Below are 72,089 nucleotides of genomic sequence, written 5' to 3' on the forward strand. Positions count from 1 at the left end.
ATTACCGTACACGGTGCTCAAGAGTCCCTTTGCGATCTCGGGAGTGACATCGATCGGGCGCATACCGATCGTACGATGTTTACGACCGTTGTATTCCGAGACCAATCGCGGTAAATCGTCGATCCACCTGTACGATCCCGTGAGCGTGAAAAACTTCCACATTTCGTTCTTCAACGTGCGATTGAATCGTTCCACCACCGAAGCCTTCATAACCGAGTATGTCGAATAATGATTGATGCCGTGTTTCTTGACAAGATTTTGGAAATCTCTGTTGTAAAATTCTTTTCCATGGTCGGTCTGCAAATTTTTCGGAATTCTCTCCCTAAATATCGCGGAAAATGCTTTGGACGTTTCGATTCCACCTTTGGTCTTTAAGGGCATGGCCCACGCGTACTTGCTCAACACATCGATAACGGTTAGAATGTAGTTGCAGCCGCCGTTGGATCGCGAGTACGGTCTCATCTCGACAATGTCAGCCTGCCACAAATCGTCGTATCCTTTCACGACGACTGGCCTACGCGTAAAGTTTCTTCTCGCCGGTGCGTGGAGCTCGTCCACGAGCGATCTCCTCTCCAGGCTCACCGCTTCCTTCTCGCTCATTGCGATTCGTTTTGCTTCTTCTTCATCGCCTCATCGTAGTATTCGATGAAATTTTTTCTCACAGCTCTACGAAGATTGTGAATCTCTCGCTCGACAAGACTCTTCGTCTCTCGCTCGCGATCGACGAGTTTTCCATCGAGTCGCGCTACACTCTCGTCGAGGAGACCTCTCAGATCGTGAATCTGTCGTTCCAACGCCACGTATCTGGTCTCGATGTAATCGTCGTGGTCTCTCTTCCAGGTCCGCTCGGTATTCTCCGAATCTTCGAGTCTTGAAAGTACTTCTCGCTTAAAATTTTCACAGAACATACGATTTCGATTCTCACGATCGCTCATAAGCTTGAGGTGATGATCCAGATGCAGCTTGTTGACGGCGTCGGTGTCCGCTTCAGGATCGGCGAGATGTCTGATCACGCGCGACTTGGCGTTGAAAACCTCACCATCCTTGCAGAGACAATTCTCGCGCACGTAATTCTTCGAGACTCCGCCGCTCTGTCTCGTCACCCTGGCGCTTCCTCCTCCTAGCTGTAGTCCGAATTTGTTGATAGACATTCCTGTAGCATCACACGAGCAATACTGGCGATAGTTGAAAAACTGTGATCAATTTATAATCAGACCAGCTTCGCGCAGTTCCTCGATAATCGAGAGAAACTCGTTGTCGTGCGCGTTGTTTCCCGCCTGACGGGAGGCGTCCAGCAATCGAAGGCGATCCACCAATTCGTTCGGATCATCCCAGTGCACGTAATCGGCCGCGTTGTCGGTCACAGTCATGGTCTGTGGTACGTTACACTTGGGTAACGTGCGACCCACACCTCTCCTGTCGAGATGTGCAACACCTCCACCTTTCTTAGATATCAGAGGTGTGATGATATGTTTGTATTTGTATCCTTTGTTTCCCAAAACAGGTAAATGCGCGTTATGACCGCGTCTGTGAGCGTTAGTAGCGAGTAGTATGCTCTTGTACTTTTGTTTGTCATCCTCCGTACACAGCGTATCGTCGGGAAGTCTTTTGAATATTAATTCAAACAGGCCGGGTGTGCCAGCGTATTTCACACCGTCCACGATCACATTGTCGTCTCTATCAATGTCGAAGACCTTGTCTCCGAGAAACGTTGCCGCATCGTTGAAGTATACACCGTACACGTTGTCGATCCCTCTCTTCTTGTCACCGCTCAAGAGCTCCCCGATGTACTCTTGACCCAGCAGACCCATTTGGCCGTACAAAGCTTCCCGACCATCGGACGTTTGCATCGTCTGTCTCACGGATGTTACGAAAGACGGGTCCGTGGTTTCGAACACGTTTTCGGTCGGTAAATATGTCGGCGCTTCAAACACCAATTTTTGCGGCTGGAACGGAGTCGAGGCTTGTACCGGTGGCGTCAATGGGGTCTGTATCGGTGTCGTCAACGAGGTACGCTTGATTTTCTTCTTCTCAGAGCTTGTCCGCTTTCGTTTGATGTCCGGTTCGTTTTTAATCTCGAGATCGTCAACCGAATCATCGTCACCCTTGATGTTCTCGACGATTCGTTTCAACGGCTCTACGATCGGTTTCAACCGTTTCTCCAATTGCACCTCTTGCTCCACTCTACTCGTCTTCAACGTCCGATGCTTCTTGCGAATCGACTCGCTCGTACGAGCGATTTCCTTCGCGATCTTCTCCCTCTCGTCGATATCTTTTGTGTCGAGCCTCATCGTCAACGTCTCGAGAACAACTAACCATTCCGCGGTACCGCAAACTCGTTAAAACCACGTCTGTAACGTCCATCGTTAATTGCACTATCCTTGTCTATCACTAAAAATCCGTACTTGTGCTGCCAACATGCGTGACACAATGTACCGAAATCTTCGTACGTCATGTCCGTATTCACATGATCGTTGTAGACGTGCTTAAGGTTTGTTCCATCCTGCTTGAATATTACGAGTAAATTCGCGTTGTCGCGCACGAGATGTTTCGGTATTTTTGCATACGTTTGGCATAGATAAAAACAATCGACCTTCGAATGTCGACCCATAGCAAAATACTCGCGTATCGCATTCTGCTTGTCGCACGCTATATCGTCGAAGACGAATACGGAATTCGGTAACGCTTCGCTGTGCGGTACAATTGTGTTGTTGTCCGAGAATGTAAAGTAGCCGATTTCATCGATCGATCCGAGCAATCTTTCGAGATATCGATACTTTGGTTGATTCAACGATTTCGAGTACACGTACACGTTTTCGAAACGTACACCGTTCGGACTTTCCAGCAGACTAATCATTACATTGGTTTTACCGCAATTCGAGGGACCGCAAATGATACCGCGTATCGTGTTTGGCAGCATTTTACCGTGTCTGCACGCCTTCTCACAAACCCCTTGCGTCTTATCATCCATGTTTTTCACACGGATCGTGTACGGTTGTTGTACAAATTTCATTTTTTTTTACCAGACTCTTTCTCATCCTTGTTATTACGCGACGAGTGCGCAGCATCGGTTGTTGGAAAGAGCGGTGCTCGGATATTTGTCGCTAGATCTAAAATATCTCTATTTCCATACATGATTCGGACATTATCCTGAAAAAAAAAATATTGTTTTAAACACACGATTAGCGATACACGTTTGCGACATTCACCTCCTTCCGTTCCTTCTTATTATCCCGGTTATTCATTGTACTTTGTCGTCCGACAAACTTTGATATTCTACTGGTTAATGATCGATACGCGCCTCCTATTTATAGGTGAGCGCTGTCAAAACACACCTCAGTTGGAAATATGATTTACACGCGATACGTTAGAATTCGCGCTCTATGAAACGATACAAGGGTGCCGGTTTACTGAACAGTGTGATAAATCGACTACCGTTGGAGCTGCATATACCCGGCTACCAATTTTGCGGGCCGGGGACTCGTCTGCGGAAACGACTCGCGCGAGGGGATCGAGGTATCAATCCGTTGGACGCGGCGTGTCGCGATCACGACATCGCGTACTCGCAAAACCGCGAATTAGCGGACCGCCACGCAGCCGATCGCATTCTCGCCGATAAAGCGCGGGTGCGGATCACCGCTGCGGACGCGACTCTCGGTGAGAGGGCTGCTGCTACCGCCGTATGGGCTGCTATGAAAGTAAAGACGAAATTGGGGATGGGTATGACAAAGAGAAAGAAGAAGAAGACCAAGAGGAGAACGCTTCCGACGGCGAAACGCGGTGGTATGTTACCGTTGTTACCGCTCTTGGGAGTCATCGGTTCGCTTGCCGGTGGAGCGGCGGGTGTTGCAAAGGCGGTGAACGACTCTAAGGCCGCGCGACGACAACTCGAAGAGACGAAACGTCACAATAAAGCAATGGAAGGACGGGGGATTTATCTCGCTCCGTACAAGCGGGGCAAAGGATTGAAGAGAAAAAAAAAACGTCGAAAAAACGATAGAGATGCCCGCGGGTGCCACCACCAATCTACAGTTGTTACAAATAGCGAAGCGTATGCGAATACCGTATTTCCGAGGTGTCTACATGCGTAACGCTTTACCCGACAAGATACATAAAAATGAGAGCGGTATCGTGAATTTGGACGATGTCGACGGGCCGGGCACGCATTGGGTGGCGTACGCCAAGAGAGGCGATCGCGCCGTATACTTTGACAGCTTTGGCAATTTGCAACCGCCGAAGGAGCTTACACGCTACCTCGGAGACATCGATACAACGATAACGTACAATCGCACGGTCTACCAGACGTACGATCAAACGATCTGCGGACAATTGTGCCTCCTGTTCCTCCAGAAAATAGATATAAAAATCGATCCGCCATCGATCGACATCAGTCGTCGATGGAATCTCGGCAATGTCGCTGACGCTCACTCTAAGCGATAAAAGCAGCGTTCTCACGGTGGATTATTTTCCACCGATAGACTTGAGCGATGGGGACTACGAGCTCGGCCTAACCACGATGGAGACCTACAACACGATTCCGAACGTGACGGTAGCGAACAATAAATTTTATTTCGACGACAATGACGAAGAAATTACAATTCCCGAAGGATCGTACGAATTGGACGCCATTGCTTCTTATCTGAAACGCGCGATACTGCAAAAACGAGGAAAAAGTGAAGAGCAAGATTATCCATTGTCACTTCGTCCCAACGTTAATACCATGAAGAGTGAAATCATGTGCGCTTTTCGAATAAATTTCGCCAAACCGAATACCATCGGACCGCTGTTTGGATTTTCGACGGGTCGTATACTGGAACCGAGAAAGTTGCACGAATCAGATTCCTCGGTAAACATCGTCAACGTAAACATTATTCGAGTGGAATGCAGCATAACCATGGGTGCGTACGCCAACGACAGGTCGGTGCACACGATACATGAATTTTCACCGAACGTACCTCCGGGATATAAAGTCTCGGAAACACCGGCGCAAATCATTTACCTTCCGGTCATCGCGAGGAGCGTTACCGATATCACCTTGCGTGTGGTGGATCAAGACGGACGATTGATCGATTTTCGCGGAGAGGAGATTACCATCAGACTGCACTTGCGGCGACGTGGTGCGAGGAAATGCTCGTGTTGAACGAACAGCGAGTGATTGAGAGAACAACGAAAATTGGGAAAACATCGCCATTCAAGAGGCTCAGTACGACGAACGTAAACTTTTTAAAATCGTTGGGATTCGTTGTGAGAAACGTTTAAAGAGATGGATATACTCGACATCGCTGACGAGCCAGTCTTCGACGAGCGTATCGTGAAATATGAGATGCACACGTACAATCCGTACGCTAATACGACGTTGGGACACAGCGATGAGATACGAATACCGATACAGCAACAGGATTTGTACACGTTACCGTGTGAGAGTTTTCTCTACGTTGAAGGAAAACTCGTTACTCCTGCCGATGAGAATAGAGATAACGTGTGTATAATGGGAAATAATTGTGTCGCGTTCATGTTTGATGAAATGCGATACGAGCTCGACGGAGTTGAAATCGATCGTAACAGAAACGTTGGAATAACGAGCACGATCAAAAACTATGTATCGCTGACGACGGAGAAGAGCAAGACGCTGAAATACGCATCGTGGAATCCGGATGGAAATCCGTTGCTCGATGGAAACTTTAATTTTTGCGTTCCGCTCAATACTCTTTTAGGATTCTGCGAGGACTACAAACGGATTGTAATCAACGCTCGTCACGAACTTGTATTGATACGATCGCGCAACGATAATAATTCTCTCGTTGGACGAGTCGGTACGAATCCAACGATCGAACTACTCAAGATACAGTGGCGAATGCCGCATGTATCTCTGAGCGAAGTCAACAAGCTGTCTCTTCTTCGAACTTTGGAAAGCGGAAGATATCTGAGCGTGTGCTTCCGTTCGTGGGATCTGTACGAGTTTCCTCTGCTGCAGAATACAACGAAGCATTCCTGGGCGGTCAAAGCTGCGACGCAATTGGAAAAACCGCGATACGTAATCTTTGCTCTCCAAACCGGTCGAAAAAACGTACTGTCTGAAAACGCTACGCAATTTGACGCTTGTAAACTCACCAATGTGAGACTGCATCTGAATTCAGATTTTTATCCGTACGACGACATGAATTTGGATTTCGACAAGAGTCGATACGCTATACTGTACAATATGTATGCGCGTTTCCGCAAAGCCTATTATGGACAGGACGATACGTATTTGGACATCGATGAATTCTCGAAAGCCGGTCCGTTCGTAGTCATAGATTGTTCGCGACAAAACGACTCTGTCAAGAGCGCCACCGTTGACGTGCGAATAGAATTTGATTGTAAGGAAAATATACCGGCCAACACCACCGCCTATTGTCTCATTATACACGATCGAATGGTCGAATATAATCCACTGAACAACATTGTGCGCAGACTCGTGTGAAAAGTTATAAATTAGACGTGTGCGAATGGGAACGTCAGTTTTCCGACGGTCGACGACGATGTCGAACGTACCAATTTTCGTCGACTTGCAAGGTTACGCGTTCAACAACATTTTTATCGTGAAAGAGGTAGCGGTACTTCGAGATGGCGAAACGCTATCTCATTACGTATTTCGTGAACACGTACCGTGGTATCTGTTGACGAAATCGGAAAAATCGCTGGCGTGTTGGTTACGGATACACCACCACGGCTTCCGATGGGAAGATGGACACGTCTCGTACAGTCAGATGAAAAGTCTTATCAACAATGCCATTGGTACGGAACCGTCTCTGATATACGTGAAAGGACTCGAGAAGAAAAAGTGGTTGTGCGAGATTTTGGAAGATGATGTAGAGATTGAAACAATAGATGCAGATTACGAAGATATCGAACGCCTGACGAACTTGGATGTAATCGGAACCTTGCGCTGCGCGTATCACACGAGACATTGCGCTATGCGGAATGTTTGCAAATTGTACAAGTGGTGGTTTGAGCGTAACAAACGTGTAAAACAACTATGATTTATGCTAATAAAATGATGTGTATCACACTCGTATGACTTTTATTCCACCTTTTACCCATTACATAATCCACCATATAATATGGTCTATCGCTTATCTCGCAGTAAAATAGGACGTTGGATAGGATGTGGAAAGAGTCTGGTAAAAAAAAAATGAAAAATTAATTTATTTAATATAAATAATATTTATTAAAAAACTAAAAAAAATATATGTACATTTGAGCAAACAGAATTTTTTCAATTGCATAAAAATGTTCTTCCGACGCCTTTCCACCACCGCCGCATCGATATCCCTCCGCTTGCCTCGTTTCCTCCGTTCTTTCCTCGCGAGGAATCGACTGGCGAAACCGACGACTTCGAAAGCGCGCCGCAGGAACCTCGCCCGACCAAGTTTTCCTCCGACTCTTCTTCTCCACCACCACCTGTTTGAACTGCAAAAAGTCAAAATTAAAAATTAATGAATTAATTAAAAAAAAAAAAAAATTTGAGTATGAAAATATAAAATCGAAAAATTTGTAGTGTTAAATCAACTCACCTCTCGATTTTCTTCTTTTTACTTTACTCCCCCGTTTGATAATTGTAATCGGGAGAGTAAGAAATCACAGGGGGGCTGTATCCTGTGAAAATTTTATTGTTTAAAAAAATAAAATTCGAGCATAAAAGTAACTGTAAAAATTTTCAATCTTTCTTACCTCTGTCACCCATTCCCCATCCGTCTTGCGCGTAGCCTTCCTCATCCCCTCCTTCATAATACCTCTCCTCTTCCTCAGTCTGTAATTCCTCTTCCTCAGTCTGTAATTCCTCTTCCTCAGTCTGTAATTCTTCTTCCTGCTCTTTTTCCTCCTCGCGAAGTGAGCTCGTCGATTCGTCGCTCGCGAGATCGACGAGCTCAGGCGTTAGAACAATTCGAGCGCGAGCTGAAACATTAAATTTTTTTTGTAAAATTTCCTAATATAAAATCGATGCTGTTATTTTATTTCATATAAATAATGTATGCAGCGACTTACACGAGGGTCTGGCTTCGTCGCTCGCGAGATCGACGAGCTCAGGCGTTAGAACAATTCGAGCGCGAGCTGAAACATTAAATTTTTTTTTTTGTAAAATTTCCTAATATAAAATCGATGCTGTTATTTCATATAAATAATGTATACAGCGACTTACACGAGGGTCCGGCCTCAGGCGAGGTATCTGCTCGACGTCTTACCCCGAGACGTCGAGTAGCTCGCTCGTCATGGTTTTGACGCGTACCACGCACCACACCCTCCACCACCATGGTTTTTTTAGGTGTTGAATGTTGTAGCGTTCCTAAAAAAAAAAAAAAATGATTTTAATTTTTTAAAACTTTGTTTTAATATTCATAATACAAAAAATAGAAACTTACCATTTTTTACCGTACCATGATAGCAATTCGACAGCCTGATGATATAGCCTCCCGCATCCTCTTCTTCGTTGTCGTTGAACGCTTGCCTTGTCTCGATTATTTCGCCAGCAATAATCAAGAGCTGCAGATAAATCGAAAAATGTCCCAAACAGAATAAAACCGCGAGCACCGCACTAGGGCACGCACCCGCAAACTTTGCGAATACCACATAATTATTATCGTCGTTGTCGGATAACGATGATAAATAATTATCGATGCATAGCCCGTTTAAGTTACACGCCAATCGCAAACACGAATCAATAATTTTCCGCAAACTAGACATTTTTAAAACGAATAACCAGCTCCTGAATGATTTCCTACGTTCCACTCGAGCCTTGAGAAGTTAATACGTCGATGCAATAGTTAATCCCGGCTTATATACCCTTACATCAAAGATGCCGCTAAATCTTATTATAATCTAATTATGTTCACAGATAGCTAACATTCGTATCGATATCCACTATAGTTTACAATAATATGTCGAAGACGAGATAACTCGCTCGACAGTAGCATTTCCTTTTCGAGGAACAGTAATCGTGGATCTAAGGTTTCGCTAGGACGATAGGTGCTAAGCTATTCGTCGCTAACTAACATTCGTATCGATATCCACTATAGTTTACAATAATATGTCGAAGACGAGATAACTCGCTCGACAGTAGCATTTCCTTTTCGAGGAACAGTAATCGTGGATCTAAGGTTTCGCTAGGACGATAGGCGATAGGCCAGCGTATCATATTTCCATTTATTCAACGTCTATCGTACGTCTTTGAACCTCTATCGAACGTCTATCATACATCTTTTAACGTATTGTTGAACGTCTTACGTACAACTTTTAACATCTTTTGTACATCTTTTCAACATTACTTAAACCACTTTTAACATCTATCAAACGTCTTTTAACGTTTATTACTACAGCGAAATTGACGTTTTTGCGTCGAGCTGTATATAAGGTGTGCGGAAGAGAGAAATTTATCAGTTCAAAGTGTGCACGCGGTGGAGAAAAAAGTATAGAAAATGGAGCGTGATCAGAATAGAAAAACTTCCGAATACGAGAAGTGTAAAGATTGCGGAGTGTACCACAAGCCGATAGCTGTGGTCGAGCCTCGTCCGAGGACGACTCAAGCGCCTCCCGTCCCTCCTCGTAATCGTGAAAGGCGTTAAAGGCTCGGTTGAAACAATTTTTTTTTGTAAAAAATGTTGTATAGATGAAAAAAAATATGAATAAAATTTGTTAATACTAATCTTATTGTGATTTTTTTTTCTCCTTTCACCTACCATCCTTAAATTACATATTAAGTTTAGATTAGAGTTCCTATTAAATTTATATTTTACCGCGGATAATTTGTATTAAGAAGAAAACATAAGTATATTATTGGTGTTTAGAATAAATGCATAACTTAAATAATTCACTTTATATTATTCGTCACAATTAAAAGAAAAAAAATGATAGTCACTGGTTCGCTCGTTTCCTTCTATCGTGTAGTGTAACATGACGCGCGCGCTTATCTCGCAGTAGGATAGGTCAGTGAATAAGATGAGGCACAGGAATAATAATTCAAATTATTTTATTGATAAATAATATTTATTAAAAATAATTAGTTCCGCATACATGGTTCAGTGTTGTATACTCCGTTATCCCGGTTCTGCAAAAACATTGTTCATTCTTTTCTTGCACTGAGGTGTTGCATACTCCGTTCTCCCGGTTCTGCAAAATGTGTACAATCGATGTTTGATGTTGAGGAGTTGTGTGTACTTTGTGCAAATGTATCGATGTCGGCACCTTCTCTGGATGCATTTTTCTAATTTTTTCCAGTATCGCTGATCTATACTGCTTCGGTATCATATAATATATGTAGTCATAATAGTGTGAAGAGATTCTTGATATTAGACTATCCTGAGCGCATAACGAGCACAACTTTTCCATCAATATCGGCAGGATAGATTCTATTAAAAACGTCGAAAATTCCTCCTCGGAATATTCTAGTACACTGTCGTCAATTTCACTCGTCCATTCGATAAATTGTTGTCGAAATATAGTATCCGGAATATATGGTTTAATGAATGCAGGAAATGTTGTATACTTTTCAATTATTTCCTCACTGTTTTTATATTTCCTTCTACATTCCCGACATGTTGTTAACCAATCTGTGAGAGTACTCAGATTTTCCTCTCGTAAGATGAGATTGTCTTCCATCTCTGTAATAAATAAAAATTATTAAAATAAAAAAATATCCAATTAGTTATTACGCATTCAAAAAATGTGTATTAAAGATATTTTAAAAATGTGTACTTTACCTATTTCAGTTTGCACAGAGTGCAATCTTTTCTGTACGGTGGGGGCCCGTCGATGTGGTCACGCTGCCACGACTGGTTGTAGTGCAACGAGCACCGACGATAACCTTGCACTTCCGGATCCGCTCTTAAATGATCCGGTAGCCTATCCCACACGTGATCCACAAACCGAGCAAACTTGCTTAATAAAATCACCTTCGGCACAAATTCTAACTCCACTGCTGTTAAATTGAGAATATCGCGTTCATCCGAGAGTGCGATGAACATTTCGACTGTTATACCACTCGTTCTTCGCGGGCCTTATATACCCGCTTGTTGCACACGACATTGATTAAAACTATCGATGGTTCATATTTGCATTAACAATCCTTATCTTATCTCTTCCGGGAATTATTGTGATCTGATACCCCCCACCATTCCAAAATTACCTCCTCTCCTCCAAACACGATGACGCATCTAGCAACATGGCGATGCCTACAATTTGTATTAACAATCATTATCACACCCTCTAAGAAACGGCGCTCAAATGCTGCCTCTTTGTTCTAAAATACAGCGATGACGCAATCCGTAAATCTGCACGAACCTGCATACTATAAACATAATGATTCTGACAACATGGCGCTCTACTTTGATGCGTAGAAAAAAAAACCTGCACCAATAAACAGTTCTCTTTCCAATAAACAATCCTTATCTTTTCCGGGAATCCTTATCTCGCGATTTGTATTAACAATCCTTATCTTCCGGGAATTATTATAATCTGATACCCCTACCACTCCACATTTACCCCCTCTCCTCCAAAAACGAAGACGTCATTACCCCCTCCACTGTTATCTGATACCCCTCTTCCCCTCTTCACCCGCGCACCCCCTCATTGCCCCATGGGTTAGAACCCCCATAGTATAACTACTCATTACAAAATGAAAATTTTATCTTTGATAGTAATGATGATAATCACGAAAGTGATGAGAGTATATCAAATAAATCTGAATTTGACCACAACATTACAAGTAATGATTCGAATAATGAACCAGATAAAGAAATTGATTTTAAGAAATTTTTAGCTCATTGGGCAGTCACAGAACGTATTCCGCAATCGTTAATGCGTTTATTATTAAAAGCTATTAGGCAATATACATGTCAAAAGTGCAGTTTTGACATTCCATCTGATCCGAGAAGTCTTTTACATACTCCTCGGTTTACTAATATTGATGTTTGTGGTAATGGTTATTATTATCATTTTGGTTTGGCAAAAGCAATATTAAGTGCCATGTCAATCATTGTTACAAATATTACTGATATTAAAATATCTATTAATATCGACGGAGTACCATTGTCGAAGTCATCTCAGCAACAATTATGGCCAATTTTGGGGTCCATTAATTCAGACAAAGTTTTTGTTATTGGTATTTATTATGGAACAAAAAAACCATCTGATTCAAATACATTTTTAAGAAAATTTATAGATGATGCAAAAATATTATGTACATATGGAATTATTATTGATAATAAAAATATTCCCTGTATAATAGATAAGATTATATGCGATGCACCAGCCAAAGCATTCATTCTAAAAATAAAAGGGCATAACGCTTATTCAAGTTGTACAAAATGTATAACCGAAGGAAGTTATATTAATAGTAAAATGTGTTTTCCCGAAATGAATGCGCAATTACGGACAGATACAGATTTCCGTTTAAGAAAAGATGAGAATTATCACGTTGAACATTCAGCTTTCCTAGAAATTCCAAATTTGGATCTTGTTCATAGTGTACCTTTAGATTACATGCACCTTGTTTGTTTAGGCGTTATGCGAAAATTATTATACATATGGTTATTCGGAGAACTAAAATTTCGTTTACAACACAGGAAAGTTGAAGCTATCTCACAGCAGTTCGAAAATATATTAAAATTATATATGCCGTGCGAATTTGCACGTAAGCCAAGATCACTTGCTTTAGTGAAACTATGGAAAGCTACAGAATTTCGAAATTTGTTATTATATACTGGTCCTATTTCTTTCAAGCTTTTTCTCAAAAAACATTTATATGACCATTTTTTAGTGCTACATGTGGCAATTAGAATACTATGTTCCTCAAAGTTACAAGACTACATATATTGATTATGCTCAAGATCTTCTTCAACATTTTGTAGCATCATTCAAGATAATATATGGTGAACATAATGTTTCACATAATATACATGGACTTATTCATATAACACAAGATGTAAGAAAGTTTGGCACATTAGATTCTTTTAGTGCTTTTAAATATAAAAATTATTTACAAAAGTTTAAAAAAATATTTAAAAAACATGAAAAACCATTGGAACAAATAGTTCGAAGGTGTATTGAATACGAACAGAATAAGATGAATAAAGCAGAAGAAGCTGAAATAATGTACTCTCATTTTTTGGTGGATCTCAAATCTATTCACACAAAAGGTCCTTTAATAGAAAATTGCTGTAATCCACAATATAAAATAATGAGATGTTTAAATACAACAATACGCATCGATACATTAGCAGATAATTGTTGTGATTTAATAGATGGGAACATTATTGAAATAAAAAATATTAAAAGATATAACATTATATCGAGGCAACAATCAGTTTATGTTTAATTGGTATCGAAAACCTACTTTCTCTGGCAGATTTTTGAATTTCCACTCTCAACATCCGATATCACATAAGAGAGGTGTGCTAGTTGGCCTGATAGACAGGGTCTTGGGTTTGTCTCATCCACAATTTTATTAACAGAATTTTGTTCTCATTATTGACATTTTATTGAATAATGGCTATCCTTTACCTTTCATTTTTAACGGTATTAGAGAAAGAATAAAATATTACATATATAATAACAGACGCTTATTGTTGGATAATGATGTCAATGATGAGGACAATAAACGTTTCTTTGTTCTTCCTTACGCTAACATTGTGTCAGAAAAAATTAAACATATTACAAAAAAATATAAATTCAGATTAGCACATACTATACCTAACAAACTGAATACTTTTATTAAGAGACATAAAGACATTGCAGAAAAAGACTCCCACAATGACATTGTCTATAAGATTTCATGTAATGACTGTAACGTGATTTATGTAGGACAGTCAAAAAGACAATTAAGAACTAGAGTCGATGAACACAGAAGTTCTGTCAGGAGAGGTCAAAATTCAGTCATTACGGAACATTGCAGTCGACTTAATCATAATTTTGATTGGGACGGTGCAGAGATCTGTGATATAGAACATTCTTATAACAAAAGATTAATTTCTGAAATGATTTTCATCAAGAGACAGTCACATGGCATAAATGTTCAAAGTGATACGGATTCGTTACCAGCGTCATACAGTCATATCATTAGTTTACTATCCCCTCTTTAAATACCCCCCCCCCCTTCTTGCTTCCTAACTTCCTACCTATCCTCTTCTTTTTGAATTTGCCGTTTGCTCAGAATAAGATTTGTGCTCGACCAAGTGAGACGTCTGACCTCTTAAGTGTGCTCAACGAATTTAGAGGTTTAATTAAGTCTTTTAACGTCAATAATGACTAACAATCTGTATTTCGAGCTATCTTTATCAACGGACTGTATAAAACACTGACCATTAATTATGTTTTGAGATTTCATTCTGGTATGTAATTTATTTATTTTATTTTATTATCCGAAAATTCGACTTGATGATTTCATAATATTATATACTATTATATTTGTCATTAGATTTAAACTATTCTGAAGATGGTCAAAAATCATTGACCGAAACGTCAAATAAATATCACTTCATAAAAAAACTCTTGGCACGATCAACCAGCCTGACCCTTGATCTCCTATCTTTATTAAACAAGTTTTAATTTATTGTGGGTCTTCTTCTCAAATTTATATTAATTAACAATTTTGTTTTTTTTTTAATTTGCACTTTCACTACTTTTATCATATAAAAAATAAAGTAAAAAAAACATCTACGATTTAAATAATATTATAATTATTATTTAATACCAGAAATATTTTATTAATCATAATTTAATTTGGTATGTAATTTTTCACTCAACTTCGTTGAGTTACTTATTGCTCCAACCATAATATTTGTATACCTAATGTTCTCACACCAGGTAACTGCTAACAGTTTTTAGCTCCCCTTCAGACTACTTCCCTTCTGTAACGTATATTCCTACACATCAAATTAAATTATGATTAATAAAATATTTCTGGTATTAAATAATAATTATAATATTATTTAAATCGTAGACGTTTTTTTTACTTTATTTTTTTATATGATAGTAGTGAAAGTGCAAATTAAAAAAAAACAAAATTGTTAATTAAAATAATTTTATTTAATTATAATAATATAATGAATAAATATTCGCTAGAATAAATAAAATAAATAAAAAAAAAAGTATAATAGGCAGGGATCGAACCCAGGTCGACAGCGTGATAGCCTAGGGCCTAAGTGCCCGAGCTACGCCGCCATCTTGACAACCGATCCAACAGGACCGGAATATAAGGACGCCGTAAACTTCAAATCAATTTTTCTCGAAAACGGCTAAGCGTTGCGCCCTATCCTTTTACTCAAGTACTCTTCTGATAGAGTACTATACCATATAAAAATTTCTTTGAAATCGGTGACCCGAAGTCCGCGTCCTCCCCTTGTTAGACTCAGAATTAAAGATGTGGCCAGTAGAAAATGTTAAAACTAAATATGTTAAAGTACCATTAATAACAGGAGATAATAAGTTTGCAATCTTTCCATTGTTACATGATTAATTTTAAATATAAACTAATGATATGTTTAAATACAAGAATACGTATTGATATTATTGTTGTAACTTCAAATATATTTGAAGTTATAGGTAAAGTACAGTCAAAATTTCATTATGGAAGAATCATATTCTATTGTCGAATTTGAAGATGGTTTACAAATGATTCCTACCTCGTGGTTGATAAAAGATAAAAATATTGCTCATTGGCCAAAATTTACTTCGCATACACGATTTATGAAAGCTGTTAAAAATTGTATTTTACCTGAGGATGATTGGCTTACATATAATATAAAAAGGATATTAGCTACTGCAAGTAAGTTACATAAATGAAATAAATGTTATATAATTTAATATTAAGAAGTTGCTATTATTATAAATATACGTTATAAGTTGTTTTTTTTACTATAAACATTGATAAATTATACTTCTTGTTTAGATACATATGAGATAGGATTGCTAAAATTAAAGAAAGCAGAATTCATATCGGACATAAATTCAGAGAGCAATGACAACTTCTCTGAAGATTTGAAAAAATCTCGGAAGAATAGGGCCAAGAAAGTAATATCAAGCGATACAGATTATAATAGTAACGAAGAAAATATTCAGTTACCACCCTACCCTAAATTTCCACATGTAAAAAAAAATACATGTGATATAAAAAAAAATTAATTTTCTAAAAATAAGCAGCAATTAACAAGTAAGTACAAAATAAATAAAACATGCTTTTTATATAACTTAATATTTTAATTTTTTAAAAATTTTATTTCATTATTTTTACATTTAAACCTAGAGAAGATATCTATCTACAAAGGAAAAGAATTGGAAAAAAATTGTTTAGTGGAATTAGAAGAAGAGAAAGATAGTTTAGTTACTGACACACGTAATATGGTTACTGACAATTATAAAGGTAATTTTTAAAATTATAATAAGAATATAATTTCTTAAACATGTATATTGACTTTTTTGGTTATAGCAACACTTGATAAAGATAAACAAGTTATATGTCATGAATCTCCTGACGGTCGTTATAAAACTGTAAACAATAATGGTTCGTGTAAGTACTACGTTTATGAATCTATTTTAATAATTTCATGTTACTGTAATTTTGTTTTATATTTATTATATATTACTTTATATTTTTAGTAAATTCTGATGTTCAACGCTATATGGTAAGAAAATTAACAGACGTAGGATTTAAAAATATCTTCAATAGAAGAACAAGAAAGACTTTTGAACCAAAAATTAGATATTATATTGGATAAACTTGAAAAATATTTTTCGCATGAGCAACTTGTACAAAAAGAAATATCTGAACAATCTTTCATGGATAATTTTCCCATTGATAATAAGGACCTTGAAAAAGTAGAAAATTTGTTAATCGATATTGCTAATCGCAAAGAACTGGTAAGTGTTATAAGAAGTTTAATAAAGTATATTTATAGAAGCATCTATTATATTATTTATAGACTTACATTTTTCTTATATATTTTTAATTTTATAAATTAAGCAACTATTACGTATCGGAGGAAGTAGCATCAAAGGAATCACTTTTAATCTTTTAAGAAGATTAATGTTGGATAAGTTAGCTTTCACATTCAGTTATGTTGGAGCAAAAAAAAAAGAAATATTTTATGATTTAGAATTACGAAAAATTATATTTAGTGAGTAAATAATTTAGTGTTATAAACGATATAAACAATATTATAAATTAATTTATTAAAATTTTTATTTTTAGGCATTGTACGAATGCGATTTGCAGATGCAACTGATTATTGTATTTCAGAACCTATAAAATCTTGGTTCCCACATAGCAAAATTTCATCCTACGGATGTCCGTGGGATGTAATGTAAAGGATTTTCAGATATCCCTGAGATGTCTGTACAAAGCCGTAGGATATCCGTAGGGCATCCGTGAGATATCCGAATGTCCGCTTTTCAGATATCCGTAGGACATCCAAAAATAAATCCCTGGAATATCCCTGGGATATCCTACATATGATTAAATAAGATCCCAACAATGTCCTCTGGATATCTTTTTTTATCCAGGTAAAATCCAAATAAAATTATTGAATATAGGATGGTATTAATAATCCGATCTTATATTCGAAATCATTTTAAAACCTCATTCTATCAACAAAATGGTTGCGCAACATTATTTCATTAGTTGAATGAAATCATAAGACAATTCTAAATATAAAATCGGACTATAAATACCACCCAGAAAAATATCTATTTTAAATATTTATTTAAAATGTTTTTAAAAAATATATTTTTTAAAAAGATTTAAACAGAAATTGTTTAGTTTTAAGTTAAGGAAGTTAAGCAATAAAACAGTAATCTTAATAAGTAACGTCTCTCTCTTTTTTTCTCGAAAAGTTTCATATTAATTATTATTTATATTTTAAAAAATTACGACAATCTCGCTTTAATGACACCACTATCAAGATATTGTTTTATTACTATTTTTTATTACTCCTTTAAAACAATTTTTGAAATATTTTTTCAAAATACATATTTTTTTCAAATATTTTATATAGACATTTGACATGTAAGTATCTTTATGAGCATAAAGGAAAGATTATTAGCAAAATTTCTAAAAATAAAAGCTTCTATTATATTCCCTCCCTAATAGCACATGATATCGTACGAATATTCTATCCTCATACTGAATGTACTGTGATCATACCAAATATACTAAGAACATTCATATAACATTTCAGTAGAATATCATTTGTCGTATCTTCTCAAGATATACCCAGAATATAGCAACTAAACTACGGTACTTATACTAAATGTACAGAGATTATATCTAATATACTTAGAATGTCTTTAGAATATCCTTGCGGTAGATTTCACGTACATTCTTAGAACATACTCAGAATATACTCAGACATAGAAACCATAAGTTATATCAGCGCCATCTCTATACATGATTTCCGGCCACCATTTCTTTCCTATTGCTGCCTTGCAGAACATGCATCGTTCTATGCGCATATTACGGATCCAAGGTAATTTTCTTTGTTTTTTATTTAATAATACATTTCCTGTGATATACATGTATGGGAAATATTCCTATAAATAAATTTTATAATATTTTAACATATTTCTAATAATTTATCATTAAATTATATTATCTATAACTTTGAGGTTACGACCGCACCAGCCGAATCGTCACGCGACTTTAAGATTTTATTTTCTTTTTTTTTCTTTGATTAATTCATCGCAGAGTCATAATATCGTAACAATCGTATTGTTAGATGCTGCTTTACAACTCTATCGAACGATGATTTTAAAGTCGCGTATGTCGATCCGGCCGGAGAGGCCGTAACCTCAAGGTTGTAAATCCAGATATCTCTCGACTCGCGAATACTTCAACTTATGAATTTTTGGACTTACGAACAACATATTATTGACTAAAAATTTATTAATAGATTATAATAGAGCTACCCAGACAGCACACATGTCCAAAATACATCTAAAGGATATCCAGAGGACGTCTTGTAGTCCCAAAAACATCCTCTGGACGTTTTTTGGATATGTTGTGCTGTCTGAAATTAATCACTTGTAAATTAGTGATCCAAATTAAATATTAATTTTATAATACTAAATATTATATTAAGAACTTATTTAAAATTAAAAAAAATTTTTGCTAACAAAAGTCTTTTTGCTTTCTATTTACTTATCAATTTTTCTCGAAACATCTCGTTATTCTAAAAAAAAACATTAAGATACAGTTGCCAAAAATGAGTCTAAAGTCCGCTTGCATTAACGTAACTTCCCACATAGCAAAATTTCATCCTACGGATGTCCGTGGGATGTAATGTAAAGGATTTTCAGATATCCCTGGGATGTCTGTACAAAGCCGTAGAATATCCGTAGGGCATCCGTGGGATATCCGAATGTCCGCTTTTCAGATATCCGTAGGACATCCAAAAATAAATCCCTGGGATATCCCTGGGATATCCTACATATGATTAAATTAGATCCCAACAATGTCCCCTGGATATTTTTTTTTATCCAGATAAAATCCAAATAAAATTATTGAATATAGGATGGTGTTAATAATCCGATCTTATATTCGAAATCATTTTAAAACCTCATTCAATCAACAAAATGGTTGCGCAACATTATTTCATTAGTTGAATGAAATCATAAGACGATTCTAAATATAAAATTGGACTATAAATATCACCCAGAAAAATATCTATTTTAAATGTTTATTTAAAATGCCTTTAAAAAATATATTTTTTTAAAAGATTTAAACAGAAATTGTTTAGTTTTAAGTTAAGGAAGCAATAAAACAGTAATCTTAATAAGTAACGTCACTCTCTTTCTCTCTCGAAAAGTTTCATATTAATTATTATTTATATTTTAAAAATTTACGACAATCTCGCTTTAATGACACCACTATCAAGATATTGTTTTATTACTATTTTTTATTACTCCTTTAAAACTAAAGAATTTTTGAAACATTTTTTCAAAATACATATTTTTTTCAATATAAAATGTCTATATAAAATATTTTATATAGACATTTGATATGTAAGTATCTTTATGAGCATAAAGGAAAGATTATTAGCAAAATTTCTAAAAATAAAAGCTTCTAATATATTATATTATTTTAAGAATAGACACATTTCAAAAAAGGTAAAGTACGTATAAGTAATATAAATAATAGTACATTTGAAGCACATTTTATTATAAAATATGTAATTTTTTTTAAATTTTTTATTTACTATATAATGTAAAAATAGTCACAATAAAAATAAAATTTGTATATATAAAAACGAAAACTAAAGATACGTCTTGTACATTTCAAAATTGCACTAGTCACAGTGTTAGATATAAATTAATAAACTTGATATTACTAAATATTATAACTTAATATGAATAATATTACATACATAATATTTTATACATAAAATTGCTAATATTATGTATAATTTATACACATGAACAAAATATAAAAAAAAGTATTAAATATTTTATTGTGCAGCATTCAGTTTTTTTATTTTTTTAATTGCATGACGAAGTCATGATTTAATTGGTTCCGAAATTTCGTGCTCAGTAGCTTGCGGGTATTTTAATTGAACTGTACCTACAAATACGTATAAACATTTATATAATATAAATATAAACATATACCTCTCAATATATTTTTAATTTTTTTAAACCAAATGTTTAATGAATTAGATGGAAAGTTAATCTAATTTTTATAATTTAATAACTAAATCTAATGTATGTATTATATGTATATGCATTATGTATAGATTTATTAGTGTAAATATCTATGTGTTTAAGTGTTTGTTTATGTATTTGTATGTGTGGGTGTATATATATATATATATATATACGTAGTATATATTCACTAAACTTACATTCACTAAATTTATTAACAAAACAAACATTCATATTTCCTACATATACATAATTCTTGTCATTTTTCAAAGAACTAGTTATTCTTAAAGATGCATGTATTATGTTACCTTGTTTATGCCATAAGTTAAGAATATTATGTTACCTTGTTTACGCAATAATTAATGATGACTTAAATATCTAGTATCTATCTCTTAGTATCTATAGTCTTTTTTTTACTGTAAATAAGCAAACTCTTCCTGCAATATAATTTAAAACAATAATATTGAATCCTATTTTCACTATACTATACATATACATAATATTACATACGTAAAACTAACTTATTTGTAAAAATTATATACATATATATATATATATATATATATATATATATATATATATATAATTGTGCTATAAATATATATATAGCACAAAAATTAATATAAAATATATAAATAAAAATTGTAGTAGCGGTGTTCTGCTAACCAACATCTCTCAAACATAACCTTATTTATGATATATATAGAAAGATGACCTGCATATGATATAATAATTTTAGATTTTAATAATTATCTGTCAATTTAATAGTTCCTGACGCCTTATATTATCGCTTATGCGCCTTTTTCCGTTTTTTAAGGGAGAATCATAGCACAAAACTCACACTTCACTGTCTGCGTTAATCTCAATGTTCACCGATCTACGACACTAGAATTTGATTCGAGTTGTCGATTCGAGAAAGGTTAGGTAATCAAAAAGCGGTAATCTTATACAGTGATGGGAGAAAGTTCCGTAACGGTCAAATATCTTGGAAATTAATGATTATGGAAGAAAATGTTTAATACAAAAGTTTTAATATATTAAGTGGTCTATTATATGGTTATATTGAAATGACCTTCATGTGACCTTGAAGGACACCGCAAAGGTCAACTTTGAAATCTTAAATGGAAACTCCTATTTTCTATTACATATTCTTAAAGCTGGTGTCAAGACGTTTCCGAAACACTATAATGAAGTTATTTTTTATTAAATACTTTTCGAGTTATGAGGCTTGAAAGTTACAGCATTTTGACATAAAATACAAAATATCTTGTAAAACATTCAATTTTCAGGAATCTTACCTTAATACTTTTATGCATAAAATAATGAGACGAATCAATTGATATAAAGAAAACACATTGTTGCTTTTAAAAAAAAATATGCAGCTGCATGTTGCAAATTACATATTTTTTCTTCTGAAAGATTTCTAAAAATTGAATGTTTTACAAGATATTTTGTATTTTATGTCAAAATGCTGTAACTTTCAAGCCTCATAACTCGAAAAGTACTTAATAAAAAATAATTTTATTATATTGTTTCGGAAACGTCTTAACACCAGCTTTAAGAATATGTAATAGAGATTATGTAATAGAGAAATAGGAGATTCTATTTAAGATTTCAAAGTTGACCTTCGCGGTGTCTTTCAAGGTCACATGAAGGTCATTTCAATATAACCATATAATAGACCATTTGATATACTAAAACTTTTGTATTGAACATTTTCTTCCATAATCATTATTTTCCAAGATATTTGACCATTACGGAACTTTCTTCCATCACTGTATATACTGGCTTCTCGAACCAAGAACTCGATGACCAAGTTCTAGTATCGTCATATAATAGAAATAAATATTTTCTCTATATATACTTGTACTTTGCTCTTAACAAATGGACGGATTAAAATTATATTTGTATGTTATATGTGTGTTTACGCATGCACACAAAATTAAATTTGTTCTCTGTTCAAATTAAGCAAAAAAATGTCTTACTAAAAAATATTTATGTAAGAAATCTTTTGCTAAATTTAAAGAAACAGCAATTTTAATGTACGTATATTTTTTGTGCTAGAAATATCTTTAGGAAATCCTACGAATAACTATTTATTATCGATCTGTATCATTCGAATCATTTTGATCAAAATGGGATGTCCTGCGGAGATCGTACATAAGATATCCACAGGACATGCTACACGGGATATCCTTAGGTAATCCTACGGATAACGTTTTGTTCTGGATCAAACTGGGACTATTTCGATCAAATTGGGATGTCCTGGGGAGATCTTTGCTATGTGGGTTAACTTTAAAATTGATTTAACATATAAATGTTATCTTTTTCTAATTTTTAGATCTAGAAAAGGATAGAAAGTACGATAAACCAAGTTTAAAGTTAAGCTTACGTTGGTGCAACCGGGTCTAAGAGATATTTTATACTTTCATGTCAGAAAGTATCAGAATAAAATAAAAATATCTTGTCAACTTTCATTCATTCAAACATAAAGTTTCTTCTGTTTCAAATTAATTTCATTTTCTTCTTTCTTCTAACAAAAATATTTTTGCGTTCTTATAGAATTGAAAATTCTGGAGTATTATTTTTTATTGTACCATTGTTTGGTCCCCGGAGACATACACTTGCGACGAATTCTTCCATCATCATCATTCTGCTCTTGCAATCTAGTATTACTGGCTGGACGTTAGAAACAACTTTATAACAGGTACGCTTTACACAACTTATTCTGATTTCTATTTACTTAGTGAATTCCGTTTATCTATTGACGGTAATAAATAAATCAATTATAGACTCCTCTATACATATGTGATTTGAAAAAATAATTACAAAGTGGTCAATTTTAATCATAAAGCAAAAGATGATGAAGTCTCAGTCACAATTGCATTATTTAGATTTTCTCATGATAACCGAGTGTTACTTGCGTTAAATTTCACACACATATTCACATATTAAATTAAAACACATATTAAAACAAACTACAACATATTTAAACAAAATTTTAAACTTAATCTTTAATCTCAAGATTAGTGTTTAAAATTAACAGATATAAGATTTAAAAGATAGTGTTTAAAATTTTGTTTAAATATGTTTTAGTTTGTTTTAATATGTGTTTTAATTTAATATGTGAATATGTGTGTAATTAATTACATCTGATGTGTAACAATATGTGTTATATAAAAGTTCTATTTTATATGACACATTAATATTTCTCGAAAACTGAGGCTTTTAATAACAAATATTTCGTATAAAAGTTGTACGGACTAGAAAGGAACACATAATAATAAAATTACTTTTGGAAAAAATCCATTTGTCAAGGTTATTTAGAAGTAATCACAATTTTTAAACAGAATTATGATTTCTGTACATGATATGATTTCTCTAGTTATTCTACATATTACAGTATTCAAATAGAGTTGTCAAAAAATCAATAGCTTACAAGAAATGTTATACTTTATTTTGGTAGCACATTATACTTTCATGTTAAAAAGTATCAGAATAAAATAAAAATATCTTGTCAACTTTCATTCATTCGAACATAAAGTTTTTTCTGTTTCAAATTAATTTCATTTTCTTCTTTCTTCTAACAAAAATATTTTTGCGTTCTTATAGAATTGAAAATTCTGGAGTATTATTTTCTATTGTACCATTAGCACATTATAAAGTCTAAATCTCGTATTTAGCAAATCTCGTATTTTTAGCAACTGTATCTTAATACTTTTAAACTAATAAATGAGGCAAGTGAATTAGTGTAAAAAAGGCATATAATTGCTTTAACAACATAATTATACTACCAGCAATAATGAGTTGTGTAATGTAATTCTTTTAAACTAAATTAAATTAAAATTAATGTGTGTGACCTATTATATCAATGCTATTGTAAAAGTTGCACAAACAAAAACTTATATATTTTTTAAAAAATCTATGTCTTTTCTTTACATTTATTGATTCTTCTTATTTAATGTATTAAGATAAAATACTAAAGATACTATTATGATAAAATAGAAATTATGAAGACATTTTATATTTTGTGTCAAAATATGCCATTAAAATATTAAAGTACAAAGAAGTATAAAATATCAGATAAATTATATGATGTGACCGTAATACTTTTATAATATAGAATAACTAAAGGAATCATGTGAAAATAAATAACTTTATTCCATTTCTTTTTTAATTATGAAGACTACTTGAATTAATTTACTAATAAATTTATTTTTATTGAATTAATGAAAAACTGATTTTACTGTTACTTGTTTTCCATTGTATATCTGTGTGTTAAACATTCTATCCTAACATTATCCTAATATGAAATATTTTATCTTAATAATACAAAATTACACTTCATATTACAAAAATTTACAAATTTTAGATTACAAATAATCTAATGCTATTATCTAATGCTTAGTTTACACCAATCGTTTGGTACGTGTACCAAGTAGTAAATCTGCTTCTTCAATTGGTTTAAATTGTTTAAGGTGAAATCTACACCAAACAAGGAATCATATTTAGTATTTGGTACGCGTACCAAATGATCGGTGTAAACGTAGTCATTTAGATTTTATATAATCGCAAAAATTATTATTACTGTGCAGATATAACACTGAAATTGAAAATGGATCGGAAACGTCAAAGAAAAGATATGTTATATATATCTAAACGACAATTTAGAAGATTAATTGCACAAGAGACAAACATTATTTGTAATAGTCTCTTATATGGAACATCGCATGATAATATGAATAATAAATGTGCAACAATCATTGATAATTGTCCAGTGAATTCTAAAATAATACATATCGAACATAATACGGAACATAATGAACATAACGACAAATATTTTCAAAATGAAAATGATACGGTCAGACAATCTGAAAACAAGTCGGATTCGCAAAAATGTCCTGCTACCACATCTTCTAATGAATCCAGTGATCTGGAATTTGAAAATAAAAATATAACAGACTTTGATTTTCAAGATGATCTAGTTCTGTGGGCTGTACAGCACCAAATCACACATAATGCTTTAACGGCACTGCTACACAGATTAAAGAAACATTCTTGTTTTTCAACATTACCATTGGATGCACGTTCGCTTTTAAAAACACCAAAACAACAAGAATTTCGTACGGTAGTACCGGGATCTTATTATCATTTCGGATTAATAGACTCTGTAAAGAAAATATTAATGTCCATAAAGGATAATGTTAATTGCATTCAAATAGCTGTAAATATAGATGGACTGCCATTATCTAAATCATCTCAGCAACAATTTTGGCCTATATTAGGCTCGGTTCTTCCGTATAATAACGTTTCGTATGATTCTGTTTTTATTATTGGAATTTATCACGGCAATGAAAAACCAGCAGATGCCAATAATTTTGTACGAGATTTTGTAAACGAGGCAAAAGAAATGTGCGCAAAGGGAATCGACGTCAATGGTCGAAACATTCAATGTAGAATTGGAGCATTAATTTGCGATACACCGGCCAAAGCATTTGTCTTATGTGTTAAAGGGCATTCCGGATATTCAAGCTGTACTAAATGTACAATAGAAGGAGAATATATTGCAAATCGAATTTGTTTTCCGCAGATAGATGCACCGCTTAGATCTGATGAAGATTTTGTACAACGGAAAGATGATGATTATCATAGGTCAGGTACAATATGCAGCTTGTTGAGTATATCTCATTTTAAACCTGTTACAAATGTTCCATTGGATTACATGCATGTGGTTTGTCTGGGAATTGTGCGAAAAAAATTGTACCTATTGCTTAATGGCGAGCTGCATTATCGGCTATCACACAGAGTAGTCGATGAAATTTCAACACGTCTAACCTATTTGAGGTGTTACATTCCTGTAGAATTTGCCAGAAAACCACGGAAATTAGATTGTGTCAAATTATGGAAGGCTACGGAATATAGATTATTATTACTGTACACCGGTCCCTTGACTTTTAAGTCTATATTGAAAAGAAATGTATACGTGAATTTCATTACATTACACGTAATTATAAGGATCTTGTCTTCAAAAGACCTACATGACTATTTAGCGTATGCACAAGAACTGACTTATTTCTATATTAAAACATTTATAAAACTGTATGGAATGGGACATGTATCACACAACATTCACAGTCTTATTCATCTTGTGAATGATGTCAAAAGATTTGGACCTCTCGACAACTTCAGTGCATTTAAGTTTGAAAACTACATGCAAACATTGAAGAAATATATAAGAAAAGCTGATAAACCTTTACAACAGGTTGTGCGAAGATACAGGGAACAAGAAACAAACCTATACTGTACATCAACGGTATCACATTCTATAGTGAAAGATCCAAAGTTGACGTCATTGCATTGGAATGGTCCACTTATAGCGAATTGTCACAATCCACAATATAACATTATTCAATACAATGGACTTACATTTAAAGCTGGAACACTTGCAGATAGTTGCTGCGGCTTAAGTTGTGGTGCAATTGTTAGCATTAAAAATATCGCGTTCCGTTCAAATAGTCCCGTCATTATTGGTCATGAGTTTTTGGAAAAAGAGGAACTGTATAATGTTCCTTGTCCGTCCTCATTGCTTGGGATTTACGTTGTACATTCATACTCAGATTTGAAAGTTTGGTCACTGAAAAACATTACTAGGAAATATGTACAATTGCCATATCGAAATGATAAATACGCTATTTTTCCTTTGATACATGGCAAAATATAAATGTTTGATCATTTTCACACAGAATGGTCCATCAACGATATATTATAGTCTTATTTGAAGATGGCCTTCAAGTAATTCCTAAAAATTGGATTAACCAAGAATCTAACACAGCCAAGTGGCCAAATTTTACAACTAACAAGCGATATGATCAAGCCGTAAGATTAATGGAAGAACCACAGCCTACGTGGACGGACCACTCTATTTTAAAAATATATGGGAGATATGGTAAGAATTGTATAATAAAGTATGATATTTCATTATTTATATTCCATTCTTATGTTACATTTTTTTGTGATATTTTTTGTGTTATTTCTTTTGCATTATTAATTTTCTACATGTAGCATATGTATTGCAAAGGAAAAGTAATAACTTTTTTTACAATGTTATTTTTCAGACAATTATGCAAGAAGCAAGAAAAAAGCTAAAAAAAGCTGAAGAATTATCAGAACTAGAATCTTGTCCTGAACAAGAAGAATTTTTGAAAAAATCTAGAAAACTTAGAACTGCTAAAATAATCGATAGTTCCAGCAGTAACGATAAAAATGAAGAGACAGAAATGGCAATATCTGTGGACCTTCCAAAAGTTCCAAATATTTTAAATCCTCCGTTTAAGAGTTGCAATACTGATTTATTAAAAACGAAATCATCTCAAGCACAAAAAGGTAAAAATACAAAAAATAATAATAAATATAGACAATAAAAAAGATAAAATACTTTAATAATAAAAAATATTAATTACAGATTTCAAATATGTTAGAAGTAAAGAAAAAAGGACCACGACAGACACACAAATTGGCCCCATTGCATATCAACAAAAAAAAGGTAATTTTTAGACTGAGTATAATTTTTATTAAATTACATTTATACAAAAACAATGCATGTATTTATAAAGTATTTTCTGTGCACTATACGCGCGTTTATATGTTTCGAAAAATGTGATACATTTAGTTTTTCAATTGTTTATAATTTAAAATTTTATTATTTATCATATTTATATATATTGATATATGTATATTTGTTAACATTATATTGGAATAATAATGATAACATTGCTTTATTACTTTCAGATATGCAAAACACTAAAGATTTCTTTAATGAATTACTCCAAAATAATAACATTTATGAGACTGTTGTGCCTGGAAATTGTGAAAGTTAGTATGCAAGTAAATTCTATTTTTCTATTGTTTTTATTGTTTATTATCTTTGAATTATGCGTAAATAGTTATCATTTTTGCCTAGTAACATGCAAAATAAATTGTGCAATTCTTTTGTTACTTATAAATGCTATATTAAAATAATAACAATAAAATTTATTTATTACTTTCAGATTTACAATCCACTGAAAATATTATCGCCGAACTTCTCATCGATGCGAATAATGAGAGCGTTACAGTTCCAATAACCGAAACACCAATAAAAGAAAACACGAATCGAACTTTGATGCTTGAACAAGGTCAGTATGCACGTAAATTGAATTATTTTTCATTACTTATATATTTTACAATTAATCATTTGTTCAAAAACAATTTTAATTTTCTTCTTTCTATATTTTTAATGTCATAAATTTTTCAAAATATATCTTATTTTAGTCTGGTTATATTTAGTTTTATCTTAGTCTGGTATAGATTACAAAATTTATATTGTACATTTTGAATTAAGTAACAATTATTTGAAATATCTTACAAAACATATTACAATATATATGTATAAATTTGACAATTTTATAGAAATAGTAATAATGTAACATTGTTCTCTTACTTTTAGATGCACCACGCGCCTTAGAGCATGACCCCGAAATGAGACAGAAGGGCGACCCTTCACAAATATTCAATGAAAATTATAATTTCATACAAGGTTAGTTGTAAATAATGTTTATTTTTATTAATTATTAATGATATTTATATGCAAAACTTTTATGTACAATATTTTATTCAGAATCTATTCTTAAACAATTTTGTTCGACAATTTTAATAATTTTTGTAACATTTTTTAGACATTAATATTTATAATATTTGTAAATATTTGTAAATATTTGTAAAAATTTAATATTTTTTGTATGTGTGTAATTATATAAATATTTTGATTATCTTTTTTAGATTCTAAAGAATTTCAAAGATTCGTTATTCGAAAACTTTTAAAAATTGAAATTAAAACGAATTGCATTGAGAGATGCATAAAACTTATTGCTAACACGCCAAACAATATGGCACAACCAGAACAGAATGTTATGGATGTATTTGAAGATCTTCCATTAAAGACTAAAAATGATCTTGATATAATGGAAGACAGATTGGGCAGAAATGCTATTTATCGCAGTGAAATGGTAAGTCCAATATTTATTAATATTACCAAGCATTTTTAAAAAAAGGGTTACATTTTGGAATGAAATAGAGAACTTATGTTTGGGGCGGGGGGGGGGGGGGAGACAGAGAGAGAATTGCAATAAATTGTTTGTAAAAGATTTTTACGTTTTACTTTAAATAATAAATTTGAATGATAAATATTTGGAATATAATTAATATTTTAAAATAATTGTAGGTTAAACAATTAACTCGTTTAACTTGCAAAGATTTGAGATCTTCATGCTTGAGTGTTATCAAACAAACATTATCAAATGAAGTGGCAAATCATTATAGCTGGTACGGTGCTAAAAAGAAAGAAAATTTTTCCAAATTGCATCTATGTAAAGTAATTATGTGTAAGTAAAATATTGAAAAATTATCCTTTTTTATATTTTGATTACACATTACAATTGTTTACATATTTTATTTATTACACATTACGTATTCGTTAATAAATATTTCTCCTGATTTATAAGAAATAAATTAAAATGAAGTAATATAGGAAAAATGCTTTTTTTGCAGCTGTAATTCGAAAATCGTATCCCAATGCAACAGATGCAGAAATTTCTGCTCCATTGAAGGTATGGTTTGCCCACGCAAAGGAACGCCTAACAAGAGAAACAGAAAATAACGATTAAATATCACATCTATATTTTTTTTTTTTGTAAAAATCCTGAAGCAAAGTGGAAATCGCCGATTAATTTTTTTTTTATTTTATGATGCTGAAACAAAAAGGAATAATATTTTTTGTTTGATCTCATTTGATTCTCTCTTATTATCTGAAAGGATTATTTCTTTAATTATCTGAAGGATTTTAGAGCATGCAATTTACATATTGTAACCCTGACAGCACAGCATATCCAAAAGACGTCCAGAGGATATCCCGAAGACGTTTTTAGGACGACAGGATGTTCTCTGGGCATTCTCTGTTATTTGCAATTATTTACTAATAATGTTAACTTGCTGAAACAAACTTGGCAATAAAGGGATAAATAGATCACGCTTGAAAAGTTTTACGAAGAAGATTATTATGGCTTAAATTGATTCTGAAGGATAAAAATATTATTATCAGTTTTTTCCACTTCTAATGAAAAGTGAAGTATATATCTTCGGATTATACTTTTTCATGTATATTGTTAACATTTTAAATGCATCAAAAATATTCTCTAAATCTCTTTAATAAATAACCACTGTTCTATCTATTACATCGACTTGAAACTGAGATTGCTAACTTTATGGTTGCTCATTTAGAAATCAGTAGAAAAAATAAACGATGGAAGAAGGAAAGAAGATTCTCTGGGCATTTGGATGTATTTTGGACATGTGTGCTGTCTGGGAAAGTAATCTCCTTAGAAATAATCTCCTTAAAAAGTTCTTATCGCGATCCTGGCATCCGAGAAAGAATTATATATGTAACATATAAAAGATTATATATGTAATATATAAAATTAAAATAAAATAAAAATTTATAAAATTTAAACAGCATAAGTTAACTTAACCTAACCTAACTCTAACCTAAACCTAAATCTAAACCTAATCCTAATTAGTAAAATATACTACAGACATACTGTACATATACTGGAGGCATGCTATACATATACTATACATATAGTACAGATTTTCTTAGATATACTGTAGACATTCTGTGAATATACTGGGCAGTTACAAATAGTATGCCGTAGATGATTTCGGTATATTACTAGAAGCTTCCAGCGAAGCTCTATGGGATTTGACAACGCGGACATAGGAGCATTCTGAGTATATACTCAGTACATCTCCGACGTATCTCGAATATTCTAAGAATATACGCAATATACTTGTGCGATATCCTACAAATATTCTCAGAATCTACATGTGCTATTAGGGCTAACAGCACATGTAGATACTGAGAACAATTTGAGAATATCGCAAAAGTATAATTGTAATATTCTCAGAACATTCTCAAATGTACTGCGATGTACGTAATACGTTCTAGGAATCATCGTATGTCCGCGGTACCATCTTCCATAGAATTTCGCAGGAAGGTCTATAGTTTAAAGACAGTATCAAGATAGGATAAAAATGGGAATGATGCAGTAGATCACATATACATGCACACATTTACACAGCCAAGCGCTGAAACGCGCGCGCGTTCATATATTCTATAGGATAATTTAGATTAGGTTAATTAATCAGTCAATTTCTTATTAATTGATATTTTTATTTCAAAATTACGACTGTAAGCGTAAAAATATTTACATAAAACTTACAATATAAAATAAAGTTCTAGAAGCCTAAGCTAGAGAACTTCAAAGGAACGATACTGCGAACTGAAAACAGTTTTATGTTAAATCATCTTTTTAAGACATTGTTTAAAAAATAATTAAGAAAATGTATTGTATATTTAACCAAGAATCAAAGAGGTGAGAGGCAATTATAATACAAATTTACGAACATAACCTTAAAATATTTTAAGCAAAATAATTTAACAAGTACATAAAAAATAATAAAAATATTACAAAAATCATATACAAACACTATCTAGCTCTTACACTTTATTCACTATTTTGTGAAATAAAACTTAAAGGAAAAAAGGATTACCTTCGATATCAGTAAAACCTCGGATACGTGGTGTTACGTGGTGTCACTTGATGCCGAGCAAGCGGGAAAAGGAATTACGTATGTAAATGGCGCAGGTTAGTGCTGGTCTCGTCAAACCTGAGATTATACGCGCGCGATAGAAGTGCGTACGTATCACTTCCGTACGTTTGAGTCAAACCTGAGATTATACGTGTGCGAAAGAAAACCGAATAATACTGCAAAAGATATTATAGGATTGATCTCAGTATTTAACGAATAATCACAGTAGAATGAGTATGAAAATGGGATGATACGCAGGATATCGTGTGCTGTTAGGGTTACATTATTTTAAGAAATAGACACATTTCAAAAAAGGTAAAGTACGTATAAGTAATATAAATAATAGTACATTTGAAGCACATTTTATTATAAAATATGTAATTTTTTTTAAATTTTTTATTTACTATATAATGTAAAAATCACAATAAAAATAAAATTTGTATATATAAAAACGAAAACTAAAGATACGTCTTGTACATTTCAAAATTGTACTAGTCACAGTGTTAGATATAAATTAATAAACTTAATATTACTGAATATTATAACTTAATATAAATAATATTACATACATAATATTTTATACATAAAATTGCTAATATTATGTATAAATTATACACATGAACAAAATATAAAAAAAAGTATTGAATATTTTATTGTGCAGCATTCAGTTTTTTTATTTTTTCAGTTGCATGACGAAGCCATGATTTAATTGGTTCCGAAATTTCGTGCTCGGTAGCTTGCGGGTATTTTAATTGAACTGCACCTACAAATACGTATAAACATTTATATAACATAAATATAAACATATATCTCTTATATTTTCATTCTCAATATATTTTTAATTTTTTTAAACCAGATGTTTAATGAATTAGATGGAAAGTTAATCTAATTCTTATAATTTAATAACTAAATCTAATGTATGTATTATATGTATATGCATTATGTATAGGTTTATTAGTGTAAATATCTATGTGTTTAAGTGTGTGTTTATGTGTTTGTATGTGTGGGTATATATACATATATATATATATACGTAGTGCATATTCAATTGTTCATAAGTTATACATTCACTAAATTTGTTAATAAAACAAACATTTATATCTCCTACATGTACATAATTCTTGTTATCTTTCAAAGAACTAGTTATTCTTAAAGATGCATGTATTATGTTACCTTGTTTATGCCATAAGTTAAGAATATTATGTTACCTTGTTTACGCAATAATTAATAATGACTTAAATATTAGTACCTATAGTCTTTTTTTACTGTAAATAAGCAAACTTCTCCTGCAATATAATTTAAAACAATAATGTTGAATCCTATTTTCACTATACTATACATATACATAGGGTTGCCAGAAGTTAAAAGTATATAAAGAGAACTTTTTCCCCTAAAAAAAGAGGACAAAAAGAGGACATGTATGAAAATATGCAAATATCCATTTATTTACACTTATCAACAGTAGTTTATATTTATTACGTAAATAAAAGTATAATTTGTTTGAAAAAGAACATTTTTATTAAAATATTATTCACTTTTTCAAATAAAAAATAAAATAAAACATTTATAAATTATAAATGAAAAACAAAATAACTTAATTTTAACTTAAATTTAATACTAATAGCTAATAATAGTAATCATATAATTTAAAAAAAAAATCACAGTAAAGTTTCCTCAGTCTCATAATCAGTTTCATATTTCTTTGAACTAAGAACTTGTGATAGCAATTTACTATTATTTTTTATTTCGTTATGAAATTGTTTGCATGTTACATTTTTATAATTGTAAGTGACTGACAATATTGATTTAATACTTTCTATATTGAGACGATTTCTCTCCTTTGTCCATTGTGCTCCAATCATCGAAAATAATCTTTCTACATTTCCATTATGTCCTGGTATTGCAAAATAATACTGACAAATTTTCAATATTTCAGAATAAAATTCTAAATTATTTGATTGTTTGAAGTATGTAATCCATTTTAAATTTAGTGACATTTTTTCAAATTCATCGCTATGAATATTCTTTTCAATATACAGTTTTAAGTTACAATATTGATCGAAGCATTTTACATCATCAATATAAATATAACTTTCTATTTTTGAATTAATATATATTATTGCGTTGGCAACTTGTTGCCATTCAGGTACATTAGTAAGGGATATCCATTCAAAAACATTCAAGTCATGAAATTGACAAGACCAGGAAATGATATACTCTAACATTGTTTTATAGCAACAAATTGTTTCGTTCTTAAAATTAGTAACTTGGAAGTCAGAACCATCTTTTGACATAGTTTGCAGAATACTTGAAACTTTTATTGGAAGGAAAGACTGTTCAATTCGTTGTTCAAGCATAGTAATTAAATATTTTAAAATATTTATAGTTTCTATAATAGAATTTTTTTCTGTTTCTAACTCTTTTGCTTTTTCATGAAAATTATACATAATTGAGTGAGCGAACCACAAAGAAGCCTCGCTTAAATTTGATTCAAAAAAGTTTTGCAGAATTTTTGGACAACTATTGTTAGATAAAAAATAGGACTTTAAGGCGGGATACATTTGCAAAACGCGATTTAAACCAGGAAACAATGATAACCAACGCGTTGGACTATGATATAACAACTGCCTATATTCAATGTTTACATTTTCACAAAATTCCTTCAATCCTTCTGTTCGTACAGTATATACCGAAAAATGATTGTATATTTTCATAATTATTGATTGGACATCAATACTTATTGTGTCCAAGCCTTTTTTTGCAGCATTGTGTATTATATGTACTGGACAGCCAATACCAATCAAATTTTTTTGCATTTCCCGGTTTAATAAGCTATATACATTTTCTGTCCCAGCTCTGCGCACTCCACCAAAATTTGTATTGCAGTTATCTGCTGAAAATGCAATGCATTTATCAACCAAATTCCATTTCTTTAAAGTTTTTATTAATAAATCACAAATTGTTTGTGCTTTTTCATTAGATAAAGTTTCCAAATTAATCAATTTTGAGCAAATTCCTTCATTAATGGTAAAATACTGTATCAAAATCGGAAACATTTTTTCTGAATTATGGTTACTTGCATCTGTAGATATTAATATAAAAGGAATATTAGATATAGATTCAATAATTTTACTAATGCAATAGGGAGCAATAACTTTTTTTCTAATCATTGCTGTTTTTGTTTTAGCAGATGATAGATGTTTAGCAGTTTCAGAGTCTTCGAACATATGTTTCAATAAATCTGTTGTACAGTTTGATGAGTTGAAGCTCATGTGATGCTTTAAAATATGGAATCCTAAGGTTGCTTCAACAGCCGCTACTTTCTCATCCAATTTTTTATTTTTGGAGACGAAAGAATCTAATTTGCTTGATGTTTCCATGGATCGGATATATAACTGATGTTTCTTTGATTCAATATGTTGTTGTAAATCATATTTTCCTTTATTTCCAACAGAAACTCTAATCTTACATACCGAACAGAAAGCATCGTATTTAGAATCATCAACACCTTCAAAACATGTATATTTTGCTTTCAATTCAGAAGAAAATGTGCATTTTCTTTTACTCATAACTGTAAAAAAAAAATTAAAATATCCTATTTAATAAGAGAAGATAACAATTAATTTTAGAACCTCTAATTTAAAAAATTACAGAAATAAAATTGCAAATTAAGAATTAAAAATGCATTTGAACATTGAATACTTTTGTTGGAATTAAAACATATTTATTTTTGAGATTATGCCTTTATATTGACAAATTAAATCACAATTAGTGATCAAAAAATTCTGACATCTAACAATTTTGATTTTATTTTGAAGTTTTATACGATAAGATTTGGTGTTTTAACCTCACTTTCACTCAATAGCTAATTTTTACTGCCTACTGCCTATTTTATAATTACCTGCTAATAAGAAATAAACACGAAAAAATACTTGTTGACAAAAGTAAAGAAAAATCTTTTTGTAATTTATTTCGTGTTGACACTGTTGACTGCTGACTGCTGATATCAGTTGGCTGTTACTGTGAATTGTGAACGTTTGTGCGTTTGCGCCTTGCGCCGCGTAGCCGTGTTAGAAAAGTTTAACCTTATCTATTAGTAGATGGCGTAAAATTTTGTTTCTATAAAGGTTGATTTCCATTAACATTAAGAGCACTTATTAGTGTTACCTGTTATCTGTTATTAATACCCGTTTATGTCACAAATCTAATTACCAGGACGTTGCAAGTTGCAATATAAAAAAAAATTAGACAAAAAGTAACTAAAGAAAAAAAGAGGACAAAAAAGATCAGAATAAAAAAAAGAGAGTGAACAAAAAGATCAGGACAAAAAAAGAGGACATGTTCTCTTTAAAAGAGACACTCTGGCAACCCTACATATACATAGTATTACATACGTAAAACTAACTTATTTGTAGAAATTATATATATAATTATGCTATAAATATATATATATATAGCACAAAAATTAATATAAAATATATAAATAAAAATTGTAGTAGTGGTATTCTACTAGTCAACATCTCTCAAACATAATCTTATTTATAATATATATAGAAAGATAACCTGCGTATGATATAATAATTTTAGATTTTAATAATTATCTGTCAATTTAATAGTTCCTGACGCCTTATATGTTATCGCTTATGTGCCTTTTTCCGTTTTTTTAGGAAGAATCACAGCATAAAACTCACACTTCACTGCCTGCGTTAATCTCAATGTTCACCCATCTACGACACTAGAATTCGATTCGAGTTGTCGATCCGAGAAAGGTTAGGTAATCAAAAAGCGGTAATCTTATATAGTGATGGGAGAAAGTTCCGTAACGGTCAAATATCTTGGAAAATAATGATTATGGAAAAAAATGTTTAATACAAAAGTTTTAGTATATTAAGTGGTCTATTATATGGTTATATTGAAATGACCTTCATGTGACCTTGAAGGACACCGCAAAGGTCAACTTTGTAATCTTAAATGGAAACTCCTATTTTCTATTACATATTCTTAAAGCTGGTGTCAAGACGTTTTCGAAACACTATAATGAAGTTATTTTTCATTAAATACTTTTCGAGTTATGAGGCTTGAAGGTTACAGCATTTTGACATAAAATACAAAATATCTTGTAAAACATTTAATTTTCAGGAATCTTACCTTAATACTTTTATGCATAAAATAATGAGACGAATCAATTGATATAAAGAAAACACATTGCTGCTTTTAAGAAAAAATATGTAATTTGCAACATGCAGCTGCATATTTTTTTTTAAAAGCAACTATGTGTTTTCTTTATATCAATTGATTTGTTTCATTATTTTATGCATAAAAGTATTAAGGTAAGATTCCCGAAAATTGAATGTTTTACAAGATATTTTGTATTTTTTGTCAAAATGCTGTAACTTTCAAGCCTCATAACTCAAAAAGTACTTAATAAAAAATAACTTCATTATATTGTTTTGGAAACGTCTTGACACCAGCTTTAAGAATATGTAATAGAAAATAAGAGTTTCCATTTAAGATTTCAAAGTTGACCTTTGCGGTGTCTTTCAAGGTCACATGAAGGTCATTTCAATATAACCATGTAATAGATCATTTGATATACTAAAATTTTTGTATTGAACATTTTCTTCCATAATCATTATTTTCCAAAATATTTGACCATTACGGAACTTTCTTCCATCACTGTATATACTGGCTTCTCGAACCAAGAACTCGATGACCAAGTTCTAGTATCGTCATATAATAGAAATAAATATTTTCTCTATATATACTTGTACTTTGATCTTAACAAATGAACGGATTAAAATTAATTTGTATGTTATATGTGTGTCTACGCTTGCACACAAAATTAAATTTGTTCTCTGTTCAAATTAAGCAAAAAAATGTCTTACTAAAAAATATTTATGTAAGAAATCTTTTGCTAAATTTGAAGAAACAGCAATTTTAATGTACGTATATTTTTTGTGCTAGAAATATCTTCAGGAAATCCTACGAATAACTATTTATTATCGATCTGTATCGTTCGGATCATTTTGATCAAAATGGGATGTCCTGTGGAGATCGTACATAAGATATCCGCAGGACATGCTACACGGGATATCCTCAGGTAATCCTACGGATAACGTTTTGCTCTGGATCAAACTGGGACCACTTCGATCAAATTGGGATGTCCTGGGGAGATCTTTGCTATGTGGGTTACGACATGCGACTGAACGGTACCAAAAGAAAATCAAGTAAGTTTTTATAAATTTTCAAAATAAATACGGTATTATATATATATATATATATATATATATATATATATATATATTTATTTATTTATTTATTTATTTATTTATTTATTAAATTATTATAATTTTTATTTACAGGATAAATGACCCAAATTTATAAATGCAACTGTTATCATTTTTAAGAAGTACATACATACACAACGTTCATTAATAATCATCCATCTACATATCTCTGGACGTCTATTATTACTTTATTATTACTGTGACGTGACGCTTTCCGTCGCGCCCGTCACAAGGGCACTAGCCCGGCCAAAGGGGGCGGAATTTGGAGTTGCGTCCCCCCGATCGAGGAGGAAGCGATTTCTCCCGCTTTGACGGGTCTTGCGCTTTTACTTAATTATTATAATCTACCGACAAACTTAAGATTTTGGCGTTAAGGTGTATGGCCAATTTATCGTTTTGTGTAACTAACGTCAAGAAGAAGCGAACGCCGTGGGATTTCGAAGGATGACCTCGACAGTAAAGAGGAAGCCTGGAAAACATACGAAACCAAGGTCATGTATCGAGTCTCGCGTTAAACATTGTCATAGTAGCAGTTACCGATCCTTCAATTTTGCAGGACCGAGGTTACGGGGAAGCCCCGACAAAGGTCCAGATAGAGGGAGCACGGCAGTGCAACCGGATGCCAAAAGACGTTGCTGCTATCACCGAGAGTCCAAACAGACGGTCGATGTAGCCATGGCCTGGCCAGCCGGGCAGATCGAACCGGAGGACGGCAAATTCAGAGGCCCTTATTTTGAAGTATCGGCCGTTGGCGAGCAAGAAGGCAAGGATAAACAAATGAAGAATAAACAATTGACGAGGTTGGAGCTCTTTACGATCGACAGGCGACTCGAGGAAAAATTATAAACAGAGTGCGCTGACCGATGCGTGGAGACTCAACATGGGCCAGGGGAACCTCAGAGAAACCACTGTTTGACGAGCCAGCAACCGGGAAGGAGCAGCTCCAGAGGAGGGTCCCGACGAGCGTAGCCGTACCGTCTTTGTAAGGCCATCACCCAGGGTAGATATATTTTGTAATACCGGCCAAAGCGGACGCCTCCGACACATTCGTTACTGACAGTTACCGCTAAAGTACCGTGATTATTCTTGAGTATCGAAATAAGAAGTGCGCTATCGCTTCCCGTGAATTTCTGAGTCGGAGGTTAGCTGGTTACCGTGTTACTGTAGCTCTCTTCGAGGCGCTGAGCCGTCGACAGTCCAAACGCTCATAGTCCGAGAAAGATTTATATTGTTACCGTCTCCGTCTTATCGGAGTTATCAGTTATCGTTTGCCGGATTATATTGTTACCATCTCCGTCTTACCGGAGTTATCAGTTATCGTTTGCCGGATTATATTGTTACTGTCTTCGTCTTACCGGAGTTATCAGTTACCTGTTACCGTATGTTACCATTGTCTTGAGAAAATACCGTTTGATAAAGTTGATAGAGAATTCGAGTCGCGGAATTTGCGTGGAGTGCAGTGCCGTTTTGCAGCGAGAGTTTGAATTCGGCCTTGGGGCGTAACGATCAACTCGTTGCGGAAACTTGAGTGCCTCTATCGAAATTACCGTCGAGACTACCTTTTTGTCGGCTACCGAAATCCATATATTACCGTTAGTACGGATTTGGCCTTGGAACGTCTCTGGGCGAGATTCCGGGTTCACGCCTTTAAAGAAACTGGACGTCTCTGGCAGGACTCCCTCTGTCTCCGTGTCTTACGGTGTTACTGTTTTGGGGCCTGTCCTGGAGCGTCGTTTCTTGGCGGAATCTCGGGGGTCGCAGTTTTGGGAGGAGACTGGAACGTATCTGGCAAATCTATTGCCGTATCGGTTACCGTAACGTTTCTCTGAGTATTGTTTTGGCTTATCATTCCGATTGCCGCTTCTGATTGTCGTTTTGCGTTCCGATTTTTGTGTTTGAATATCGTCGTAGGTAACGTTTTCGACTACCGTTTTGCGTATCGTACTCGGAATATCTTTTGGAGTGCCGCTTTGATTGCCGATTCTAAGTATCGTTTTACGTATCATTTCCGAGTATCGTTTTGAGTATTGTTTCGACTGTAGTCTTCGAGTACCGTTCTCGAGTGTCGTTCTTGGATACCGTCTAGAGTAACGTCTTGGGAAGTATCGTTCTTGGTTATCGTTTTGAGTATTGTTTTCTGTGACGCCTGTTTGGCGAATATGATGTTTTGATTTGCGTGCGATACCGACTCTCTCAAAGAGATTCTAAAGCTTGTTCAGCTCTGTTAATTCACGATTCTGTATTAATAAGTGTTGTTAACTTTTATTGTTAAACGTGGTGTTTTTCTGACGACATCTCCTCTCCAGAATCTCCAATAGAAATCAAAAGAACTACGCCCCTCTGCCATATACTGAGCGGGGAGCGGCCGGACAAATTAAAAGAATTATTGAAGTTACCGTTACCGTGGTGCGATTATACGCACCTGGCGCCCATTTCCGGATACCGATTTTGCGAGTTACCGAGTCGAGCATCTATTGCCGATACCGCGAGTTACCAAATCGAGCATTTATTGCCGATACCGCGAGTTACCGAGTCGTGCATTTACTGCCGACGCCGCGTAAGTCACCTAACTCCCGAAGATCGTGGAGTACCGCGGTTACCGATTTCCATTGGGCGTGCTCCCTCGGATCCAGTGTTGCGATATGGGACCGGTTATATGCGCATGTGCGGCAATACGGCATCAGTACAGTGTCTCATACAAGTTAAACAAGGCACCCCGGTACATTAAATATATTTCTAAATTTTTTGAAATTGATTGCAATTTTCTACTTCTTGGTTTTTTAGCTGCTGGCTTCGTAGATTCCCTGCTTGTAAATAAATAAATCTTACCTTATTTGTAGTCACCTAACCTTCTCATGTCAAAACGTCCCGCCATACGGTCAACACACAACATATAACGGCACTGGATCTCCATCACCGCACATGCGCAGAGCCGCACATGCGCATACAACTGGTCCCATATCGCAACACTGCTCGGATCTGGCGTGATTCCGAGGCTAGTTCACGTCGCATTACATTTAAGGATAAGTACATTCGAATACTTTCGGCACAAGTAAACACACATTAGACGGAACAGTGAATAATAACGGACACGAAACTGATATCGACACGACACGTGAAAATACGTCGACTCAGCACGGCGTGCGGAAGAGGAGTTCCCTTTTTTACGGAAGTGTCGCTACGACCTTCCTAATCCATGATGATCTAAAACGGAAATCAAGTGTGATCGCGATTAATAATCGCTCCGAGCCACGCCGCGATCATCAGAGATGGCGCGCGCATATCGATTCGCACGCTCTGTATCATATTCGCACGAACATACCGCTCGCCTCGCTTATTAATAAGCGACATAAACAATGTATACTAAACTAATTATTATTTACATCAGTTTAACTAGATAAGATACTAAATTACATACTTTTCTTAATTACTCTAATCTTAATCTAGAGACATAATATACTCATATTGGTGTGCTTTGATCGCCGCCCGCCGTAAGGTATAATACCAAGAAAACGGAACTAGAAATTGTGATCCTCTTCGTCTCGATCAGCGATCGGAAGAAGACACAGTTTGTGTATAGGTCGACGAAAGGTGGAGGTAGCAGTCTTCACTTCGCAAACGCGTACCAACCCATCTTCACCTGGGAAGCATTGAGTTATACGACCTAATTCCCATCGAGAGGGCGGCGCGTTGTCGTTATTAATGATGACAATGTCACCCATGCTCATATTCGCGCACTGATTGTGCCACTTATTACGCTTTTGTAATGAGTTTAGGAAATCCAGTCGCCAAACATGCCAAAATCTGTCGCGCATCTGCTGAATGAGCTGATATCTGGACAAGCTCGATTCCGGACGCTCCAAGAGCGAATCATCAGGCAACGCTAGAAGTGGAGCGCCGGTCAGGAAGTGACCGGGTGTCAAATAAGATAGATCGTCGGGCGAATTCGAGAGTCCAGCAATCGGTCGCGAATTCAAGCAGGCCTCCACCTGACACAACAGTGTCTCTAGTTCGGCAATGGTAAGTGTGTGGACACCAACTATCCGCTTCAAGTGGTGTTTCACCGACTTTACTCCAGCCTCCCAAATTCCGCCAAAGTGCGGAGCTGAGGCTGGAATGAAGTGCCATTCTATGCCTAACGAGGCCATAGACGATTCTACGGCACCATCGCACATACCGGCGTGAAACATACGGTACAATTCCGTTTGCGCGTTACGGAAGTTGGTTCCATTATCGCTTAATACTATCGCAGGAATCCCACGGCGTGAACAAAATCGTCGAAAAGCGGCGATGAATGCAGCGGAAGACAAATCGGTAACGAGTTCTATATGCACCGCACGGGTGATCAAGCACACAAAAAGGGCCTCGAGCTAAAGGCCCTTGAGGACTTTTAGCTTGAAGAGCTAAGGGAGGGGTACCACTTCTCCGGGGCCCATCTTCTCCTCGGGTTGCCCGAAATTCTAAAAGGCGAGCCTTTACTGTGGTTCCGAAACCGCCGCCACGCGTGGAAAACCTGGGGGGATTTTCTGAGGGAATTTCGCGGGCATTTCTTGCCGCGCCGTTACCAGGCCCGCTTACGACGGGAAGCCACCAGCCGCCGCCAGCTGCCGGGCAAAACTTTCAAAAAATTTTCAACCGCATTGCTCACAATCGCGCGCCGCGCTGGGGGGTTCTCAGAGGCCGAAACGATCGATCTATTAATCGAAAACATGGACCCCGAATACCGTCTCTATATTTGCCTGCACGACGCGATCGACTATTATAAGTTATCCGACCGGGCTGAAGAATACGAAGAGCTGATGGAGCAGCCGCCAGCGGGATCGGAAGATACCGGAGTGGCCGCCGCCGAATATAGTCGAGAAGACTGTTGCTGGCGGTGCAAGCAGCGGGGCCACACCCGGCTTGATGCAAGCGACCGCCACGCAAATTTTGCTCCCGATGCGGAAAAGATGGCGTCTTTACCCGCGACTGCCATCCGCCGGCGGGAAACGCCACACGGGCCGGGGCAACGGCGGCCGCCGACCGGCCCAGTTAGATATCATTTACCGGCCGCGACCGCACTTAGAGATCTCGTGCTGCGGGAAGATCGTGTTAGCCCTCCTCGACTTGGGCTCCGACCGGTCGTTTATCAACGACACACTCGCCGGGTATATTTTCGGAAAAGGTTATCGCCCTCGCACGATACAAGAACACGTCACGGTAGCTGACGGCGGATCTGCCCCTATCACCAAAAGCTACGAGCTGAAAATAGGCCTGGGAGAGAGAAAATTCTCCCACGATTTCCAGATTCTATCAGCACTCGGGAGCGACATGTTAATAGGGGTGGATTTGTGGGCCCACCTAGGAATCGTTCTTCCGCCCCGACCGTTACCGACGCTCGCACCGATATCCGGCTGTACCGGCACTATCTCAAACGGCCTAACCCCGCTGACTCCGAAACGCGGCAACTACGCGCTTTCCTGGAGCGGAAACTTGCTCTCTTTCAACACGTCATCGGACCCACCAATCGCGTAGAGCATCACCTCCGACTAACGGACTCACGGCCAATTAAACAGCGATACCGCCCCCGCAATCCGGCTATGCAAGGGATCATCAACGAGGCCGTAGAAGAGATGGAACGAGAGGGGGTAATCGAGCCGTCACAGAGCGCATGGAGCTTACCGGTCGTAATCGTGAAGAAGACAGACAGCAAGCCCCGCTTCTGCATAGATTTCCGGAAAGTCAACGCCGTGACCGAGCGCGACGCGTACCCTTTCCCTCACATTACGGCCACGTTAGACAAATTAAGAGGCGCGAAGTACCTATCGACGCTCGATCTCAGGAGCGGGTACTGGCAAGTGCCACTAACGTCCGCAAGCCGGCCAATCACCGCTTTCACCGTACCCGGGAAGGGGTTAATGCAGTTCCGAGTGATGCCGTTCGGACTGCATTCTGCCCCAGCGACTCTTTCAGCGGTTGCTCGATACCGTGTTAGGCCCCGCGTTGGAGCCCAACGTGTTTGTCTACCTTGATGACATCATTGTTGCCAGCGCTACGTATAGCGAACACTTACAGCATTTAGCCGAAGTATTCCGACGCCTTCGGGAGGCCAGACTGCGTCTAAATCCAGATAAATGCCACTTCTGCCGGACCGAACTCACATATCTCGGTCATGTCATTTCACGGGAAGGCATTCACACGGATCCCGCGAAGATAAGCGCCGTATCCCAATGGCCGGCTCCTACCACGATTCGAAAGGTACGCCAGTTCCTCGGCATGGCCTCGTGGTACCGCCGTTTCATTAAGGATTTCTCTGCCGTATCCGCGCCGCTTACGAAACTAACGCGGAAAAACGCGCGCTGGCAATGGGGACCGGAGGAAGAAAGCGCCTTCAACGCGCTCAAAAACGCGCTCATAACCGCGCCCGTGCTCACTTGCCCCGACTTCCGGCTACCGTTCGTATTGCAAACGGACGCAAGCGCGTACGGACTCGGGGCCGTTCTAACGCAAGATTTCGCCGAGGGCGAACGGGTAATAGCATACGCAAGCCGCACTTTAAATCCGGCCAAGAAAAATTACAGCGCGACAGAGTTGGAATGCCTCGCGGTCGTATGGGGGATCCGCCGGATGCGGGATTACTTAGAAGGATATTCCTTCACGGTAATCACCGACCACCAGTCGCTCCGCTGGCTAAAGAGCCTAGAAACCCCCACCGGCCGACTCGGACGTTGGCTTTTCGAGCTGCAGCAGTACAGCTTCGACATCCGGTACCGGCGCGGAGCGTTAAATAAAGTTGCCGACGCGCTTTTCCGGAAACCGGAAACCTGCGCCGCCCAGACGGCGAGTTGCGCGTGGTATCGCAACTTCCTGAAGAAAGTAAAGAGGAAGCCTACGAGCTACCCCGATTACACCGTTCAAGGGGGGAGACTTTACCGCCATCTCCGACACGACTTAGAACACACCGAACAAGAGCAGTGGAAACGCTGTCTCTCTCGCCCCGAACGGGAGGGGGTCATGCGTCGATTCCACGACGAACCGACCGCAGGACATTTAGGCGTGGCAAAAACAATCCACCGCATCACCAGGCGATATTACTGGCCCGGAATGTTCCGCGATATCGCCCGCTACGTTCGAAATTGCGAGAATTGTCTCGCCCATAAAACATACCAGGGCAAGCCTGCCGGAAGCGCCCACGCGCATAATGTCACCGCGCCGTGGCAGCAAGTCACGATTGACTTAGTGGGGCCGCTACCCCGCTCCACAAACGGCCACTCATGGCTTTTCGTCTTACAAGACCGATTTACAAAGTGGGTTGAATTGCAACCCCTGCGCAAGGCCACAAGCGAGGCAATTTGTAAAACCGTAGCGGAGCGGATTATATACCGGCATGGCTGCCCCGAACTTGTCATCTCGGACAACGGAAAGCAATTCGTATCCCGCCAGTTTAATGGCTTGTTAAAATCGTTCGGGATAGCGCACCGCACTACGCCGATCTATACGCCGCAATGCAATCCAGTCGAACGGACCAATAAGGCGATCAAAACTATGATCGGACAATTTGTCGGGCGCGACCACCGCCAATGGGATCGCCACATCCTTGCGCTCCAATACGCGTTCAACAGCGCATGTCACGACGCGACCGGACTCACGCTCGCGTTCGCCAATTACGGGCGCGAACTAGCACCACCGCATCCCGAAGACCGAACGCACCCGCCTGTACCGATTCCGACGACAGCCTGGCGGCGCCACCTGGACGAGGCCCGGGAGCTTATTACCGTCAATCTCGCCAGAGCTTTTCAAAGACAAGAGCCGTATTATAATATGCGGCGTCGGGATTGGCGGCCGAAGATCGGCGCAACAGTATGGCGCAGAGAACACCCTCTATCCAACAAGGCCGCACGCGTGAACGCCAAACTCGCGCCAAAATACGCCGGTCCGTACGTGATAGGCCGAATCGTCACCCCCGTTATCTACGATTTAAAAGATAAGAGGGGACGATGGCTTAGGCACATACATGTGCAGGACCTGAAGCCAGGGAATGGGGAAGATGCCCCTACCAAATAGGCTGACCAGACCGCCGTGACGGGGATTCTAGGATATAAGGAGCGATTCCGAAAATCTCGGCCTAGAAAGCTTTCACGATGGCTAGCTCGTGGAACCCCCTCGATGAAATCGAGATTCTCCTGGCCGATGAGCCAGCACCGAAGCCAGCACCGAAGCCAGCACCGAAGCCGACGCCAAGGCCGGTCCAGGGACCGACGCCGCCGATGCCAACAACGCCGTCACCACCGTCACGCGTGATCCCCAAGGTAGGGACCACGATACAACGCTCCGACCGGCAGCAGCAGCGGAAAGCTGCCTTCTTGGCCTCGCCACCGCCGCCATCAACCAAGGGGCGAAAGCGAAGGCCACCGGACGCCGCGTGTACGATAACGCACATGGCGCCGCAGGAGCGGAAGCCGACCAGGCCGGCGGCCATGCAGACCACCGCACCGCCGGGACCAGCAGCCGCTACCAGCAGACGGCCATCTTGGGCCGTTGAAACTCGGCCGTCAACGGCCGTCGCCGCACCGCCGACACCACCAGCCGCCGCACGACGGCCGCTACCAGCCGCTGCACGGCCACCACCAGCCGTAGCACGGCCACCACCAGCAGCTACCAGGCCATCACCAGCCGCCGCAACACCTGCGCCACCAGCTAGGAAAGCACCGGATCCACCACCCTTCATGGTGGAGTTCGCGTCAAGGGAGTTCGCGGCCATTCCCTACTGATCCGTGGTAGTCTCGCGCGACTACAAATTGCGAACCGCAGACGGACGGCGGTACAAGCTCCGCTTCTCGCGAGACGGGCGGCTCATCAAGAGCCGTCAACAGCCGCCGCAGGCACCCACCCCCGAAAACCGGGGAGTGATGTAACGATGCAGCATGCATCGTCACGGCTACGGACCGAACATCGTCCGTAGTCAAAAAGGGCGTATCGAGCGCCGATAAAACTAATCATGTAAACACCGACGGTCAATCGCCGGACGGTCCCCCACACCCGACCGTTTCGAAATTTACCAGGTGGGGGTCCGCCGGCTAAACCGCCGATGCTTGCCGATCCTTCGCCAGTCGGGCGACAGCCGGGTATAAAAGAGGCCCGGCTGTACGCCTTCTTACCAGATCCTGTTCACTGCTCGCCAGTGAACATCCTATTGCGAGAACACTCGTAATCCTTCGAGAATACTCGAAGTCTATGACCAGTAGCCCCACGAGCACGAGCATACTCGTGCACCGACCGAGCATACTCGGCTCCAGGAACCGCTTCCACACGTTACGGGAACACCCGTATCCCCGCCGAGCATACTCGGCTCTAGATCTCGATACGAGAATACTCGTATTCCTGCCGAGCATACTCGGCCACCAGGAATCATCCTCCGTTCCTCCGTGCGAGCATACTCGTACGTCACCGAGAGTACTCAGCCTCGATCCTCACATACGAGCGTACTCGTATATTATCGAGCATACTCGGTTTTGTTTCCTCGCATACGAGCGCACTCATATAATAACCGAGCATACTCGATTTCGTTTCCTAAATACGAGCATACTCGTATATTACCGAGCGCACTCGGCTTCGTTCTTATATACGGGCATACCCGTATACCGCCGGGAATACTCGGCTCCACGTCAGATCACCGGTCATTGCAGGGCGCGGGCAATACGCGCGTCCTCGCTCCCGTCTTCATCCCTTCAAATCGGGTCCTTATATCCAGCAGGCAATCGTGAACAAGCGAATCGACAGCGATCATCGAGTCACCGCGCACGCGCCCGAGCTATCGTTCAGTCGATCGATCATCGACGCCGCTCGAACGTATCGATCCACGCGCTCGCAGTCGTCTAGAGACAACTGCGGCACCCGCGTTTGCGCTAACGCTTTCTCGTCACTGTACGACCGCCGTTACACCGCATTCACACCGCCGATATAAATTATAATACGCGTTCAAACAGGCATACTAACGTTCCGTATCCACACGGTTGTATATAATTGATTTTAGCATTTACGAAATAAACCTTCTTTTATTTTATTATTTTATTTTATCATTTTATCCGAGCATTCTTTTACGTGCCCCCAACCGACCGAACTCCTGACTCCGGCGAGTTATTCCGCGTAAACCAACGTACCGTTTCACATATAAAAAGCATAGTAAAATTTTTTCCAATTCCTTCATAGTCCACGGCTACTGTCATACATAATGATTTTTTATATAAAATTTTTTCTGTGAGTAAATAATAAAACGTAATTTTAATCTATATCACTTTTAGAATTTTCTCCTTAAAACATGTGAAAAACATCCCTAACAGATCCTTAAAACGTACGAAAAATATCCCTAATATATCCTATAGACATCCTTAAGATGCTCCTTGGATTCTCCAGAGGATGCTATACAGCTATCATTTACTCTTCCTCAGGATATCCTGAGGAAACCCGAGGATTAAAATGGGATGTCCTCAGGATATCCCGCATATACGTCCAGGTTGTCCTTTGGACGTCCTACGGATCTCTTTGTGCTGTCTGAGAATAATTTTAATATTTAATTAACAATGAGATAAAAAAGAGGAAATACAAAATAAGTTAGAATTATGTTGAGTTAGATATTTTTGCATATAAGCTTCAAAATATTGAAAATTGCCGAGAGATATTGTTCTTCCAAATAAAGTACAAATAAAAATTTTCTTCACATTTGTGTGTGATAAAAATAATGCATTAAAGAAATTACAGGAGCATGTAACTTACATTTTATTTCTTTCCTGTAAATATCGTCCTCCTCTCTTTTTTCTCTTATTGTTTTCTTTCTCTTTCTCTTCCTCTTCCTCTATCTCGTCCTCTGCTTCATCCTCTATTTCTATTTCTTCCACTCCTTCCGCTATTTCTTTCTCTACATCCATGTCTTGTTTCCGTTTTTGCGTCTCCTTTTCTTTCTCCTCCTTCTTGTTAATTTTCTTGTACTCTTCTCTACGTCCTGACCTTTGAATAGTCATAAATTTTATTTATATATATGTATGTGTCTTAATATAATCTTATTATATTATATTATTTTATTCGAGATAACACGCCTTATAATGTCTAAAAGTAAAAATATTGTCTAAAACTTTTTACTATTTTTTATATGACACTCGATTCCCTAATCGGAAATCGACTTGGCCAGCAACAACATTAATTTCATTTATTAGCAACAGTTTATGTATACAGTTTATATACACAAAGTCAGTATGAGATTTTAAGAAATCAAGGTTTAATAAGAAATATATTCTTTCACGTATATTGTTTGGGATATTATAATAATAAAAAAAGTATAAAAATAATTGATGTACAATGCTCTAGTAATTATCAAAATCAAATAAAATTAAATAGAAGCGTAAAGCCACAATGCAGGTTATTCGTGCGAAGATTACAGTATATTCGTTTAAAATTATTTACATTTACATTTAACCCTAATCAGTCACACGGGGTGGATTTCACCCCAGCCTTTTTTTGATCTGGAATACGGCCCATTAAATTTGAGAAAATGGGACTTGTTCCACCATATACCGGTAGTTTGAATCTTTAACTACAGATTCAGGTAGATATTATTTGAGTTGGCTCTTTAGTGCTTTTCTGGCAGCCATCCGAAGCGGAGCGTCCAAATTGTGGGGTGGATAACACCCAGTGTGACTATTACGTCAAAATTTTGATTTCCGCAGCAATTTTTTTTCTCCTCTTTTTTTGGTGCAACATCAAATTGTAAATATATAATTAATGATTCTGAAAGTTAGAATTATCAAAAAAATTTTTATATTATTTTATCGATTTTATAAATAAGAATTGGCATTGCTAATATTTTAGCGTTGACAGATTTGCCAACGACTACCAAAGACCGCCCGAAACTAGAGAAGCATAAACGCTGTCAAGTGTGCCCCAGAGGCACTGACAAAAAAACATACCTTGAGTGTCCGAGCTGCAAGCGACCAATGTGCGATAAACATCGCACATATTTACGTGTCGAATGCACTATGGGCATTAAATAATAATTAGAAATGATATATTTATTCTTTTTCTACATCATTATAATTTTTTTATAATTTTTATATTAATTTTTTCAAAATAAACAAAGATTCTTCCATAAATTCATGGGTATCATTCTTTCGTCCAAAATTCTAACTTTATTCGGCAAAATAAATATACTTTTTGGAAAGACCATAAAAGTAATAATATCTGTCTGAAAGCATGTCATTTTAGGTTTATAAAACCATTTTTTTTTTTTTTTTTTAGATTAAAAATAAAAAAAGTTTGGCTATTTACGCGCGTCGCGATTACTTTGGACGCCTCGATACGAGTCGGGAATTAAAATAATGTGAGAGAGTAGTTGCAGATAATACCAATATATTATAAAACACGACCTTTGAATAGTCGGTACAGCAATGTATAAAAATCGTGCGGATTAGAAATGCGACTGTACACGGCGACCGTCTGTAGCGGACTCGTCGAGCATGTAACCGCTCTTCCTATCGTTCGCCTTAAAATTTCACCTTCGATAGGCTTCGAAAAGATTCTATTCGTTTATTTCTTGTCTGTTACGTCCCGATGTTTGTCACTGTGCTTCTCGTCTACCGTCTCGTCTGTTATCTTTATTTATGTTTATTTGACCGTATTCGTATACGTGTTTCTCTGGTTAATATTTTCTCTTTTTGGGAAAGCATGTGACGATATAATCGCCACAGTACTCCCCCGCCAGTGCTATGCCGATAGCACGATATCGTTTGAACACTGCGCGTTTCTGTGATAGTTTTCCGATGGCAGACCGAGACGAATGCTACCACTTTTCTTTCGCCGTTACATGATACTTCGAAGCACATAAAACGAATAACTATTACATAATGATATGCTGTACTCTACATCCAAGAATTTCAATTTATTTGTCGTTGTGCTAACGCCCGTCGTTCTCGGTCTGAAATTCGTCATTTTACATTTACCAAAAATAAAAAAAAAACACAGAATATATATATACATCTCCGGTACGCACCGAACTCGTTTCTTTCGTTTCGCGACTTATGTCCATGCTACCATGTATAAAATTTTATCGCAAACAACAGTCAAAAATTAAACAAAATCGCGACCCGTATATTTACTTCTTTTTCTTATACATATATATACGCGGCGATTCCTCACGACTCCGCGATCTGCGTCCAGGTAAATCGGTGTTACAGTCCCGCCTGGAACCGACTCGGGAATCGGACCTTTCTTCCCGTTCGTGTCGTCCTTTCGCTCACTCGGGGCAGCGGCCTCGCGTCTTCTCGCGCGCCTCGCCGCTCGACCTCGGTGTCCTGGTCTCTCGCTGTTCGTCCGTCGACCGCACCCTCTCGGCTCCGTGTCGCCGACCCTGCTGAGCTGCTGTATTCTGCTTGTGGCTGTAACATGTAAGCAGGTTTAAGGCGGTCTATAGAGACCGTTTTTTCCTTGCCGTGCATGCGCACGACAAAGGTCTTTTCGCCGCGGCTGATGACTGCGTATGGTCCCTCGTACGGTGCCTGTAGCATCGTCCTCGGCCCGTCGTGTCGCACGAACACGTGCTCGGCCGTCGTCAGGTCTTTGTATACGAACGGTCGTCGTTCCCCGTGCCGGGTCCCATCCACAGGTCGCAGCTTCTCAAATTGCTCTCGCAGCTTTCCCACAAAATCGGCGGCGTCGTCCTCGTCCTCCGCCGGTCGCCGATTCAGGAACTGCCCCGGAATCCTCAACGTTTGGCCGTATATCATCTCGGCCGCGGTCGCTCGCAGGTCGTCCTTCCAGGCTGCTCGGATCCCGAGCAACACCGTCGGCAGCACCTCGGTCCAGCGGTCGTTCTGCTGGCATTTGATCGCTGCTTTTAGTTGTCGGTGAAATCGTTCGACCATCCCGTTCGCCTGCGGATGGTACGCCGTCGTCCTTAGGTGGCGCGCTCCCGTGAGCTCGCTCAACCGCCGGAAAAGCCTGGACTCGAATTGACGGCCCTGGTCCGTCGTGATCCGTAGAGGTGCTCCAAATCTGCATATCCACCCTTCGTAGAAGGCTCTCGCAACCGTCTCTGCCTCCTGGTCTCGCAACGGGAACGCCTCCGGCCATCGTGTGAAGCGATCCACGCACGTCAGGCAATATCGTTTGCCCTCCGAGACTGGCATTAGGATGATATCCAGGTGAATATGCTCGAACCTGCTGGATGGCGCAGCAATTGTTCCGAGCGGTGCTGATACGTGTCGTGATATTTTCGATTGTTGGCAGGGCACACATGTTCGAGCCCAGACCCGGCAGTCGGCGTCCATAGACGGCCAAACGTAGCGCTGTGCCACGAGCTTGCCCGTCGCTTTTATACCCGGGTGCGCCAAATTGTGTATCAGGTCAAATGCGGCCCGGCGAAAAGGCCTTGTCAAAAACGGTCGTGGTATCGTTGTTGTCGTGTCGCAATAAATCTTCCTCCCGGTTCCGGGAATCTCTATCCTGTTGAGTTTCAGTCCGGACTCTCGCCGCAAGTATTTTCCGATCTCCTCGTCCTTCTCCTGCGATTCCGCCAACGCGGCGTAATCCAGGGGAGAGTTGAGCTCTTCTATCCTCGATAGCGCGTCGGCCACGACGTTTTCTACGCCCGCCACGTGTCGAATGTCGGTGGTGAATTGTCCGATATAATCCAGGTAGCGGAATTGTCGCGGCGTGCTCTTCTCAGGCTTTTGGCGGAATGCGTAGATTATCGGTTTATGATCCGTGTATATTGCGAACGTGCGGGCTTCCACCATGTGCCGAAAGTTCTTCACCGCCAGGTAAACGGCTAACAGCTCTCGATCGAACGCGCTGTATTTCGTTTCGGTTGGGCTTAGCCTTTTCGAGAAAAACGCCAATGGTTCCCAGCCGTCACTGCCTCGTTGTTGTAAGGACGCGCCGATGCTTTGTTCGGACGCGTCGGTAAACAATGCGAGCTCCGCGTTTGCCCTGGGGTGTCTCAGAAGGGCGGCTTCGGCTAGATTTGTCTTTGATGCCTCGAATGCTTGCTGAGCCCGCGCCGTCCACGATATTGTCGCCTTTCCTTTGATATTTCCCTGCAGAAGGTCGCTCAGGGGCGTCAATATTTCGGCGGCCTTGGGCATGAACCTCCTATAGAAGTTTACCATGCCCAAGTATCTTCGGAGTTCTTTCGCCGTCCTCGGCGACTGCATCGCCAGTATCGCCTCCACTCGCGTCGGCAGCGGGCGAGTTCCTCCTTCGGAAACCTCGTATCCTAGGAATTCCACGCTGCTCTGGCCGAATTTGCACTTCGCGGGGTTGATGATAACCCCGTATTCTCGTAGACGCTCGAATAACATTCGCAGATGTTCGCGATGTTCTTCCTCCGAGGATGACGCGACGAGGATGTCGTCAATGTACGCGTAAGAGAAATCAAAATCGCGCAGAACTTCGTCTATGAAGCGCTGAAAGGTTTGCGCTGCGTTACGTAATCCGAACGACATGTACGGAAATTCGTACATGCCGAACGGCGTGGTTATCGCCGTCTTCGGCACGTCTTTCTCTGCCACCGGTATCTGGTGATACGCGCGTACTAAGTCTAATGTTGTAAAAATCGTCTTGCCGGCGAGAGCCTGCGCGAAATCTTGTATGTGTCGCACCGGGTAGCGATCCGGGATCGTTCGCGCATTTAATGCCCTGTAGTCGCCGCAGGGTCGCCATTCTTCTCCTCCCTTCGGCACCATGTGCAGAGGAGCCGACCAACTACTATTCGACGGTCGCGCGACCCCGGCTTCCACCATTTTTCGAAATTCTCGTTTTGCCGCCGCCAATCGGTCCGGAGCGAGTCTCCGCGGTCTGCACGCGACGGGTGGTCCCGGTGTCGTCTCTATGTAGTGCCGCGTGGCGTGGATCGCGCCTCCCGGACGCCCGTCTGGCCTCGCGATATCTACGTACTGCTCCAGTAATCGGTGGTATTGAGTCTGTCCCGTAATTGTCTTTACGCTGGGTGCATCACACTGGATGCACCGTCCCCGCGCGGTTAGACTAGTCACTTGGTCAATGAGACGCGACCCGCGTAGGTCCACCAGGAGTCCGTAGTGTGCCAGAAAATCGGCGCCGATTATCGGTCTCGAGACGTCCGCGACCACGAACCGCCACGAAAACGCCCGTCGTAATCCGAAATTTAATTGTAAAGTCTCCGTCCCGTAAGTAAAAATCGTTGTACCGTTGGCGGCCGAAAGCTCGTAGGTGGATCTCTGTCGTGGACCTCGAACCATCTTCCGAGGGTACACGCAGAGATCCGCACCCGTGTCAATTAAAAAAGTCACTTTAGAACTCGCGTCAGTCACGAACAGGCGTCGCGTTCCGTGGCCTGAGTCGCTCGCCGCCACTAGCGACCGGCCCCCGCGTTTCCCTGCTGCATCGAGCAGGGTGCTCTGCATTGTCTAGCGTCCGCCCCGAATTGCCAGTGGTACCAGCACATACCACTGGCCGGCGGATCGCGATCTCCCGATCGCGCGCGCGGACGCGAACGCGAACGCGAACGCGGACGACGTCGGTCGTCATCGCGACCCCCCCGGTAGCGCTCGCTGCCGATCGCCTCGATGGATCTTCGAATTGCCGCCATCTGCTCCGCGATCTCCTGCTGCATTGTCAGCCGCATTTGCGCCAGGCGTACCTCGAATTTCGCCTCCAGAGACGCGGGATCACTTGCGTTCTGTCCCTGAGGCGTTACGGCCCTCGCTGCCTCCGCCACTTGGAACACCGGCGCCCGGGTCGCCTCGATTATCGCGTCCGCGATGTCCGCCAATTGTTCTGGCGTGTCCCCGGTTCGCGTCACTAAATGCGGCTGAATATACGCCGGCAGCCGACTCAGCCAGATCGTTCGTAAGATCTGGTCGCCCACGGCACTTCCGGCGAGGCCGCGCAGGTGCCGCAAGAACTGCGACGGCTTTCGATCTCCGATTTCTTCGTGCTCGAGGAGTCTACGTGTTTTGTGCTCCTGCGACAAGCTGAGCCGTTTGATCAGTTCCGATTTCAAAGTATCATACGCGCGTTCCGCGGGCGGATTCATGATAATATCGCGCACTTCGACTGTATAACGCGGCCCAATGGCCGTCAACGCGTAACCGAATTTCGTCGCGTCGACCGTGATTCCGGCGGCTTGGAAACTCCGGTCGACGATACTGAACCAGAGTTCAGGATCTGACGGCGTGAACTCCGGCATCCGCATGCCCACGCGGCTCACCTCAGGAGCGGGTAAAAAATACCCTGGCGGCTGCTCGTATCTCGCCGGTTGCATCCCGAGCAGATTCATCGGCATTCCCTGGAGTCGCGGCTGCTCCAGCGCTCGTGCTTCTGGCTCCGGCAGCGGAGCGCTCGTTTCTTCGTCTCGGGTCACCACCATGTCAAATCGTTTTTTTACTCGCCACTGGTCACTCTCACTCTTCCGGGTCCGATCGAACAGATCGTCTCACCGGTCGTCACAATAAAAAGTAAAAAAAAAATGTACTGCTCTCACACGAACAAAGAATCGCGAATTCCCGCTCGTTCGCGATCACGTCGGGGTCACCACTTTGGCTATTTACGCGCGTCGCGATTACTTTGGACGCCTCGATACGAGTCGGGAATTAAAATAATGTGAGAGAGTAGTTGCAGATAATACCAATATATTATAAAACACGACCTTTGAATAGTCGGTACAGCAATGTATAAAAATCGTGCGGATTAGAAATGCGACTGTACACGGCGACCGTCTGTAGCGGACTCGTCGAGCATGTAACCGCTCTTCCTATCGTTCGCCTTAAAATTTCACCTTCGATAGGCTTCGAAAAGATTCTATTCGTTTATTTCTTGTCTGTTACGTCCCGATGTTTGTCACTGTGCTTCTCGTCTACCGTCTCGTCTGTTATCTTTATTTATGTTTATTTGACCGTATTCGTATACGTGTTTCTCTGGTTAATATTTTCTCTTTTTGGGAAAGCATGTGACGATATAATCGCCACAAAAGTTATAACGATTTTTGTGAAAAAAGTCATTTTCAAAACGGTTTTTTTTTCAACATTTTTTTTGCATATGTAAAATTAAATTTTTTTATATATAATAGACATGCTCTTGTAAAAAAGGGTCAAAACTTATCTCAGTATTTTTTTTTTTTTTTCTTTGCATTTTACAATAATTTATTGCAGTGCAAAGGTGCGGGGGTGGATTTCACCCAGAATGACTATTACGTCATTTTTCGGAAGTGTGACTAAAGAGGGTTAACAAACGTTTCTGCCTGACATCAGGCCTTTTTCAGTTCTTTAATTTTAGTCTTCTTTAATTTTATTTGATTTTGATAATCACTAGAGCCTTGTACATCAATTATTTTAATTCACGCAAGCAATATGATGCGTTTTTTCCCTTTTTCATTTTTTGAATTCATTAGATTAATTTATGTACTGAACAACACTTTCGTTAAAATGGATTGTGAAAACTTCCTCTACATTATATTGTCTTTTTAATCAACGTGTTACGATTCTTTCGTTTCTTATTATTCTTATACTGAAGATGGCTTGATGTCAGGCAGAAACGTTTGTTAAATGTAAATGTAAATAATTTTAAACGAATATACTCCCAAATAGCACCGTACGCCTTATGGATGTCCATTTTACGTTCATTTTATAGCCATACATCCATGGACATAAAATGGTCGTCCAATGTACGTCCATTCCAGGATATATAATGGTTAATAATAATGGATGTCCACTGGACGTCCATTGGAATTTTATTTTATATATGACTAATATAAGTTAAATACTGTACGTTCAATGTACGTTTGTAATGGATTTGTTTTATTAGTTATCCATTATTTCTTATCCTAAAAAAAACGGCGCGATAATTTTCAAATTTTTTATCGTCATGCTTATCTATTATGTACAATTTTAAGTATTTTATGAGACATTATTTATGTGCAATTTGTGTGCAATCAAATACACAACCACAAATGCGATCGCGTACATATATGCGCGGTGTTCCGTAAAACACACTGCGCAGCACATATATGTGGCATTTGGTTGGGTGCTGCCGCTACGATTTTGTGTGTTCGCGCCTTAAATCTCTGGTATCTATATATTTCTATGCTTATTCCGCCTCGATTTACCGCCATTTCCTGAAAGTGAACGCTTGTGGATACTAGTGGATCATAATCATTGAGATCGATATTCCAAAAATATACAAATTGTTTTGTAAGACGGACCAGTTATTAATTAAAAAGGTAAGTATATATATGTAGTTTATATTTGTTGTATATTTATTATTATAGTAAATTATTTTGGCAGATATAGTATTTTTATAACCTAAAAGTTTAGTATTTTATATTTTTATATATTATATATACATGATACAATTTATTTATTTACATATCACAATTATATAATTTCCTTTAAAAATTTAATTTCATATAATTTCCTTTAAAAATTTAATTTAATTTTATAATAAAAATAATATATGTATTTATTTGTTACAGACATTGTTTTGTGGTTTTACTTTAATATAAATATTAGTTACGCTGAATTAAATATATGTTCACATAAAAGATAAACACTCTGCTACATTTTTGAAATTATTTTTAGATAATATTTTTTATTAGTAACTATACGATAAGCTAGAAAAATTAATAATATATAGGCATGCATAATGTATATTTCAGGTTTCTGCATATATTGTAACATCTGAATTATATAAATGTATTTGACTTAGTGCATTGATTAAAATATATGCATCATGAACACATTCTTATTTTCTACATTCTTTAGAATAAGTGTTTTTAATTCTAGAAATTAAGACATTTTTTATGTTATATAGTTCTGGGAAGAATTACGCAGAATTACAGGTCAATAAGATTACACTGAAGAAAGATTAGCTGAAGCAAAAAAATTAGAAGAAAGGAGATAGCAGGAGGTAGCAGTTGTTATATAACTGGAAAATTATAAAATAAAATAAAAAATAAGTGAGTATGCCTAAAATTTCAAGTAAGTATTATAGGCGAGCAAAAGCTAATACAGATGCGTTGATAAATTCAATTAAATCTAATCAAGATTTTGATCAGTGTTTAAATAGAAATAATGATGTGAATATTAATGAACAGTTAAATTGCATTGAATTAGATTATAATAATTTCAATAACAATGAATTTGATAACAATAATATATTAGAAAGTTTTGATTCAAATAATGACACATACAATGATGATTTGATTAATGATAATGATTTGAATGATTTGATTAATGAAAAATGTTTAAATAATAATAAATCAATTAATAATTATGAAAATTTCAATACAGTTAATAAATGTTCGTTAGAATCACAACTTGCTACTTGGTCTTGGAAAAATAAAATTACTCATGTCGCACTTAATGAATTATTAGCTATTTTAAAGCCAATTCATACTGATTTACCTTCGAATGCTTGCGTATTAATGAAAACTCCTAGAAAAACAACATTGAAAATTGTTGAACCAGGACATTATCATTTTGGTTTAAATAATTGCGTTCAAAAACTTTCTTCAGTCGTAACGTTTAAAAATTTACAACAAATAGAAGTTTATATAAATATTGATGGTTTGCCACTTTTTAAAAGTTCAAATCAACAATTGTGGCCAATATTATGTAGTTTAGTTGAAAATCATAATAATGTAGGTATTGTAGGCATATATCACGGGGAAAAAAAGCCAGATGATGCAAATGTATTTTTAAAGGATTTTATTGCTGAAGCTATCGATTTATCAACGCATGGTATTATAATAAATGGATCTAATTATCCCTTTAAAATTAAAGGTTTTATTTGTGATACGCCTGCTAAAGCATTTATTAAATTTACAAAAGGTCATTGCGGTTACTATGCATGTACAAAATGTGTTATAGAAGGGAATTATATGAAAGGTAGAGTTTCTTTCTCAAGTTTAAGGAAATTGCGTGATAGAACAGACTTCGATTTTAGATCAAAATTTCAAGAAGATCATCATGTAAAGTCAAAAACGTCAGATCTTACATTAATTAAAGATTTGAATATGATTAGTGATTTTCCTGTAGAGCCGATGCATTTAATTGATCTGGGCGTTACAAAAACTTTAGTAGTGAATATGTGGTGTAATGGTAAACCATCCACAAAATTATCTCATCTAGAAATTTCACAAATTTCTCATTTGCTAATAAATCAAATTAAAAATATTCCATTAGAATTTAATCGTAAACCAAGAGCATTACAGGAAAGTAAAAGGTGGAAGGCGACAGAATTCAGACAATTTTTATTATACACAGGACCTGTTGTTTTAAAATCTGAACTTAATCGTAATAATTATCTCAATTTCATGTGCTTGAATATCGCTGTCACTATTTTATCATCTCCTTATCATGTTCAATATTTAGATTATGCTCATTCTCTTTTTAATTATTTTATAAAAACTTTTAGTATTTTGTATGGCAAAGCCAATTGTTCAATTAATATTCATAACTTATTACATGTATATGATGATGTAAAAAACTTTGGAATTTTGCAAAAATACAGTGCCTATCCCTTTGAAAATTACATGCAAAAGATAAAAGGATATATTCGTAAAAAAGATAAACCATTACAACAAATAGTTAATCGTATTTATGAAGAAAATTTTGTGGAATTAAGTAAAGAAAATAATTTTGATAAATTTGAATTATTAAATAAACATGATAATGGTCCTTTAGATCAATTTTTGTATACCATTCAGTGGGAAAAAGTAGTATTTTCTAATTTTACTTTAAAAATAAAAAAACCAGATAATTGTTGTACTTTAAAGAATGGTGACATTATTTTAATTAAAAATATTGCCAATAACAATGAAAATATAGTTATAATTGGAAATAAATATGAATCAAGAGAAGATTTTTATTCTGAGCCATGTAAATCTTCTGATTTAGGTATATATTTAGTAGAAAACGTTGCTAACGATCTTCGAAGTTGGAATATAAGTGAAATATCGCATAAATGTGTCAGATTAGAGTTTAATGATAAATGTGTTATTTTTCCTTTACTTCATTCTCTATAATTGGATTATAATAATTTTATTTTTACATATTAAAAAATTTTAATTAAAAATGATTTAAATAATGTCGATTTTATTTCATAATTAAAATTAATGATATGCACAGAACCGAAACAAGTGCTTTCGCATATAAACTTGTTAAAATAATTACTTCGTTCAGAATATATATTTTTCGGGAATAAAAAAGTCTTTCTCTTCATTCGTTAACGGTTCGACTTCATATAGATATTCATAATATTTATTAATATGGTGTAGAATAATACTGCGTACACAAATTTTTGATAATTTGCAGAAAAAGATGACTAAAACATGGACAATTGTAATTTTTACGGACGAAGATACTGTGGAAGCAGTTCCATCTACTTGGATAATTGATAACAAGTGTTACTGGCCGTCATTTACTTTTGAAAAATTAACTGCTGCAATTAAAAATCATGAGAAACCAAATACTTGTTGGCCATCATATCCTATTCGGATTATACGAAATGGAACTTTCGGTGAATATATTACATATTATGTTTTCTTAGTAAACTAATTGAAAATCCATTTGTTATTGTATATCCTGTAATATTATGTCGTTTATTTTGTTTTAGCCAATTTTTCGAAGGCAACAGAAAAATGTAGCAAAGCTCAAAATTTTTCTGATGTACATTCTGACGTGTCCAGTTGGTCACCCAGTACTAAAAAAAGGAAAGTAATAAGAAAAACCTATGGATCTGCATTTGAGGAGAATAATTCATTGTCATCAGACGATAACAATAATTATAACAATTTGTCTAAGTCCAATAATAAAAATTTGTCTAAATTACCGAGTCCTCCACATTTAACGAATGGTTTGTATGCATTTATGTATTTGATACATTTTATAGAAAGTTTTACCACCTTATAAATAAAATAAAACAGCGAACAATTTACGAATTTAAAATACACTTTTAAATTGTTTAACCCTTAATTGTTTTCTTTCAGAAGTCAGTATAAAAACAATGAAAAAAAAGAGCACTGATAAAACTAATATTGATAACATTAATACATCGCCAAGTACTTCAAAGGAACTTTCAAGAAATCTCTCAACATTATATGGTAAATTATTTTTCATAATACAAAATTATTGATAACTTTTTTCAAAATGTAAAGATATACATAGGTCAGCATTCAGAAACGCGCTTAAAAATGTTAGCGCGTTATTATCCATTAGAAGAATTTGTTTTACACAATACAAATTCTTTTAACAACGCGTTAAGATCTTTATAAGTGCGTTTTGAATACTGACTATATAATATATTTTTTATGTGATATATACTTTTTCCAAATGTAAAAATATATATTATACTTATAATATACTTTTTTATAGATCTTAAAGATAAAGAAGATTTGAACGGCACCGATCAATCATTCACTGGTGAATGCAAATGTCTAGTGCATTTAAAACATTGTGGTATATATTTAATAACTTGAGCGCTAATAGGGCACTAACATAATGAAACATATAAAGACCAGGAAATAACATAGGAAAGAAAGAGAGAGAAGCTATTTCTTTCTAACTTCTCTCTCTTTCTTTCCTATGCTATTCTCTGTTCTTATTCCTTATATTTTTTATTGTGTTAAAACCCATACATGTTATCTTTAATTGATGATTAATTAACGATGACGTATAACAAAACTCTTTAATTTATTTTAGATAAACTTATTCTCAAGCATATTATTTGATAAAATAATTTATTATCGAAAATACATACGTGTCCGAAAAGTGATTGATAAATGTTATGTGTATAACTTAATTTTTACAGAAAAATATTTCAAAGAAATCATTCGCCAACAAAATATATTAAAAGCAAACATGTGGCAATACACGGATGCTCTCCAAGAATTAATCACATCTATTAATCACCTTGTTACGAATAATAAGGTCAATCAAGTGCAGGAAACAACCTCATTTTTGACAATTTTTGATTTTCCTGTCCAAACTGAAGAAGACTTAACTCGCGTTGATGGATATCTAAATACAGAGAAAAATTTTAATGCTGCGGTAATCTTCTTTATCTTATAAATAACATCTCATACATATTATTCTCAAATATATGTTATTACATATATACTTTTTAATATACTTTGTAGTAATATAATATGTACAATATTTTAAATGTGTTTTATTAGTTAGTGAAATAATCAAGTTACATATCAAGTTTAATTTTGTAATATTATTTTTATTTTGATTTACAGATAAATGAACTTTCAAAAATTGGTGGAAGTTCCATATATAATTTTATACAAAGAACTTTGCAAATGCTGATAACAAATAATCTTGCAGCAACCTATAGCTGGTTAGGGAGACGTGCCAAAAAAATATTCAACAAATTAAAATTAGCGGATTTGATAATTGGTAAATAGGTTATTAGATTATCTTTTATTTAACTTTTTTTTAATGTTAAACCACACATCATCACATAAAGTGATCAAAAAAGTCAATTACAATAATTGATTCGATAATAATTATATATATATAACAAATATAAAATAAATAATATGTATTTAATAAATAAGTATATATAAATATAAAAATAAAAATTAATGTCTATATGTTATAACTAACGTGTATTTTATTTTATAAGAATATATACAATTTATATAATTTTCTTTTTTAACATGTCTTTATATATATTACAGGTTCTGCTAAGAAAAGTATTTCAAATGCGACTAACAAAGATTGCGAAGAAGCAATTAAAAAATGGCTAAGGAGGGCAAAAGAACGCAGCAATAATAATAAAATTAACCACGGAGAAAATATTGAAGAGAATCTCGTCAGAGACGAGAATATTGATGATTAATTTTATCCTGTCAGCTCATGTGTTCGCGTTAATATACACGGTCAGTCTCTTGCGCGTTCCGCGTGACGCGTGAACTTGGCACGAGACACGACCGTGTCTCTTGATTCTTTAATTTTTTAATTTAGTTTTTATTTATGAGTTTATTTTATAAAGTTTATTTTATTTAGAATGTTTAGTTTACAGTTATTCAATTCGCATTTATTTTGTTTATATAGTAAAAATATATGATAATAAGTATATATTTAAGTATAAATAAGTACTCTAGAAAAAAATGTGATTTGTCAAACTGTGATGTCAGACAATATGTGATATGTCAAACATATACATATATAATAATATATAAATCAAAAATAAAAATATTTTTTCAGCTTTCTACAAAATTATCAATTATTATTAATTATTTAATTAATTTATGAATTATACACGCATAATAATGATCCGTAGTATGTCCATTAAATGGGCAAATTTTATCCATAAAAGATCCAAAATTTGTACATTTGGATCCATAACTCGTTCATTTAAGAGCCAAAATTCATCCATTAGATATTCGTAATTTGTCCTTTTGAAATCCATAATTAGTCCATAATTAGTCCATTAATGGTTAGAAAAGGATGTTTTATGGATGTCCATTGGAGTTGCAAATGGACATACAATGGACGTTTCTTGTACGTCCACTTTACTCAATGTGGACGTGCGATGTACGTACACAATGTCCGGCATGGATGTCCGATGTACGTACATAGGATGTATTTGTGCTATTTGGGCTGTAACCTTTGCACGAATAATCTGCATTGTGGCTCTTTACGCTCCTATTTAATTTTATTTAAAAAAAGTATGTTTTTACATTACTTACATTTTTACCGCACGCTTTATTACGGAGCACGACGTGACACTCGAACAGTAGCGGACTATTGACTACTGATTGCCATTGTTTGTCAACCGTCGACGGTTGATGACAGCGGGCGGACGCTGCCTAAAAGAAAAGTTGATAGAGGGGCACGCATGCAAGCGAAATTTGTATCCGTGGCTGCGTTTCGCTTTTCGCATGATGCAGATAGAAGTGCTGAAAATCTATAATATACCAATATACGTCACGTTAATTTTTAAATAGTTTAAATAATTCAAAAAATATAATATACATATATATACATAAATATATATAAATATACATAAATATACATATTAAAACCATAATTTTTAAATAGTTCATATATTGTATATACATGCCTTTAATATGTTATATTTTCTGAATTATTTAAACTATTTAAAAATTAACACAAACAGATTACCGTAAATAATTAATACATGTCTTTTAAATACTTACTTATAAATAACTTTCTTATATCGATTAAATCTTCTGCCTCGAATCACTTCAGTATCTTTTAAATATGAAAATGTATTCTGCGCTATGCGCAGTAAATTGTTAAAAAATGCATTCTGCGCTTTACGCAGTGAAATATATGAATTAATATTCTCTTAAGAGACATTCTGCGCTACGCGCAGTGAATTGAAATAAAATGCATTCTGCGCTATGCGCAATAAATTGTTAAAAAATGCATTCTGCGCTTTACGCAGTAAAATATATGAATTAATATTCTCTTAAGAGACATTCTGCGCTACGCGCAGTGAATTGAAATAAAATGCATTCTACGCTATGCGCAGTAAATTGTTAAAAAATGTATTCTGCGCTATGCGCAGTAAATTATTAAAAAATGTATTCTGATTTTTGTATTTTACAAAGTTGAAGAATATATTTCAACATGTTTGAAAATAAATATATACTATTTTTTAACATTTTTAGTTACTTTATTTTTTGAATTTTTATATTTACCATTGCTTTTGATTCTTATTATTTGGTCTTCTCAGTTTTTCTTTTTTTTTCTGTCTTATTTTAATTTATATTATTAATTTATTTTCTCGCTAGTTATAAACTGTTGCTCGATGGTGCAAGATGGTTAACTGTGTTCAAATTTTCTTATTATAATACTATTTTTATTTTATTTATTTTGTAGGTTTTTGAGTTTTCTATGAGGTTTACTAGTAACAGTACTACTGCTTTTGTCAATGCGATTGTTATATCTTGTACGAGAATATAATTTAACGCTTATCATAAATTTCAATGCTTGCAAACGATGATTATAACACGCATTGCTTTTATCTAACCATTCAGGATATTTTTTATTTGTTAAATTAACACATTCATTCGATAGCTTATCTAGAATCTGCGTAGATGCCCAATAATGTTGCCAGACACGATTAAATGCCATTAGTTGTGTCTCGATTACATTAGCAAAAAGAGTTGTTGGTCTTACTAACTTTGTAATAATAGGAGTATCTTCATCTATATTTAGATATTCGCGAAATTCAATATACTTTTCATTTTCTGTTACATCATCCATTGGCGTTTTCATCATAATGTCGCGACAATTGTCGCAATTTGTTTTTGTAATACTTCGTTGTGCTATGTATCCAGCAAAAAATGCAATAGCATTTTGATCATAACATGTTATTAAACTTATATTTTCAGATTTTTCCATATCAAATTTTTCTATAATTTCTGCATCTTCTGTAAATAATTCATTTTCAGGTTCAATGTCATGTATAGTAACATTATTTTCATTCAAGGCATTCTCTATCGTTTTAACAAGTTGACTCGGTGGATTAATGAGAGTTTCAGTTTCTGGACACTGAATATTGCCTTTATCGCTTGTTTGGATATATCCTGTAGATAATATATGTCTAAAAGAAAGTCTGACCATTCTTGCTGTAGGAATAGGATTAAATCCACCGCGTTGTCTTAATTTGGAGAATAAATGTTCGACAGAGTCTTGATTACACAATCCTGTAGCAAGTTCGAATGTTTCATATTGCTCTTTTAGTCCTTTATATGTTTCAAGAATTGCTGGTATTATTAAAATGAAATCTTTCAAACAAGGCATTTTTGAAATTCTGTCTGATGACAGAGACCATCTTGAGCACCATTCAACAAAATTTCTTAATAAAATTTCAATATCTTGATTTTTGGAAGACAATAATCGTTTTCCACCAAATTTAATGTTCAAACTATAAGAATTGCAGGCATCAATTATCTTATTCAAATGCTCTGTAAAGTCAGCTGTTGCTTCCCAAGTATTTGTTTGTAACTGTTTACTATATCCTGCTGTTTTTATTGCAGCTGCAAACCTGTTACTGAATATTTGAAAAACTCTTTTCACATTCATTGCTTCAAAGGTATTGGGCCGAATATGTGCTGCTGTTATGTGCGATAATAAATTTGAACCTCCTTGTGCGGTATTATCAATAGACCATGTTATTTCATAATCGGGATATGATGCTATTATTTTTCCATCGCAATACAAATATTTATGTTTTCTTAACAAGCTTGCCAATCTTTTTACCAAATGTGGAAAATTAAATGATGCGTAATATTTTTTTTCATTATGTATAAAATATGTCTTATCTGAGTGCACACCAAGTTGAGCATAAGCGCTTTGATTAGATGGACCTTGATCGCACGTTATAAGTTGTACATCAGCACTCGTTTTGCTCAATCTATCTAAGCATTCTTTCATTAAAATCACTATTTCTTCCGCTTTCATACATTTTCCTGGGAAAAAATATGCTAGCGGTTGACGCCATGGATGAAGCGCATTTATACTATCCACACAAAATACAAATACGCATTTTGTCCTTTCACTTTTCCTTCCTAAAGGTCCAAGATTAACGAGTCCTTCTATTTGATCCAGACTAAATGAGTATTCTTCATATGATTTTATATACATTTCATCCCATTTTAAAGCACAAATTCTTTGTTCTACAGGCAACTTTGAAATTTTTTCCTGCAATTTACAGAATATAACATCACAAAATCCTAGTATTATATTAAATTTTTCGTGCCATCTTCTAATAGTTTGTTCTGCAGGAAAATTGCAACCTGCCTTTCGTAAACGACGCAATGCAGATGCCGAATAATAAAAAAGCTGTTTCAAAAGAGTTTTTTCTTCCTCTGTATATGCCGCATGTGAAGTATGGAGTTGTAAATTAATTATTGCTTTTGCAACGGGATGCAGATTTTGTTCATTAATTAAATTTTATATTTTCTTTTTGTTATTTTTTTTATTTATTTTTTTTTTAGGAACTTGGCGACGTTGTAAACGCAATTTTAAACGCTTTATAGTCTCCCGCAAACGAATATTTTCACGTTTTAAACTTTTAATTATCTTTTCTGGATTATATTCTTCTTTACAATTTTCTGTCATTAACAGATCACATTTATCAATGTTTTCATATCTTACAGGTTCTAAATGCATCCATTCTGTAATATCTTCCTCCTCTAACGATTTGTCAAAATTTAATTTTGCTGGAAGATAAGTTTGTTTGAATCGATCTAATAATTGATTATTTATTTTATCATTATGATCGATATTAAATGATGTTCCTGCAATTGCGTTATTATATGTATTTTCTACTTCTTCCATTTCTTTTATTTGGTTTTGTTCTTTTTTTGCTCTTTGCATCTCTCCTATTTCTATAGCTGCCTCAGATTTTTCTTATAAATTTATCAAATCATTAAATCGAATTGGCACATCATCGCGTTTTAATGTTTTCTTGCCTTCCCCCTTAAATGAGTTAGCATTAAAATGATCTGTACACAGACCAGCACGACGAACTGAATTGACAGTCCATTTTTCTAATTTAATATTCTCTAAAATAAAGTAATGAAAAACGATTAACAAATAGTAAATATTTTGAAAGCACTTTCAAAACATAATTATTTTATTTCCAAATAATAAATGAGATAATAATTGAGGGTGCGGATCAAAGAACTCACGATTTTTTACAACTTTAACTATTGTTATTTGTTAAATTACTATTGTCCTAAAAACCGCGTCTCTGGAGTGTATGTGAAATATTTCGAAATAATAATAATAAAAGTATTTAATTAAGAAACCGTATAAATAATAGTTCATTATTTCGATATTTCGTGGGAAGTGAGCGATTGTTCAAATGTATAACCATTGAAAAATCATTATAAAATCGAGTCCTGGAAATCCGAATGGCGAGTACGCTGCCTGATGGTGCTCAGCGCTCACGAAGCTATCATTGCCGGCGTCGCATGTTTTCTTATAAAATGCATATTTCTGCAAATTTTCAATGAATCGATCTGAAAATTTCCAGAAATCTTCCTTCAGTAGTGAGGAACAAATGTATCACTGGAAGTTGTTCCAAATTTCAAGTTCCCTCGATACTTTTTGTCGGCAAAACTAAAAAAACGTGGTACCGATTGGCCTTAATTTGCAATTAATTATTATTAAACAATAAGCGATTTTCAGCTTTTTTATTGTTTTGTAGACATCGCTAGACTATACTGCATGCGTATACCAAATTTCAAACAATTTCAACAAAATTTGGCCAAATTATGACGATTTATATCTTAAAATCTTATTGAATTTGGGGACAAAAGTTTTTCAGTTTTTTATTTTTATTATTAAAAATAAGCATCAAACAAAAAAAACTGCAAATAGAAAAAAGTTCCGTCTTGTCATTCTCTATAAGCCTATATTTAAAAAAAAATTAATTTTGCGACTTTCAAAATTTTCATGCTCTGAAACAATACTTTTACAGGATTTCGAGCGCTGGGCGAGTTCTTTGATCCGGGCCCTCAATTGTTAATACAATATTGTGAATTATTTTTAACATGCGTTCTACGTTAACAGAAATTTTATTAAATAAGAAACGTTTATAACTTGGAAAGGAAGCATTTCCGGAGCCACGTTCATAAGACTTTTTTTCATCCTTACACCTTGCATCTATCTTATATAGGGTGGGCCATTTTAATCTATGCACCCAAATTTCTCCGTAAGTAAGCCAAATACAGAAAAATGGTTCAGACAAAAGTTGTTCAGGACAATGGGGGTCACCTATTTGTGCTAGTGACTTTGACCTTGAAGGTCAATTTTCAAGGTTAATTTTCAAGATCAGAGTTATTTTTTTAATTGAAAACCCCTATTTTTGACACCGGATTTGAAGAGAGTGGAAAATATTTAACGTCAGAAATGATATTTTAAAGTTTGTTTGTGTGACCTTGAGAAGGACAATTTAAGGTTAAATGTTCCACAAGCACTCGGAAGCTGTTGCTTACATATGCTAACCTTACTTTTAACGTTACCCAGAAACAACGACGTGGACGTAGTAAGTTCTGTTTCCTTTGAGGTGTTTTATTACCGTGAATCCCCTTGCCTCTCACTATTGTATCAATCAATTGTATAATTGTTAACCACGAAGCAAATGTTCAAAGTTGCCTTCATCTGTTTCAAGGCACAAATTTAAACGCCTTTGGAAATTTTTCACTGTTTTTAGCAAAGTTTCTCTGGGAATTGCTGCGCAAGCTCGACGAATACGGTCTTCCATGTTTGCTCTAGTTGTTGGCCGTTGTTCAAAAACAATATTCTTCAAAAAGCCCCATAAATAAAAATCTGGTGATGTGAGATCTGGTGAGCAAGGAGGCCAGGCAACTGGATCTCCTCGTCCGATCCACCTCCCATTGTAACTCTCATTTAAAAAGTCACGGTCCCTATCGAAATATTTACGTTTAAATTACGTTTGAGTAATCATTCGATGTTACTACTTTTTCGTAAGTCTCTTTGATTATTATTAACATTTTCTTATTTTAATCTTATTAAAATTAAAATAAAGTTTTTAATATGGCTGACTATCCTGCCAATCAAATTGTTGATATGATAATGGTTTTAGGGGAATGTAATCAGTGCCGGATTAATCAAGCGCGGGGCCTGTAGCATGTGTTATAACAGGGCCCTTAATCTATACTAATATATAAATTAATTATTATTTCTGTGTATGTATATTATCTCAAAACTAAAGAATGGCTGCACCGATTTGGATTTCACTATTAGATAGCTTATACTTCAGATACAAGATTACACGAAACTTTCCTTTAGCGTTACCCGGAGCTAGCGACGTGGACGTAGAAAGTTTTTGTAGCTCCTTTTTTTTGTATTTTATTTTTTTTTGCTTTTTTATTAGTTTTTATTTTTTTTGCTTTTTGTTTGTGTAGCGACACCTCCGATCTTGTCGCTCCACTCAAAATATATTTATTTTTTGGCGCGGGTTTTGGGACGTCGCAAGGAGGTGGAAGTAATCACGCTAATTAGAATTGTAAAGTCAACAACACAACAGAATTTATTGCTAATTTACTCACTCTTACATCTATTGATAAAGTTTTATTTTAGACTCTCGGGAGCGGAATACAAATGCTCGATACAGCAAGATCGACTCGACTGAGTGCTAAAGGCCGTCTTACTTCCGATCGTCAAGCGAACAAAACAAAATTCGAGTTTTTCCGTCGTCAGACCACGGGCGCGCGCGCCGAAGAAATCACGATCTTAGCATGTGGTAGCGATTCCAAAACAACCGATCATGCAGCTGTCACAAGACAGGGCCGTTGATTCAATCGCTCTTTATCATATTAAATATAATATCTCGTATATTTATGCCTGTTTGAACATGCCGCCCGCCTCGTATCCGGAACGGTACGATAAAGATTTCCCTTGTCTCAATTTATTGGAAGACGACAAATTTGCGAGATTGGTCTCACGAACTCAGAATCTTTAGTTTTTACACTAACAATACGGACATGTCCATCGTCGCCGGGTCGCGTAGAGATAACACGCGCAAGAGCCCATTTGGAGGGCGGTAACAAATTATTTCGTAAGAGCACGAGTTCTCCTGGTTTAATATTTGGGAGCGAGCGCATCCACTTGGGTCGTTGCTGCAAGGTGTGCAGGTAGTCGCAGGACCACGCGTTCTAAAAATGTTCGAGCATCGAACGAACGCGTTGATAGCGGGAAAGGCAATTTTCTTGTACGTCCATTACTGATTCCTCTGGAACGGTGAGGAGAGGGGCTCCAATGAGGAAGTGCTCTGGAGTAAGCGTCGTAAAATCATCGGGATCGTTAAGCATGGCATAAATCGGTCGCGAATTCAAGCATGCCTCCACTTGACAGAGAAGGGTGGAAAATTCTTCTGTCGATAGCGTATGCTTGCCCACAATGCGCCTTAAATGGTGTTTCATGCTCTTCACCCCCGCCTCCCAAATACCGCCAAAGTGGGGCGCAGCTGGGGGAACAAAGTGCCACGTAGTTCCATCGGTCGCTAAAAGCGAGCCGAAATCTGAATCTTTGACGATATTCCGGAATGTATTTGCCAATTCTCTCTCTGCTCCTTGAAAGTTGGTCCCGTTGTCACTGTAGACATCGCTGGGGATGCCGCGACGCGAGACAAAGCGTTTAAATGCTGCGAGAAAAGCCTCGATAGATAAGTCGGAGACTAACTCAAGGTGTATAGCGCGAGTCGCCAAGCAAACAAATGTGGACACGTAAGCCTTGTGTGAATGTTGTCCTCTCCCCTTTTTCCACAGGACGGCAAATGATCCCGCATAGTCAATGCCCGTGTGTGTGAACGGGCGAGATGGCGAGACACGTGAAGCTGGAAGACTTCCCATAATTTGGTCGGAATTAACGCTCGTTGGCGAGCGCACGGGACACAGCAATGAATAGCTGACTTGACTAAGTTTTTTGCGCCGATAAT

At 36.5% G+C, this 72,089-nt stretch overlaps 3 protein-coding genes and 2 long non-coding RNA genes across 7 annotated transcripts; 3 read left to right on the top strand and 2 right to left on the bottom strand.

Moving 5' to 3' along the window:
• The first annotated feature begins 15,111 nt into the window (after positions 1–15,111).
• Positions 15,112–27,385, top strand: LOC137001296 (uncharacterized). The gene is made up of 4 exons (XM_067359937.1): positions 15,112–15,799; positions 15,923–18,494; positions 23,227–23,371; positions 25,260–27,385. The coding sequence occupies exon 4, from the start codon at positions 25,280–25,282 to the stop codon at positions 27,383–27,385; it is 2,106 nt and encodes a 701-aa protein (XP_067216038.1). The 5' UTR covers positions 15,112–15,799; positions 15,923–18,494; positions 23,227–23,371; positions 25,260–25,279.
• An 84-nt stretch (positions 27,386–27,469) lies between these two features.
• On the top strand, positions 27,470–30,727 carry LOC105672781 (uncharacterized). Of its 2 annotated transcripts, XM_012367939.2 has the most exons (9): positions 27,470–27,610; positions 27,780–28,047; positions 28,127–28,207; positions 28,453–28,536; positions 28,713–28,838; positions 29,150–29,239; positions 29,482–29,708; positions 29,924–30,083; positions 30,250–30,727. In XM_012367939.2, the coding sequence occupies exons 1-9, from the start codon at positions 27,599–27,601 to the stop codon at positions 30,363–30,365; spliced, it is 1,164 nt and encodes a 387-aa protein (XP_012223362.2). In that variant the 5' UTR covers positions 27,470–27,598; the 3' UTR covers positions 30,366–30,727. The 2 variants fall into 2 exon arrangements, with proteins under 2 accessions (XP_012223362.2, XP_012223364.2); XM_012367941.2 differs by lacking the exon at positions 29,924–30,083 and having other exon boundaries at positions 30,250–30,357.
• Positions 30,728–34,766: 4,039 nt separating this feature from the next.
• LOC137001297 (uncharacterized) lies at positions 34,767–36,717 on the bottom strand. Its single transcript, XR_010891380.1, has 2 exons — positions 36,248–36,717; positions 34,767–35,917 (listed from the first exon to the last, which is right to left on the bottom strand). It is a non-coding gene; the product is annotated as an uncharacterized lncRNA (long non-coding RNA).
• Positions 36,718–56,679: 19,962 nt separating this feature from the next.
• Positions 56,680–62,780, top strand: LOC137001175 (uncharacterized). 2 transcript variants are annotated; one of them, XM_067359541.1, is made up of 6 exons: positions 56,680–58,590; positions 60,950–61,154; positions 61,251–61,490; positions 61,624–61,737; positions 62,009–62,092; positions 62,445–62,780. In XM_067359541.1, the coding sequence occupies exons 2-6, from the start codon at positions 60,956–60,958 to the stop codon at positions 62,702–62,704; spliced, it is 897 nt and encodes a 298-aa protein (XP_067215642.1). In that variant the 5' UTR covers positions 56,680–58,590; positions 60,950–60,955; the 3' UTR covers positions 62,705–62,780. The 2 variants fall into 2 exon arrangements, with proteins under 2 accessions (XP_067215642.1, XP_067215641.1); XM_067359540.1 differs by having other exon boundaries at positions 56,680–61,154; positions 62,445–62,779.
• Positions 62,781–63,232: 452 nt separating this feature from the next.
• LOC137001180 (uncharacterized) lies at positions 63,233–64,400 on the bottom strand. The gene is made up of 2 exons (XR_010891296.1): positions 64,336–64,400; positions 63,233–64,253 (listed from the first exon to the last, which is right to left on the bottom strand). It is a non-coding gene; the product is annotated as an uncharacterized lncRNA (long non-coding RNA).
• Between the last annotated feature and the right edge of the window lie 7,689 nt (positions 64,401–72,089).

This window comes from Linepithema humile, chromosome 7, assembly GCF_040581485.1.
Source record: "Linepithema humile isolate Giens D197 chromosome 7, Lhum_UNIL_v1.0, whole genome shotgun sequence".
Taxonomy (NCBI): Eukaryota; Metazoa; Arthropoda; class Insecta; order Hymenoptera; family Formicidae; genus Linepithema; species Linepithema humile.

Bases quoted from the DNA above. Each gene is read 5' to 3' on its own strand.
- LOC137001175 (XM_067359541.1), top strand. From the start codon at position 60,956: ATGACTAAAACATGGACAATTGTAATTTTTACGGACGAAGATACTGTG. The intron at 61,155-61,250 runs GTGAATATATTA...ATTTTGTTTTAG, and splicing joins TATACGAAATGGAACTTTCG to CCAATTTTTCGAAGGCAACA. The intron at 62,093-62,444 runs GTATATATTTAA...TAATTTTTACAG, and splicing joins AGTGCATTTAAAACATTGTG to AAAAATATTTCAAAGAAATC.
- LOC105672781 (XM_012367939.2), top strand. The intron at 28,048-28,126 runs GTAAAAATACAA...TATTAATTACAG, and splicing joins ATCATCTCAAGCACAAAAAG to ATTTCAAATATGTTAGAAGT. The intron at 29,240-29,481 runs GTTAGTTGTAAA...TATCTTTTTTAG, and splicing joins AAATTATAATTTCATACAAG to ATTCTAAAGAATTTCAAAGA.
- LOC137001296 (XM_067359937.1), top strand. From the start codon at position 25,280: ATGGATCGGAAACGTCAAAGAAAAGATATGTTATATATATCTAAACGA.